Below are 72,089 nucleotides of genomic sequence, written 5' to 3'. Positions count from 1 at the left end.
GATAAGGGGACTGAGTGTGAATAGTCTTGAGGGGAAGGAGAAGGGGATCCTCCTTATATTAGAGGGAATAAGGGAGCTGAGTGTGAATGCTCTTAAGGGGAAGGGGAAACCCTAACCCCAAGAAAGTACAAAAAAATCACTAAAAAATTATCCATCATGATATGACGCGAATAGAGGGGTTGGCTCATCACCTTTATTTGCACCATATCATGATGGCCTATTTTTTGTGATTTTTTGGTCATTTTTAGGTCTTTTTTGCTTTATATATATATATATATATATATATTTGATAAGTGTAAGCTCTTGCTAAAAATAAAGATGATAACATTATCACAGAGTGACATGTGACCATTGTCTTAAAGCTTAAAATTTTTGGGGATATTTCTTTGCTTTTTTTTTTCTACTTATCATTACATAATTTGGATCTGAAAGAGACTATCTTTTTGAATAAATATTGCTTTGATATATATTTGCTATAGAAATTCTACCTTCTTTAGGAACTTTAAAAATATATAAGAGATATTGAATAGTTAAATATTTTTGAGATAATATATATTTTTAATAAATTTAAATAAATTATTCTATTAATTTATTAAAATATTTTTATTTGAGAGAGAGTATATGTTGGAAAAGTTATGAAATATATTTTATCTTTACTAAATAATATATTCTATCCTTTTGAGCTATAGAAAAAGATTGAAGAGATATTGAATAATTATATCTATTATCATGGGTTTCATATAAGACTTTGACTACTAATGACTTATTTATTCAACTCCATTGATTTATCAAAATTTTATATTGTTAGATAAATTACTTCACTAATAATTTATTTATCTAACTCCATTGACTTGTCAAAAGTTCATGTTATTTCATGTAGAGAACTTTGTATAACATCATGAATACTCTTTAAACTGTTTTTTGAATATTTAACCATTCAAAAAGAAAGGCTAATGATAAAAAAGTGACTCCTAACATGAGTTAACGTCCTTAGGTATTTAATGGGCGATTTCTTAAATGAACAATATATTCTCTCATTAATCATGTATGAATGGCCAAATTGGAAGGATCCATTCTTTTCAAACCTCAACTAATTAGCAATTTAATTTTTTCTTACAAGTGCCATTTATGAAATGTTTTTGGCTCTAATGTTTCAAGATAGAGTGAAAGAGGGAGCAAGAGAGATTGTCGCCTTAAGAGGGAGAGGGAGAGGAAGAGGGAAAGAGAGAGGAGTCTAGCTTCTTACCGTCACTACCGCCACCATCGCCGTCGTATGCAAAGAAGAGAGAGAAGTGCGCAAGGGAGAAAAAAGAGATGTTATGAAGAGGAGGAAAAGAATCTATCCTCAGGCCTTTGTGGTAGGTACATTGTCTTTTCTTGCTTTGTTCTTGTGTTTTCTTCTTTTCTTCTGTTTGTTTTTCTTTATAATGAGATGCATTGACAGAGAGAGAGAAAGAGAGGAAAGGAGAGAGGGAAAAGAAAGAAGGAAGAGGAAGAGGAAGAGAGAACAAGAGAGAAAAAAAGAGGAAAGGTAACAAAGAAAGAGAGGAGGAGACTCGAAAAGAGAGAGAGAAAGGGAGGGAGAGAGGAGAATGAGTGAGAGAAATAACAAGGGGGGAAAGAGAAACAAAGAAAGATGCAATAAAGAAAGAGAAAGAGAGAAAGAAAGAGAAGGGGGAGAGAAAAAAAGAGGTGGATAAAAGGGTAAGGTAAAGAGAGGAAAGAGAGTGAAAGAAAAAGAGAGAGCTAGAAAGAGAGGGGGAGAAAAAGGGATGAAAAGAGGGAGAGAAAGAGAGATAGAGAGAACAACAAATAGAGAATTAGAGAGGAAAAAATGGAAACAATGAGAGAATTAGAGAGAATGGAATGATAGAAAAATAAAGGCAGAGGGGGAAGAGAGACACAAAGAGGGGTGGGGAGAGAGAGTCTTTCAATTTCTTGTTTCATGAGTTTTTTATTTTCTATCTTTGTTTTTTATTGTAATGAGATGCATTGAGTGTGAGTAGAGAGGAAAAGAGAGAAAGACATAGAGAAAAGAAGGGAGGGAAAGGAAAAGAAAGAAGAAGTGAGAGTGGGGAGGGAAGATGGGAGAGAGAAAGAAACATTAAGAGAGAGAGAGAGGGGGAGAGAGACACACACAAAGAAGGATGAAGGGAGGAAAATAAAAAAAGAGAAAGAGAGAGAATTTGAAAGGTGGGAAGAGAAATAAAGAATGATGAAGGGAGGCAAATGAAAAAATAAAAAAGAGAGAGAAAGAGGGGTGGGGAGAGAAATAAAGAGGGGAATAGAAAAAGACAGAGAGATATGGAGATAAAAGGAATGGATAAAGAGTGATGGAGGGAGGCAAACAAATAAAAAGAAAGGGAAAGAAAGAGGACTAGAGATTAAAACAAAGGAAGATTATCAATGAGGGGAAAAAAAACCTGTTGTTTGTTATAACGTAGGCCAAATGGAGAACGATGATGATTGTGATGTCCAAGAATGCGAGGTGTATCTTAATCAACGTGTTTCATGTCCTTGCACTCAATGCAAGTTAGAAATCAAACAAAAGTACCACTTGTCTATAGAACACGTACCAGGTGATCTCAGACTTTGAGCGAATAGTAAGAAAAGTATATATCCATCATGCTTTACATTCACAAAGTAATTGAATATCATATACAAAATATTAGATGTGCCCGTAAAATTTATATAGGGAGGTGACGCCTCATCCCGACGAATGCATCTATTGCAGCCAATTAGAAAAGTTCGTGGGTATGCGATGGATGGAGTGCTTGAGCCGATACACTAATTGGAGGGCGCTACTCAGTCTACACCCTCAATACTAGAGGAGATAGTTGGCCTTTCGGACCTTCCTCTAATCTTGGAGCCTAAGGAGATAGAGGCGATGATCGATGCATTGATGCCCATGGATGCCGATTCATTTGATCCATGAGAGAGGAAGCATCTACACCATTATATGATGGGTGATAAGTATCTCACTTGGAGATGCTGCTTTGCACTTTTAAGTGTGCATGCAAAGTACGGGTGGAGCGATGTGAGTGTGATCGAGTTATTCAGGTATATTTTACGCTCCGTTGATTTTTTTGACTCTGTTATAAAAAAAATTTATTGTGATTTTTCAATGCGTCTTCTGATTTTTTTTCAAGTTGTTAAAGTATCATATATTACCACCTGGAAACACGATGCTTGAGTCCCATGATGATGTGCGACTAATGTTACAAAAGCTTGGCATGGACTACAACATCCATGCATGTGTCAATGATTGTGTATTGTTTCAAGGAGACTACGGGACTATAAAGACATGTCCAAAGTGTGGTGCTCATAAGTATCGACAGGACTTGCAAGGGCAAACTATCACTCAAAAAGTTCTTAAACACTTTCCACTTATACTGCGTATACGTCACATGTTTCGTACATCAGACATAGCGAGCTTGACAATGTGGCATGCACAGAATAGATCCACAGATGGAGTCCAACGGATATCATCAGACTCATGCACTACAAAATATAGGCCTTATACCGACGTTAAAAGCGACGAAAATGCAAATAACAAAATTTGCCCCCGACGTCGCAAAAAGCGTCGTTATTGGCGATGCCATAGAACAGTCGATATCAGTGTCAATATTGGCGTCGGTATCAGCTCTACTGATGCCAATATTGACGTTGATAGTGACGGTTTGTGACGAAAATAACGATGCCAATAACGACGCGAGCAGTAAAATTTACGACGTAATAGCGACGGTAACATGGAAATTTTTTTTTGTGGCAGGGCAGTAAGCTGCCCTGCCACATATAGCCCTGTGTGCTTTATTAGAGTCATACAAAATAGTTTCTGCACTGTGTACAATGCGCTTGCAAACAAAAACAAAGTATACTGAAATCATAACACTGATACATGAAATAAATATATGATCGCATAATAAGTGATTGGTACAATCATGACAAGATATCACTAATACATAGAAAATGTCTATATAGATCAGGCAACCCAAAAATAAAGGTGTGTGAGCTCCAGGGATCCAAGGGCGAGCTACATATCCACGCCCTTCGAAAGCTCGTCCCGCCGCAAAGGAGCATCGAACGAACTCTGCAAAAAAAGAAACAACACATCAGTCCACCAATAGAATAATGCATTCTAATTAAACATGGTAACTATGGACAAGAAATATGAGTGACTTACAGGGCGGCCGCCGCGTCTACATAATCGGTCGATCAATGAAGTGAGACCGTGCCTCTCTGCATATCGAGTCTCAAGGCCGGTCGGATCACGATTTGTAATGGAGTGCTGCAAAGAAAAAAAAATGCTAACTGTTAGAAACATGATTGTCAGTACAAAGGATATTGCAAAAAAATAAATAAGCAAAACAAAAGAAAAACTTACAAAGCCCTCCAAATATGTCTTGTGGCCGCCACTCCCAAGATGATGGACCACTCCGACCTCGAGTCGTGCCCTCGCCGCCTCACGCTGCTGACTCCAACGTCCTGGAGAATTTGTAGCCTTCTCCCTCAGTTGGTGCCAATCATCTGCATCTAACCACTCGAGCTTTGCAACCCTACTCTTGATTGCCTTGTGTGCGTCGGATCGTCTGTGTGATATATATGCATGCATGTAATCCATTATCCAGCCCGTAGAAAATCAATTTACTGAGGCTGGAACCGGAAACTCCTCTTGCAAGGATGCTACTCTGTGGTCCTTGCTTCCCTCCGATATGTTCTTCCAATGATCTAAGACGTGTCGAAAAACTAGTTGGCACAACTCTCTCATGTGAGCCATCACCCTCCTCCCCTTATCATTCATGATGATGGCTCCTGACTTATCATCGACTAGATATCCATATCCCCCTGGAGTCTGCCTAAGATGGGTCCTCTCCCATCTGCGTCCATGCTCTTGGGCATATCCAGCAGACCCCTGTGCATCTGGTGTACCGACCGGGGTAATATCTCTCGGAGTGGCACCCATAGGGGGTGCCACCTATTGACGTCTGAGCAAAAGCCGGAGTAACTGGAGTAGACGTCCCCACAGGTGTGACAAATCCCTGAGGTGACGCAACTCCAGCTGAATGATGAGACGGAGACACCTCGTTCGTGCCTCCACAGCATCCACCTGAGCCTGAGCCACGCTCCCTGGAAGGGCCATGAGAGCGAGGAGCCGCACCTATATCCCGTGTCGACCGCGGGCTCACTGCATCCGTATCTCTGCAGCATCCCCCTGAACCTGAAGCACTCCCTCCCTCTGGCCCAAGTCTGAAGCATTGAGCTCGTCTGCTCGAAGCTAAAGCATCCGATCGCATTGAAGTAGATCTAGCAGAGCGCCTTGACGAAGATTGAGACAGCTCCTGGTCTGCCATATCTCTGAATCTCATGATCTGGTCTGGAGACATGCGTGTGAAGATATCCTGTAACTCCTCATCGGTCATCCCTCGACTCATCCTGAAAATGTCACCTGCACAGATAAAAAATGATGTTAGAATAATCAATTTAAATCATACAAAGCACAATAATATAAATCATTTTAAAAAAATCTCACTTAAAATACATATCTTATGTACCCTTATAAGCGATTGGTCAACGAATTGAGTAAGTGGATGCTCCAAGTATGAAGTATCCTATGGTTCCATGTCAATCTCCTGACACAACTCCGCATACACTGGAAGGTCGATAGACATGTCACCACAAAAGGATGAGTCCATCTCATTCTCAAAGAATTATTGGACTCCTGTATTTCCATCATTGTTAGCCGATGCTGGCTTCAAGCTTTCGGTGGCCTCCACCCCTTGTAATATCGACCACTCTATTTGCATATTATCTTCATCTATGCTCGGAACATCGCTTTGATCATATACTCTCGCACTTCGGGGGGTTGAAGATATAACATACCACCATTGAGGTTGTCAGGGGTTTGGATAGAAGATTACCTGTTCATAAACATGTACAAGAGAGTTCAAACCATTGTGACATAAACCATGTCGTAATACAATTAGCAAACAAATGAGTCCATGCACCTGTTCACAATGGGCCGGCAACACAAAGGTGTCGTGCAAATCCGTCCATTTTTTTTCGAAATCTATTTCGAGAAATCCAGATGGACCTCGTCGAACTGTTGCTCCAGCTCCTCCAAGTACCACTTTGAACCACTACACATCGAATAGTATCATGGAGAAGCTACGGTAATCCACTTTAACAATACTTTGCAAGTTCCAAAATACTCCATCTCATCCACAACCGTGTTTGGATCCGTTGCTCGTCGCCGGCTCTCTTGCTCGAACCTTGCCATGATACCACAGTCCATTGTGGAGCACATTTTGTCAATATGCTCCACGCGAAAATGCCGTCTGCGTAACCACGCTGCACTATATATTTTGTACTGTACATTGAAACACTCAAATTAGATGTCGCATATAAAATTTAGATACGACAAATCCTAAACCCCTCATCACCTTTGGACTATATCCCCTCGAGAATTCCCACTCCTCCATTGAGACCTCTGTCCCTTCGCGAGATGCTGCGGTCAAAGCTTCATGCAACCATCGCATTGACATGAACTGCAGCATCTCCTCCATGCCCTTGGGATATCGAATCAGTCGATGACGTGTATTACATCAAAATTTAGCTCGCGCTTCCTCTCGATCTTGCCTAGCGATCTGGTACTTGGCGAGCCACGTCTCCATAGAGGCATGGTGCAACATACAAAAGCGATTCACCTTCTCCTCCATTGAGACATCCATTCTTTTTTCTACCCCATTTTCAACCACCACATCTCCAGTCAGTCTATCATCGTCCTTCAGTGACCATAGCATTTTATTGTCTCTATCCACCTTTGGTAGCCATTGTGAAATATGCACTAACGCCTCAGATACCAACCAACCTTCAGCCATGCTACCTTCTGGCCGAGCTCGTTGTCGCACAAAGCCTTTCAGGGTTTTCATGAAGCGCTCCAAGAAGAATATCCATCGCGTATGGACAGGTCCAGCAATCTCCACTTCATCTACAAGATGCACAAGAAGGTGGATTTGTATCATGAGCATGCTGGTGGGCAGGTATTTCTCAAAGAGACAGACCGTCTCCACTACTCCCCGCCTCGCGGATTCAATAGAGGACGTCTTAATCTCCTTCTGTGAGATCCATTGCACTAAAGTAGACAACCTGTAAATGGCCCCACGTATTTTTGGAGTAAGACATCCTCCGATCGCGATCGGTAGTACAAACTGCCACAAATGAGAAAGTATTATGAATAATAGCTACACTCCAAATAGCAAAATGTGCACGCCAATTACAATCCATTCATAGTACAAACCTGATATATCTTATGCCAGTCATGGGATTTTAGCCATGATAAAATATCGTCTTTAGAAAATGCAGACCTGAGAGAACGCATCATACCCGTCGGAGTGCGGATAGACTTGACTACTTGCTTCACAATGCACTTTTCTTTAGTGGACAAAACCCAAGGAGCGTGAGAAAGCTGCACGCGACCATCAGCACTCGACTGTGGCCAAAGTGCCTCCATCTTACCTACCTCCTTCAAATCCATTTGTGCCCCTATAGTGTCTCTCTTTCATGTGATGTGGTCCCATAGCAAGCTGCCCACATTCTTGAAAATATGCATGGGATCCAACAAGTGGTTGACTTGTAAGTGGGTCCAATATGGCAACTCATAGAAAACTGAGAACTGCCGCATTCCATTTGGATGTGATTCCGTCTGGACCATTTTCAGCTCGTACCATCTTGCGGCATTTATACATGTTGGAGGTCGTCCAAGGAAACCTTCCCTGAGTTCATGATCCTTTGGCAAGAAAGCGGCGTGTTCTTGATATACCATCTTCTTCATGGTTTGTGACCTTCTGGAGTCTAACTGTGGCCCGCACAATGGACATGCATGATAACCTGAGGTAACCAGACTTGTTCCAACACCACGACCCAGTGAATACTTGCTTGAACGAGATAAAATATAGATATTACCAACGAGAATGGAGGTCTGTTCACCTGAGCACTCTCCGAATCCTGGAAAGTCATGCATCGTCCACATGAGAATGGCTCGAATATTGGCTGATCGCCGACCATCGCGCCTGCTCATATCTTGCACGGTGATCCCCTCCTCCCACAAAATCTTAAGCTCATCGACCAATGGACGAAGATACACGTCCATATTTTTGACTTTGTAGCGGCCAGGGATGAGTAAGCTAAGGATGAGATGTCCTTTCTTCGTAGAAAGCCATAGAGGGATATTGTAGTTGACAAGGACTATAGGCCACACACTGTAAGAAGTTGAGCGCAGACTGAATGGGTTCACGCCATCCATTGCAAGACCGAGCCAAAGTCCTTGGCTCTCGGGCAAAGCCTAGGAAGGTAGAGTCAATGCGGCTCCATGCACATGAATCCGCTGATATTCGGCTAAACTCCATCCGTAGACCTATTCTGCGCATGCCACGTTGTCAAGATCGCCATGCCGGACATACGAAACATGTGGTTTATGCGGGGGATAAGTGGAAAGTGTCTGAGAACTTTTTGAGGGATGGTTTGCCCTTGCAAGTCCTGTCGATACCTGTGAGCACCATACTTTAACAGAATTTTAGTTAGTTTGGAAATATCCCAATTCCCATTTTTTGATTACTAAAAAGGTGGCACCCGGATAACATGCCCATAAGTTTCTCAAAACCATGTGATGTGACCTATAATTGAAAAGTGCTTGAAAAATGGAATCTATTGAGTTATAGAGCGCTCGATTTGGAGTTATAGTGTTTAAGTTATGACAAATCCAACGATTTAACCATGTGTCCCCAACTTATGGGAAATTCCCATATTCCCCAATGTGGTGTTCTTTGGACATGTCTCCATGGTCTCGTATTCTCCTCGAAACATTATGCAATCATTGATACATGCATGGATGTTATTGTAGTCCATGCCAAGCTTTTGTAAAACGTGTCGTGCATCATCACGAGACTCATGCATAGTATTTACAGGTGGTAATATATGATATTTCAATAACCTGAAAAAAATCATAAACACTTTGAAAAAGCACAAATATTTTTAATAATAGTGCCGAAAAAAAATCAACGAAGCATATGTACAAGATACCTGAACAACTCGGTCACACTCGGATCGCTCCACTCGTATTTTGCTTGCACACTTAAGAGTGCAAGCAGTGTCTTCAGGCGAGATACTCGGCACCCATAATATAATGGTATGGATGCTTCCTCTCTAAGCAGATCAGAAGTCTCGACATCCATGGGAATCAATGCGTCGATCATTGCCTCCATCTCAGGCTCCAAGATTGTAGGTAGGTCTCGATGTTGAGATATCGAGCTCCACTCGTGATATGCCAGGGTGACCATTGTGCATTTCACCGACGTGTCAGTTACGGATGCGGTTGGTACATCGCCCATGAATAATAGCTAGATGACATCTATCCTTATCTACTCTAGTTCGTGGCTCACTTAGTATGCCACCTTAGTTATTTGAGTTTGGTTTGAGACCCATATATAGGGTTCTTCTATTTCTTTGTATGTGAGTTCTTTTTGGCTTACACAACTAAGAAGAGGAAAACTGTTTTTCAGCCTCCACCCTTGTGTGTATTCCCCCATTGTGCAAGCAAGAAAGCTACAAGTGACACTCCTTCCTTCTCTCCCACAATCTTGATATGGTATCAGAGCCTTGTTCGTGGTAAGGAGCTCAAGAAAGCAAGCCAAGCTCGCGATGTTCTGGTAAGAGGAGTAGTGTTGCTTTCATTTTCTATTTTGAGAGCAGATCTCTGCAGGTAGCACAGTCGGAAATTGCAAGAGTGCATTGTCTCAGGTTGAGACGTCCTTCGCGGTGAAGCAAGAGGGCAGAATATGCTGTGGGAGGCCATTTCGGGGCCTGTTTTGAAGGCGAAAGTTTTCTGCACGCACTCAGGAAAAAGCCTTGTTTTATGCTGTGCGACCACTGTTCTACAGGTCGGTGAAAAGTTACCACATAAATTGCATCATATGCTCGTGTTGGGAGTTACAGAATCATCCTTGGTTCCTGTATATGCAAAATCGTCACTAGGAAGTGACTGTGTGGTCAAATACCACTTTCGCCAGTTTTGCAGATTTTCCCTTGTGAGGCTGAAGCTGTGTTTTTTGCAGTGACAGAATTTTTTGCCGTGTTCTGTAATGGCGTTTGACTATCTTTCACAGATTGTCACTGAAAAGCTTGACAAGAACAACTTCCAAGCATGGAAGTTTAGAATGACGAATTTCCTTATGGGAAAAGGATATTGGGAATTTGTTGCAGGAAATGAAGAAGAACCAGTTCTTCCTGATGTTCCCAATCAATAGCAAATGCAGGCATTTAAAGCATGGCATGAGAGAGCCAGGAAAGTTATGTATTGGCTGTCTATCAGCATTTCAGACTCTATGATTGTGCATATTCAAGATGCAAGTACGCCAAAGGAGGCATGGGATACTTTGTCAAAAATGTATAGCACAAATACACAAGCCAGGAAAATGCAGCTCAAGCAAGAGTTGCATAATGTGCAAAGGGAAAGTATGAGCATCAATGACTACCACATGAAGGTGAAGAAGATTGCAGATGCACTTGCTTCCATTGGGTCGCCAGTGGAAGATGATGATTTAGTTTCTGTGACCTTGAATGGTCTAGGAAAGGATTATGCGCAGTTTCGGACATCCATTTCAGCTCGCGAAAGATTTCCTGATTTTGAGGAGTTGATTGCTCTTCTAATTTCTGAGGAGCAGAGAAATGGTGGTGCATCTTCTTCAGGAGGAACTTCAAAAGAAGCTGTCTTCTACTCAAATGCTGGAAGAGGTAGAGGCAGAGGTAGAGGAGGCCGATTTGGAGGCCATGGTAGAAATCAGAATATGCAGCAAACTCAAGAAAACTAGTCCTATGGAGGAGGACGTGGTAACTCTAGAGGCAGGGGGAGCCAAAGAGGTCGTGGTGGATGGCAAAGAGGCCAAAATGCAAACAGCAATGTTGAATGCTACTACTGTGGTAAAATGGGTCATATGGCTAAAGACTGCTATAAAAAGCAGAATGACATCATGAATGGAAAATTGCAATAAGGAAATTATGCATCTTCTAGTAGACAGGGTGATGACAGAAATGAGCATTTGTTTATGGTGCAGCACATGAACAATTCTGTGACAAGTGCAGAAGAAAGCAACGATGTATGGTATGTTGACTCAAGTGCATCAAACCACATGATAGGTCATGCAGAATGGATGGAGGATGCAAGGAAAATGGAAAAACCAGGATTTGTGGAGACTGGTGATGATACTGCACATCCTATTGTGCAGATTGGAAAAATTCCTTTGTCTATGCAGGATGGGAAAAAGAAATACCTGTCCGATGTATTTCATGTCCCGAATATCACCAAGAATCTGGTTTCTGTTGGTCAAATGGTTGAGCAGGGCTTGCAGGTCAGATTTAATACTCATGGATGCTTTGTTGAGGATATGAAAAATAAAGGTCGCTTGATAGCAAAAGGAAAGAAGAAGGGCAGAATATTTACATTGGATGCAGACATGTCTGAATTGAGTGCAGCAATGTTTGCACATGGGACCGGTGTAGTTGTAGATATTGATATCTGGCATAAACGCATTGGTCATGTTAATGTACAGCGACTTAAATCAATGCAGGCCCAAAATATTGTTGCAGGATTGCCAAAATTTAAGGTTGCAGAAATGCATAAGATATGTGAAGCCTGTCAATTTGGAAAACAGGCAAGGAAACCATTTCCTAGATATGTTCAAGAGAGTAAGAAGCCATTGGAATTAATCCACTCTGATGTGTGGACTACTAAAGCTGCATCTCTTGGAGGCTGTCATTATTTTGTCACTTTTATTGATGACTATAGCAGAAAAGTTTGGATGTATTTTATGAAAAAGAAAAGTGAAGTTTTTGGGCATTTCAAAACTCTTAAAGCTATGGTTGAAAAAGAAACAGGCCTGCAAATAAAATGTCTAAGGTCAGATGGAGGGGGAAAGTACCTCTCAAATGAGTTTGCAAGGTTCTTGCAGGAGCATGGCATAAAGCAGCAATATTCATGTAGTCATACCCCACAACAAAATGGAATTGCAGAAAGAAAAAACAGGCATATTGGAGAGGTATCTCGTGCCATGCTCAATGAAAAAGACCTGCCAGATTTTTATTGGGCTGAGGCAGTTGCTACAGCAATCTACATAATGAATAGGACTCCCACTGCAGCAATACATGGGATGACTCCAGAGGAGAGGTATACTGGTAGGAAACCAGATATTTCTCATTTGAAAATTTTTGGTTGCATTGCCTATGTACATGTGCCAGATGAGTTGAGATCCAAGTTGGATCCAAAAGCTGAGAAGTGCATCTTTATTGGTTACTCTCTGCAGCAAAAAGGGTATAGATGCTATAATCCTTCTACTCGTAACACAATATTAGTGAGTTTGGGAATCTTCCAATTCCCATTTTTTGAATGCTAAAAAGGTGGCACTCGGATAACATGCCCATAAGTTTCTCAAAACCATATGATGTGGCCTATCATTGGAAAGCACTTGAAAAATGGATTCTATTGAGCTATAGAGTGCTCAATTTGGAGTTATATTATTCAGGTTATGACAAATCCAAAGATTTGACCACGTGTCCCAAACTTATGGAAAATTCCCATATTCCCCAATATGGTGTTTCGTAAGTTTACAGTGAGCAGAGATGTTGTTTTTGATGAGATGAGTAGCTGGTATAAACCAGTAAATGTGATTGATGATGTAGATGCACAAAATGGTAATGCTGCACAGAATTCACAGCAGCAGTCACAAAATATTAGTGGACCTGGAGCGTCCTCTAGCAGTGGTTCACATTCTTCGCCATGGACAGGCAGATTGAGATCAGGAGAATCTTCTCAAAGTAATGCAGATAGTGGTATCCAGGTATCACGAAAAGGAAAAGAGAAGGTTGATCAGCCCATGTTTGATGTGAATGCAGGTCACTCTTATGTGGATCGTGAATCCAGTGGCTCAGAACAGAGCATTGATGATGAGTTAGATATTCCCTCTATTGTTACACCTGGAGTAAGGAAGACCAGGGATGTTTTGAGAGCACCTGGGAGTGAACCTATTTTGCGCAGGTCTACGAGAGCTAGGTATCCTGTGGATAGGCTGAAATATGATGGATTTACATCCATTCACTATGCATATATGGTCAAAGTGATACAGGAACCAGAACCCACTTCTTTTGAGAAAGCCATGGGAAAAGAAAAATGGGAGAAAGCCATGGATGAAGAAATGGATGCCTTGGAAGCAAATGCTACATGGGAATTGGTACCTTTGCCTAAAGGTAAGAATGCAATTGGTTGTAAGTGGGTTTATAAGGTGAAGCACAATGCAGATGGTTCTGTGAACAGATACAAGGCAAGATTAGTAGTCAAGGGGTATGCACAAACATATGGCATTGACTATGAAGAAACATTCAGTCCGGTTGCAAGGATGGCAACTGTAAGAGTAGTCATTGCTATGGCTGCATCAAAGGGATGGTCTTTACATCACATGGATGTAAAGAATGCCTTCTTGCATGGTGATTTGCAAGAAGAGGTCTATATGGAGCAGCCACCAGGTTATGTGCATGCTGTTCATCCTGAGTTTGTTTGCAGGTTGAAGAAAGCCTTGTATGGCTTGAAGCAAGCACCTAGAGCATGGTCTAACAAGATAGAATAGTATCTTGTCACTATTGGCTTTCAGATTTCCAAGGCAGATTTCTCACTTTATGTGAGAAAAACAGAGAAAGGTATTATGCTACTTGTCATTTATGTTGATGATTTGATTATCACAGGTGACAGTGATGAAGATATCCTTCATGTGAAAATGCTATTGAAGCAGAAGTTTGAGATGAAGGATTTGGGAGAGCTGCATTATTTCTTGGGCATTGAGGTGATTAGATCACCAAGTGGGATACAGCTCTTGCAGAGGCAGTATGGATTGGACATGCTGTCCAAATATGGGATGACAGGCTATAAGCCTATTTCAGTTCCTTTGGAGCAGAATGTGAAGCTGAGCGCAGATGCAGGTGAGCTTCTGGAAGACCCTACTATGTACAGACGCATAGTAGGAAGCTTGATTTATATGACTATTACCAGGCCAGATTTGAGCTATGCTGTTGGACTGGTAAGTCAGTTTATGCAGGCTCCAAGGAAACCGCATTTGGATGCGGCTAGACGCATATTCAGGTATGTGAAGTCCACATTGCAGTATGGACTATTTTATGAGACTGGGGTTCAGATACAGTTGCATGGATACACTAATACTGATTGGGCTGGTAGTATTTCTGATAGACGATCTACCAGTGGATATGTGTTCTCTTTTGGGAGTGTTGCAGTCACTTGGAGCAGCAAGAAACAGCCTACAGTTGCCTTGTTGAGCACAGAGGCTGAGTACAGGGGCGCAGCAATGGCTGCATGTGAGGTAGCCTGGTTGCATAAGCTACTTTATGATATGCATCAGCCTACAGATGGGCCAGTTGTCATTTATTGTGACAACATGAGTAGTATACACTTGGCAAATAACCCAGTCTATCATGCTAGAACAAAGCACATTGAGGTGCATTATCACTATGTGCGGGAGAGGGTTTTACTAGGTCTTATTGATCTAGTTTATGTCAGCACAGAGGATCAGGTAGCTGACATATTTACGAAGGCATTGGGCGCGCAATAGGGTGCTTTGCTACTAGGTAATAGGTGCTAGGGTACTAAGTGCTTTGTGCTAAGTAATAGGTAATTGTGACTAGATAATAGGGTACTATGATACTATGTGCTAGGTACTTACGACTAGATACTAGGATATTATGATACTAGTGTAAACACTTGGTAATTGATACTAGGGTACTAGGATATTATGTGCTAGGACCATATACTTGGTAATCGATACTAGGGTACTAGCATACTATGTGCTAAGTACCAAATACTTCAGCACTAAAAGGTACTCAATAGTGGGTAGTAGATTTAGGATTCTATGATACTATGTATTAGGTACTAGGTGCTAAATAATAGGGTAGTATGATAGTATGTAATAGGTACAAGGTAGTACATACTAGGGTACTATGATACTATATAATAGATAGTAAATACTTGGCTAGCATGATATTATGCAATAGATAGTAAATACTTCGGTAGTATGATAATATTGAATAGATAGTAAATATTAGGATACCATGATATTATGTAATAGGTAGAAGGTACTAGATCTATCTATGTAACTATGTTTCTATGTCTCTATCTATGTCTTTATCTATCTATCCATCTATCTATTAATCTATTAATCTATCTATCTATTTTTCTATCTATCTATCTACCTTCATAATACTTGGGTACAATAGCAAATATGGGTAGTAAAGAAGAAGAGAAGTTGTAACACTGACTATTATACCCACATATTGTTACATTTGTCTATTTGGCTTCTCTTCTGTCTGTTTTTATTTGTACTCTTTGTATGTAGATGCATACACAAATATAGAGAGGGGGAGGGTGAAATATGATGGCACCCTTGTGCCAACACAAGTGGAAGCTTGTATAATGTAGTTTCTAGGATAATGTATTTGTACCATTTGTACCTAGATGCATACACAAATATAGAGAGCAGGAGGGTAAAATACGATGGTATCCTCGTGCTGACACAAGTGGAAGCTTGATTCTAGGATACTATGAGGCTATGGGGATGATGCTAAGAGGGTACTATGATGGTATGTGCTAGGTACATGGACTCATTCTTAGTGAGGTGAATCGCCAATCCTATTCTTAGTGAGGTGGACTCATTCTTAGTACACACTATCACAATACCCTAAGCTTATTGTAAGGTCCTATTTACTTTTCTCTCTTTCTCTCCCTCTCTCATTTCCTCTCCCTCCCTCTTTCTCTCCCTCTCTCATTTCCTCTCCCTCCCTCACCCCGACCCTCTCTTTCTCTCTTTCCCTATTAGGTTTAATGATTTTTCTCTCTTTTTCTCTCTCCTCTCTCACTCTCATTATTCTTTTTCTCTTTCCTTTCCATCTCTCATTTCCATTTCTCTCTTTCTCCCTCTCTCATTTCCTCTCCCTCTCTCACCCTCACCCTCTCTTTCTCTCTTCTCTATTAGGTTTAATGATTTTTTCTCTTTTTCTCTCTCCTCTCCCTCTCATTTTTTTTCTCTCTCCTCTCCCTCTCTCATTTCCCTTTCTCTCTTTCTCTCCCTCTCTCATTTCCTCTCCCTCCCTCACCTTGACCCTCTCTTTCTCTCTTTCCCTATTAGGTTTAATGATTTTTCTGTTTTTCTCTCTCCTCTCTCTCTCTCATTTCTTTTTCTCTCTCCTCTCCCTCTCTCATTTCCCTTTCTCTATTTCTCTCCCTCTCTCATTTCCTCTCCCTCCCTCACCCTGACCCTCTCTTTCTCTCTTTCTCTATTAGGTTTAATGATTTTTCTATCTTTTTCTCTCTCCTCTCTCTCTCTCTCTCATTTTTTCTCTCTCCTCTCCCTCTCCCATTTACCTTTCTCTCTTTCTCTCCCTCCCTCACCCTAACCCTCTCTTTCTCTCTTTCTCTATTAAATTTAATGATTTTTTCTCTTTTTCTCTCTCCTCTCCCTCTCTCATTTTTTCTCTCTCCTCTCCCTCTCTCATTTCCCTTTTTTTCTTTCTCTCCCTCTCTCATTTCTTCTCCCTCCCTCAACTTGACCCTCTCTTTCTCTCTTTTCCCATTAGGTTTAATGATCTTTCTCTATTTTTCTCTCTCCTCTCTCTCTCTCATTTCCTTTTCTCTCTTCCTCTCCCTCTCTCATTTCCTCTCCCTCCCTCGCCCTCACCCTCACCCACACCCTCTCTTTTTCTCTTTTCCTATTATGTTTAACATCTTATCTCTTTTTCTCTCTCCTCTCATTCTCTCTTTTTTCTCTCTCCTCTCCCTCTCTCATTTCCTTTTGCTCTCTTCCTCTCCCTCACTCTCCCTCTCCCTCCCTCTTCCTTTCCCATTTCCTCCCCCTCCCCCTCTCCCTCTCTTTTTCTCTCTCTCCCTCCCTCTCCCTCTCTCATTTCCTCCCTCTCCCTCTCCCTCTCCCTCTCTCTCTCTCTCCCTCTCTCTCTCTCTCCCTCTCTCATTTTCTCTCCCTTCCTCTCCCTCCCCCTCTCTTTATCTCTCCCTCCCTCTTCCTTTCCCATTTTCTCCCCCTCCCCCTCCCCCTCCCTCTCCCTCTCCCATTTCCTCCCTCTGTCATTTCCTCCCCCTCCCTCTCCCTCTCCCTCTCTTTAATTTCACTATCTTTCTATCTCTCTCTCTCCCCCTCTCCCTCTCCCTCTCATTTCCCTCTCCCTCTCTCATTATACACAAATTATACAAAAAATAAATAAAAAAGAGAGAGAATACACTCTCCCTCCCTCTCGTTCTCTCATTTCATCCCCCTCCCTCTTCCATTTCCTCCCTCTCCCTCTCCCTCTCTTTCTCTCTCTCTCTCCCTCTCTCTCCCTCTCTCATTTCCTTCATCTCCCTCTCTTTCTCTCTCTCTCCCTCCCTCCCCCTCCCTCTCCCATTCCCTCCCTCTCCCTCTCCCTCTCTTTCTCTCTGATTTCCTCTCCCTCTCTCAATATATATACACAAAATATATTAAAAAAAGTAAAAGAGAGAGAGAGTGCACACTCTCTCCCTCTCCCTCTCTCATTTCCTCCCTCTCCCTCTCCCTCTCCCTCTCTTTCTATTTCTCTCCCTCTCTCTCCCTCTCCCTCTCTCATTTCCTCCCCCTCCCTCTCCCTCTCCTTCTCTCTCTCCCCCTCTCTTTCTCTTTCTCTCTCCCTCCCTCTCCCTCTCCCTCTCTTTCTCTCTCATTTCCTCTCCCTCTCTCAATATACACAAATTAAACCCTAAACAAGTAAAAGAGAGAGAGAATGGACTCATCGTAAAGATTTGGCGAGGGTTTGGCGGCTCCTCTTCGCGATGGCGCCTCCTCCTCTCCTTCAAGAACGGCGGCGGCGGCGGCGGCAAGCCTTCTTCCTCTCCCTCTCTCACCCTCTATGCAAAACGGTCGCGCTCTCTCTCTCTCTCTCTCTCTCTCTCTCTCTCTCTCCTTCTCGAAATGTCTCACGAATGCGTGAAATGAAACGCGCTTGGGTTTCGGCCCTCTTTTTTTTTCCTGTGGGACGTCGCTATCTGCGTCGCAAATGCGACACTAATAGTGACGCCGCTATTCCTGCGTTGCTACCCACCATCGCTATACATGCATTTCCTTGTTGTGATGCACATGGAACCACATTGTCTTCACCTTTGTAGGCTTTGTGGAGAGCCAAGGAATCTTTGACTTAGTCTTGCTATGGATGGCATGAATCCATTTGGTCTCCACTTAACTTCTTACAATATGTGGATTGTAGTCTTTGTTAACAACAACATCCCCCCATGGCTTTCTACAAAGAAAGGACAGTTGATCCTTAGCTTTCTCGTTCCTAGATGCTACAAAGTCAAAAACATGGATATCTACCTCCATTCATTATTTGATGAGCTCAAGATTTTGTGGGAGGAGGGGGGTCATTGTGGAATACATGAGCAAGCACGATGGCTGACAGTCTACCAAGATACGAGCCATTCTCATGTGGACCATGCATGAATTTCTAGGATTTGAGAAGTGCTTAGGTAAGTGGGCTTCCCTTCTCATTGGTGATATCCAACATAGCTTGTTCAAGTTTGTGTTGACTAAATACGGGTATTGTGACAGGTCTGGTCACCTCAAGTTATCATGCATGTCCATTGTGTGGGCCACAGTTAAACTCTTGAAGGTCATGAACCATGTAGAAGATGGTATATCAAGGACATACCACTTTCTTACCCAAGGGTCATGAATTGAGGGGGAAGGTTTTCTTGGAGATGACCTCCAATACAAATGAATTCCAAAGCTGGTACGAGTTGAAAATGGTCCACAAGGAGTCACATCCAAACAGAATGTGATGGTTCTCAGTTTTCTACAAGTTGTTGTATTGGACCCACTTATAGATCAACCATTTGTTGGATCCCATGCATATTTTGAAGAACGTGGGTAGCTTGTTATGAGACCACATGATAGGAAAGAGAGAGACTGTAGGGGCACAAATGGATTTGAAGAAGGTAGGCAAGATGGAGGCACTTTGGCCACAGTCGACAAGCATTGATGGTCACTTGCAACTACCTCACACTCCTTGGGTCTTATCCACTAAAAGAGCACATTGTGAAGGAAATTATTAGGTCTATCTGCACCTCGATGGGTATGATGTGTTCCCTTAGGTCAGCTTTCTCTAAAGACGACTAGCAATCAAGGCTAAAATCCCATGATTGTCATAAGCTTAGTCATGTTTGTCATCTTGACCTTGATTGCAAGTAGCCTCCGTATTTTTCTATTTAGTGTTTACTCGGTGTTTGTAATGCTTCTTGATTTGTGGAAGTTTGTACTACTGATTACAATCGCGAGATGCTTCACTTCAAAATATGCGAGGCGATTTTATAGGTTGTTGAATTTAGTGCAATGGATCTCATACCAAGAGATCAAGACATCCTCTATTGAATCTGCAAGGTGGAAAGTGGTGGAGATGGTCTATCTCTTTGGGAAGCACCTACCCACCAACATGCTCACTACACAAACTCACCTCCTAGTGCATCTTATAGATGAAGTGGAGATTGCAGGACCCATCCATATGTGATGGATGTTCTTCTTGGAGCATTTCATGTTAACCTTGAAGGGCTTTGTGTGACAATGAGCTCGACTAGAAGGTTGGTTGGTGACGGAATCATTAGTGCATATTTCAGACTGGTTGATGATTCACTTTTAATGGTACTTTAGAATATGAATTTTAATTAGAATCATTTTTTTCAGAGTTATATTATCGTGCTTTACCTAAATCTTTATATTGATTATACTAACATCATTTTTTGTCCATGTAGGTTACCTTTAATGACACTTAGAGAGTAGGATGAGTCGACGAATGAGCGATGAGGAGTTGCAAGAGATATTCACACGTATGTCTTTGGATCAGATGGCTCAATTTAGAGATATGGTGGACCAATTAGAGATATCTTGAAAATCATTGGGCCATTCTGTGAGATCTACTTTGGTACACTTTGATACTTCGGTTTCTAGTAGACAAGGTCGATGCTCTAGACTGGCCCCAGACAAAGGGATTGGTTTTGGGAGGTGCTGCAAAGATGTGGATGCTATAAGCCCATTATTGGCAGTTCTAGAGAGGGTGCTACTCCTTGTTCTCATAAAGGTTCCAAAGAGAGGGTGGCTCAAGTGGGTGTTGTGGAGCACCGATGCAGTGTCTCCATCTTTTTGATCTGGTAGATACTTGTTACCTCCAAGATTTGTCACACCTATAGGGACATCTACTCCATTGACTCTGGGTTTTGCTCAACCGTTTGCAGGTGGCACCCCTATGGGTGCTACTCTGAGAGATACTACCCCGTAGGTATGCCAAATATACAGGGGTCACTTGGTTATGCTTAGGGTGTTTTCATGGTCGTGATATCATGGTTTCAGTGTTAGCTGGAGTTAATCAATAAATTACTAGTTCTTCTTAAGCACAATAAACAAGGTGACGATAAGAAATTGGGCCGATCATCAACTATAGGCCATGCAGCAACATTTCTTATAGTCACCTTGTTGACAAATTCTTCATTGATAATCAACTACATGACTTCTCATGAAATTGATCAAGTCTTGAATGAACCTCAATACACAATTCTTCTTAGGCATAGTAACACCAATTCAAGTATGGGGATGAAGGTGGTTCCAATATCTTCATGCACATCTTCAAAAACTCCATTAACTTGGGAAAGTAATCTTGAGGCACTAGAATCAGCCTTCCATGGCACATGTGGAATAGTAAAAATCACTATCAGATCCACAATACTCGGGTCCACATAGCCTATTTCAATAGGCTGAATTGCAAATGCCTTTCCACATTTGGCTAACATCTATATAAAACATTTCCTTTTAGTAGGTAAGAGGAATCCCTCATAAAAAATCTTTAACTCCTTTAGTGTTTCAGTTGTAGATTTATGCACTATACCCACAAGCTTGGTTGCTTGGCCACTTTCTCATACATCCTATCACTGTCAAAAGTAGTAGTAGCAACAAGTAGCTAGCTTAACTTTATTATCAATTGTCTTATGCTTTGTTTCCACAATTGCATTAGCCCATTCTTTCAACATTAACCCTTCCGATTGAGTAAACTTTGCTATGACTTTGAACATCTCCAAAGAGCATACTTGAAGCACCCTATTTTCAAGCTCATTTTTTCGCACTTATTATTGCTAAAATTTTAGCCATAGTATCAACAAAACTCAGCCCATCATAGAGGTCTTGTAGCAACTAGTAACCCATATGTTCATAACTCTTTTTTGGCTTTCACTATATAGGATTTTCGAGCCCTCCACATGGTCTCCATATGCTTAAACAAACCCAAATTACTTGGTGTAAACTAAATAAAAGCAATAGAAAATACATATTTTTCTTCTTTAGGAGTCAAGCACATCATCCAAACAACACTATTGTAGCCCCGCATTATAGCAATGCATGTTGAAAAACCAGTTCTTTGAATTCCTTTACATTTGGAGACACAGGGTCATCTCTTAAAGTGTCTCAACTTCTCAGATGATTCACATATATAGTGAGAAATCAAGCATCCATCTTTACTTCTCACTCTAGCTTAAACCAAACCATAATCCAATACTTTTGCCCCAATACAAATAGATGTAATGTGTAGCTATCCCAAAATCATTAGATACGAAGAACTTCCTTGCACAAAGAAATGTTGCTCTTCTTATACTTTCCCAATAGCTATTTTAACATAAGGACATGCAGTATATAGACCTCTTGAAGAGTTATTTGTATCTCTCATCCTCCCATTATGATCTACACTAATTGGCCCTACACCATTCTCATATAGACTATGAACCATTACATTGATTTCCAAACCATGGCCAAGCAAAGCAATACACAGAGTCTCATGCTCCCCGAACTTAACCACAATTTTCATTGTATTCCATGCCCAATAATTTTGCATATAATGACTTCTGGGAAATAATTGTGAGGCCTCATCATCAATGTGATGCATTTTCCTAACTTCCATGTATGTATTGTTATAAATAATTGAACATCATCATTTTTACCCTCAATCTACTGATTTATAACACCATAATATCAAAAATAGCACATGTATTTTGCTCATAATCATCCCCTATGCCTTGCAAATTGGGCTTCTCATCTACTTATATTAGACCATTAATTGGATCACCAATAGAATTCCACTTTCTCTTTATTATGTCAATGATTTCATCGTGAAATTCATGCTTAGTGATACCCAAAACTTTCCCAAGTGTGAATCCCACGTTGCTATTAAGAATTCACTCTTTAAGCACTTTCTTGTAATCTGTTGTAGTTTCCATGTTAGATGACAGCTTGTAACCTATTTGTTTACCATTTTTCTTCCAAACCTATTTTCCATCTTGCTCCTTTTTTTTGCTGCATCCGCTATTACATGTTCAAGAGTAGGCAACACTATAGCCTTTGGCTACTCAAAGCTTCTTAGTGTCACCCTCTTTGATGTCCCTATAGTATCTTCATCTCTCTTTCTCTTATATTCTACAATCACATTTATATTATGAACCTTAGTCAAGTATGCGTACACTCAATAAAGGTTAATTGGTGAGTCCCAACCAATCATAGCATGGATCCTTCTCCTTGCATCATCTAATTCATTCTTTGAAATTTTACTCATTTTTGCTGCATGCATTGCATGAGCCATATGTCAACTTTCGGGATATAAATAAACTTTTCAAGTACCTTGTCTATTTGCAAACCTAAGATAGTAGTATGCACGACTACATTAGCATTCCAAGAAGCCAATTCCTCCAACAACTTTTGCATAACCCATTTTCCAAAGTTCAATACAAGAGGTAAACCAATCATGGTCTCACCTCTCATACTTAGGGTTGTCACAACACATACATCTATGCACAAAACCATGATCATGTCGAGGCCTAGGGGCTATTACCCACCCTTTCGTATCCAATTATGCAACCTTCAGATGTAGGTCACCCATTCCCTTCACCAACTCATCCATAACATCCTCTTTTATTATCAGAATAATAGGTTCAACCTTAGGAACATCCATAGATACAGGTGGCCTAGCTTTACAACATGCAATCTTTCCCTTCTTCTGTGCTTTTTCATAGTGTACTTACAGCATTTTAACATGCCCACATTCATGTTTTAAGCCCTATTTTAGTAGATTAATTTTCCAACATATCATCTAGCTTTTTCTACAAAGTAGGATCCATAGGTTTCAAAAATATCTCAATTTTCTGGGGTTCAAGAGCCAACTACTCTATAATATCTAACTACTCAAATATGTTTTCAGACTCTCGAAGCAATTTTGTAGCTATGAATTCTTTATTTGGCTTCATGACTCAATCTTGAAATGTTCTACTCATAACCAAATTAGCATCTTCTATGTAAAATTCCTCTCTGTGTGCCTTCTTAAACATAGGCTAATCAGCATCCAGCAAATACAATTCCATAATTTGTGTGTTTAATTCCTACACAATGAGTCGTATAAAATATTGGATCCATGCAATTTGAGCCACCCCATAGAATTCCATTTTTAGTATACACAAATGCAAATATGCATATATATTCTAACCATTATAAACAATTTCATCTCTTACTCTATAGCCTATAAAATCTTTACCATGGTTGATTCTAATTTTGCAAATGCATGCATTCTTTGTTTCTATTGTTGTTGTTGCTATTATGCCTACAAAATCATATTCATATTCTGCATCAATTGCTAAATAACATCACTTGAATCCAACCTTGTTGTATCTCTTGAACTTATACCTTGTTGATGGCTTCCACATTGAGTTTGCTAAATGCCAAGGGATAAAGAGAAGAGATCCAAAGCCATGAGGGTTTTAGAAATATGTGTGCAAAGAGTAAGGTTTAGAGAGAAGAAGATGAGAGAAAGGAGAAACAAATCATAACCCAAATGAATCAAATGCCAAGCCTTTGTATAATTGCCAAAAGTACAATAGTACTTGACAAAATTAGCCCTCGTTGGAACAACTAATCAACTCAAAACCAATTGCTCAACATATACCCTAATCCTAAATATATCAATAGCTAGGATGATTTCTCAAAAAAACTCAAGGATGAGCATTCTATGGAGGATGTTGAAAGGGTAACCAAAAGAGACTTGTTAGGGTGCGTTTCTAAGCTCAACAAGGCATTAGTAACAACAAAATTGCTACAAGAACTTGAGCACATATATGAGCAACTAGATAGAACAGAGCAGTTGATACTAGACATGGAAAGAATTGAGTTATTTCTTTAGGGTGCAGACTCTTCATTACAACCAAGTGTAGAAAATCTTTTAGTTTAGGAAGTTGCAGTAGAACAAGGGGTAAAGATGGACTTGAAAGATACACATGGAAGTTGTAAAAAGAGAGAGACATAGAGACAAATTGGCCATCGCAAGAGCCACTCCAATTGCACAAAAGAAAAATCAAGCAAGGAAATAGCAAGCAAGGCAATCCGTTCTTCATGGTCTTCTAGATCTAAGCCTTCAAATAAGGAGGGTTTTGTGTAGAGATGTATTTGGTGTGATGGTATAGAGCATGTGTGAAAAGATAGTGACATTTATAGGAATGCTTTAAGCAAAGATTTGATCAAGCCAAGAAGGGTGGACTAAGCAAGGTTTCTTGAAGAAAAGCATATAGATATTTCTTGAAGAATGATTTTTTATGAAAACATCCAAAGTAGAGGAATGATACTCCATTAAGAGCAGTATATGTGACAAAGACACTCATCAACATATAATGAAAGAGTTCCATGAGAGTTTATGGGTTGCTCATTGAGGTTTTTGGGACACATTCACAAAGATAAAAGAAAGTTATTGGTGGAAAGGAATGTACATATATATTTTGTAGTTTATTGAGACTTGTGCTACTTATTAGATGCACTCTTCTGTATGATATTGTGATGGTCTCTTAGGGAGATCACTCATAAATATATGTATGTATAATGTGGATTCAATATAAGGGATTTTAAAAATATTATTTTTACATATTTTTTACATACAAGAGGATCCCATATAAGGGGATAACTTACAGATTTAATAAAAATGATTGTGTTTTATTAGAGAAAAATTCATAGATAAGGATATTTATAAACAGGCCTTAAATGCATGTGATATAGAGATCACATATTCAGAAATGTAAAAACTTTCATAAATTTTGGGAATTCCTAATGTGATTAATATTTGGACACATGGCAAAATCTTATCCCCTTACTTGAAGGTGAAATTTTCCAAGTAAGGTGAAATTTTCCCTAGATACTACTTAAGCAATCCCCCCAAGTCCCACACTTAAATATGGGGTTAAGATTTAGCCACTTAGTCAAATCTTTACTCCTTATTTGAAAGTGGAAATTTGGAGATCCCCAAATTCTCTAATATGATATTTAGAGGGTATACATATAGTGAATTCCCTAGGGATGGTCTATATCTAACATATCCACTAGCTATAAGTGGGTGCCTAACTTAGTAATCATGCATGTGGGTTTATGGTAGATGAGATACATTGCACTTGCAAGAGAAGATCTCATAAATGAGGTGGAAAGTTGAGCTTCAAGAACCAAGACTACCAATGCTATATGCATATTTCTTTTCGAAGATATGATATGTCACTATGGATGTATTGGGAAAGTGACTATAGATAGAGGAGAATTGGATGCAAATGAGGCATCTTCTCTAGGATGGGAATAAAACTAGCTCTCAATATAGCTTATAATCCAAAAGGAAATGGAAAATGTAAGAGAGCACACCTACCTATCATTCTAGAATTAGCTAAAGAATGCATGGGGAAGATTCAAGAGTGGCCTAGACTGCTTCCTTATGCATTGTGACCTAACCATACTATACGTAGTGCAACCACTAAATATAGCTTCCTGAATTGATGTATGGTTATAACCCCGCGATGCTTAATGAAAATGTTTCTACTACTTGGAATGTGCTATCTTGGGAGGAAAATATGAGTAAGGAAGGCATTCTTACTCTACATATTGAGCAATTAGAGAGAAGACCTAAATATATTGAGCTTGTAGTAATGCATAGAGAAGCCATATTGAGGAAACAAGGATAGGTCTAACAAGAAGGATAGAATTCATCCTAAGCTAGTGGAAGAAGGGGATTGGGTGTAGTCCATGATAGTAGTCTTGATAATCAACATAGTACTCTAAAGAAGTTTACAAATAGATTATTTGGCCTATACTTTGTGAAGCATGTACATGACAATTCTACCTATTGTTCATGTGAGCTTGATGGTACACAGAGATAAAGGTTCCTATGGCTCGAAAGAGGATTAATTTTTTCAAAAGAAGGGATGCAAGTACCTATGAAGAAGAAGAACAAGATAGTGAGCATGTTCATGACAACTTGAAAGATGAGGAAGAGAATGAAGATGGGGAGCCCAAATTTTTTGAAGACTAAAAGAGATGGCACATATCGGAAGACGTGTAGGCTTAGAGGGAGTGGATTTTGTATGGCTTGGAAAACATGCATTAACGTATGCATATGACTTGATTGAAGTGACCAAATAGAAGGTACTTTAGATTGCCCATCGTACATGCATATGGAAAGAGGACAGATACACGAGGACATTGTGTGAGTTTGTTTAGATGCAACCAAGGGTTGAGATGAAATTTTGATGAAAGTAGGAGTTTTTTTTTGGGGGGGTCAGTTTGTTTGGATGCAACCAAGACTTTTACTAGGAGTAGCAGGAAGTTATGAAGTGAACAAGGGCAACAAAAAAATTTGCACCATGATTTTTGGGCTAATACTATTATCTTCTTTTGTACACTATGTGTGGCATGGTCTACATGCTTTATTGTTGTTGAAGATTAGAGGGTTTTGGGGCCTACTTTTGGGCTAATGTCCAAGCATACTTAGGGATGATATTTGAATGTTGAAAAAAGGTACTCATGGCTAATTTATAATAGGGTATTATTGTTCTATTTCTTACTATTGTTATGTATACTTTGCTACCTTGAATCAAGGAAAATCATGGGTTTCAAGATTGATATTTAGGGTTGAAAGAGAGATATTTTGATGACTTGGTGTTGTCATTGGTTCACTGCTATCATGGGTTTCAAGATTGATATTTGGGGTTGAAAGAGAGATATTTTGATGACTTAGTGATGTCATGAATTGTCTGGTGGGGGGAACTTGCTTAAGCTACTATGCCGAATACACACCATTCACACAAGAGGAACCTCACTCAAGAACATAAGAAGAGAGATGGAGACCGAAACATGTTCTTGTTGGGTTTTCTTTCTTCTTCCCCTCACAATAAAATTTATACAAAGTATAAATAATATTTAATATAAAGGAATGTGGCCTACTAAGTCAGGCAATACATAATTGACTATACTAATCGATTGCTGCCATAACTATACTGATTGTAGGTAGATGTAACTAACCAAATATAATAAGTGATAAGTTAGTGGCCATGTGATGATTATAAAATGACCATCAAATGTGTTAAGTTTAGACATGCAAAACTATCTAACCAAGCACTCCACCATCAATGTCTACACTTGTTGAGCTATAAATACATTTTTTTCTATTTAGATTCATGTGTGGTGACTCATTCAATACGGGACTGAACATAAATGGATTTGTGTTGAGAAATAGTCTTGAAACTTGATGTATATACTAAACAAAGTTGAGACTATATTGAGCAATACTCTCAAAACTTGATGTATACACTACTCTATATGTTGTATTGGTTCAGACATGAGCTTTTATGAAATATACAAAAGCTATAGTTGGGGTTTGGATTAAATTTGTTCCCTATAATAGCTATTAAAATTTTCTCTCTTTATTTTTATATGCTTCCATTGAAATTCATATCTCTATACTACAAGCTCTTCTTTCCTAAGACCCAGTATCTTTTGGCCATACATACCAAGTCTCTCAACAAATGAGAGGCTAGGAACGACCATAATGACTCCATGGTTTTCTATAAAGAGGAAGGGCATTGATTTAAGAGGCATGTGACAATGGCCATGCTTTGGCATGTGCACAAGGAGTAGAAAAGTAATTACCAACTCATAAGGCTACCATGAAGCCCAAGAGGGGGGTCTTATATGAGAGAAAAGGCATGATCTTTCTGTGTATCACAAAAGTGAGGAAGAGAGCTATTCTTGATGGAGAGATAATGTATCTTGGGTTCACCTTAATAGTAGAGAAGGGGCTTTGTACTCTTGAAGATATAAGGAGAGTGTGTGAAGAAAAGAGAAAGAGACCATTACATGTCAAGAATCGCGTGGTGGGGGGACTTGCTTGAGCTGCTGCACCAAACACACACTATATACACAAGAGGAAGCTCACTCAATAACACAAGAAGAGAGATGGAGGCCAAAACGTTTTGTTGCTGATTTTTCTTCTTCATCCACACACTATACAATGTACACAAAGTATAGATAAGATACAACATAAAGGAAAGTGGCCTTCTAAGTCAAACAGTGCATAACCGACTACACTAATCAACTGGCGCTATGTCTTTGCTAGTTGTAGGTAGGTGTAATAAACTAAATATAATAAGTGATAAGTTAGTGGCCATGTGAGTATCATAATGACCACCAACGTGCTAAGTGTAGACGTGCGGACCCATCTAGCCAGGCGGTCCATCATCAATGCCCGTACGTGTTGAGCTTGCCATCTCAACATCATATACATCTATCTTTATTGGCCAAACAATTGCATCTTCATCAAGTTGGTTAAGCTAAGAGTCCAAAAGAAGAAGTTCAAGTGTTCTAGTGTGAGGAGAGGCTTAAACTAGCAAGAAGCTTCAAGAGTTTGACTCCCAAGTATCTTGTGGTATTCTTTGAATTGGTTTTTGTTGTTTTGTTGGATTACTTAGCTCCTATTGTCAAGTGCTTTGACGATGGTACTCTTGATTGTGCACAATCCATATCCAATATCAAGACTCCAAGTTCAAGGGTGGTATCATATCTAATAAAGAGATAGTCTTTGTATGTTTTTAGTATATCTCCAAAAACATGTCTATAACCATGCATATGGCTACTATTCCTTGTAGTGATTCTTTTCTTTTTGACTGAATGCTTTCATAGTCTAGTTTAGAATTTCATGAGCTAAATCTAGATATATATATCTAAGAATTTTCTATTTCATAGAGTTTTTGCTTTCAAAGATATGATCTAAATATGTATGTACTGTATCTATTATATATCAAAAGTATAACCAATAATTCAAAGTAAAGGTTCTTATGCTTAACTGCCTATGTATTCATTACACTACAATACCCACACACTTGTACACTGGAGGTGGCGAGCACCTATCATCGTCACTTCATTCTTTATTCTTTCAGTGACATTTGAATAAGGGAAGGTAGGTCACATACTGTGACTATTGGAGTTTCCACATATGGTCTCTCTCTCTCTCTCTCTCTCTCTCTCTCTCTCTCTCTCTCTCTCTCTCTCTCTCTCTCTCTCTCTCTCGCTCTCTTGCTCCATTTTCTAGAGCTCTTGCTTTTTTTTGTGTGCTTTCACTCAGGCTCTACCTTTTAACTAGTATTAGAGCCAACTATTCAAGGAGATTCTTAATCCTTTGCTTCAGCTTGGATTCAAAGCTTCAACTCAAGGTTTCATGGTAGCCATTATTTCTTTCTCTCGAGGTATGCATACAGTCTTTCTTCTTTTGGTTTGTTCCAACTTGCTCCACACTTGTTAAGGAGCTTCCCAAGGCTTAGTTGAGTCTTGTTAAGTGCTTATTGAGTTGATGAGTAGCCATTTTATCCATTTTGAGTGGATATAAAGCATGTTGTAGAAGTCGTGGACAATTATGGCAGCTTGATAGCATTGTCACATTTTGGCCATAACGTTTGCATATGGTACTAGATTTAAGTGTTCTATAGTTAGAATCAATGATCGTGATAAGAGCTATAGATCTAGATACTCATATAGTTGATTATATGCAATTTTCTATTCTCTATTTCACACAAAATAGAATAGTTCTAATTTGAACAAAATAGTAAATTCCATAATGCATGTTTGATTCTTTCAGGATGTTATTTTGATGCTTGGATGGTATGGTTATGCTTTTGGATAGACTTGAGCTTGAAATAGCTTATATTTTCCTATCATTTTAGTATTGTAATAACAATGGAAATAAGCATTTATTAGTGAAAAAGTTTATGCCTAATGCTCATTGATGCTTTATGGGATACTTAATGGATGTACTAATACTTCGATTATTATATATACTTTCTGATACACTATGGTATGTTTTTGAGCCGAAATTTGGGCTTTATTACATTGAACTTGGTTGCAATTACATCACTTGGTTACTTCAGTAGCTTACGCAATTACGAACTTAAAGAATCCATTAGGTTTTATGCTCCTAGCTTATGTTCCATGTATCTTGGATACTCGGATGTCATGTACTTGATGTTTTGAGCTTGCATTGCTCATTTGCCATTCGATTTTGTCCCAGTGGGAGTTACCTATGCTACTTTGGATGTTACATAGAGCTTTGGATTTATGTATTTGAGCTTAAGCTTATTTTCACTAAGACCATGGGATACTTCATGTACATGCTCTCTTAATATGTATTGGATATAGTTATCTTACTATGGACTGATTTGATTACTTACTTTCAACATAGTAGTTGTGTTTATCAATGTGTTGTCAATGATATTTATATGCTTTTGGGTTATGTATCAAGCTTTGCTCAGTGGGTTATGCATTTGGTAGTTCTCTTCTCTTTCCCTTAAGATCTCCTATGTGCATGATTGCTATGCCTACCACATGTATGGTTATTGACACACTGTAATTATGACAGCCTTAGTGCCAATTTTTCCTATTATTTTTTTCTTGGTTGCTCACAACTACTTATTGTTATATTTTTGTAGTTTATTACAATAACTTGTAATTTTAGTTTTATGCATTCTATATGAGTGTAGTCACTTGGATTTGACAGTTACTTGATTACAGTTTAGTGGACAACTCATCCTTCTAGAAATTTCTCTTGCTGAGTCCTTGATATGGCTATGATTTTATGGTTATTTTGCTATAATTTACAATAGCTTGTTTGTCTTGGATCATGCTTTTATATATTGCATTATGGCTAATGGATCGAATGATAGTACTATCTTTAACATTGATGAGTTGAATGACACAACTTATAGCTATTGAAATATACAAATTTGATAGGTCATAGTGTAGAATTGTAGGTTAAGCCATTGAGACATGAGGAGGTAAAGACCAAACGCTTTGATGCAAAGGATTGGATTGAATTAGATGAGTTATGTAGATCATTTTGTTAGTCTCTAAGCAGGTCCACTACAATGTTGTCTTTGATGGGGTAGATCACATGTTGGCAGTTATAGAATAAGATTCATAATATCTATGATAAGCAGAGGCCTAGCTCTAAAATATATTAGCTAAAGCAACTCATGGATCTTTGTGTAAAGAAGGGGACTTTCATATCTATCCACTTAAATGAGTTTCATTTTATTTTCAGCGACTTGTCTTCATAGGGAATTAAATTTAAGGATAATCTTCATCCCTTATTTTTGTTGGTTACATTGCCTAAGTTATGGGACATATTCCATACTGCTATGTGTGCACATATGCCTAATGGCGGGTTGGAATTGCAGGATGTAGAGAGTATGCTTTTAAATGAAGAAGTTAATAGAAAGAATGTTGATGCTTCTTGCACCTCTCATGCTTTGATAGTTAGAGATAATAATGGTAGCAGCGGTAATAATTGTCATGGGAGAAACTCTCAGAAGTCTTATTCTTTGTCACATGGATAGTTTTCGTAGTAAGTCCCATGGCCATAAGTTCGCATTAACTTGTCACTATTATGGGAAGCAGGGCCATATTAAGCTATAATGCCATAAAATACGTTATGATGGAAAGTGTAAAAAAGAGAGAAAATAAAGTGCAAGAAAAGAATGATGATCGCAACATTATCCCTGGCAGGTCTAGTATTAAGATTGAAGAGATTAATGATGTATAGTCCCTAGTAGGTCTAGTGTCAAGATTGAAGCGATTAATGTTATACAAACTAATTCTCATGATAAACTACATACTTGTAGCTTCTTCTCTTGATGTTTCACAAGCAGTTGCATGATGCCTTGTTTATCAATACTCAGTGTTGACTACTTAATTCAAGGGATTCATTTCATACCACCCCTCATTGAGAGTGATTCCACTCCTATTGCAACATGATAAGATCTATCAGATTGGGTAATGACCTAGCATTGGATATTGTTGCTATTGGAGATGTCTAGTTGTAGTTTCCTTTAGGAAGTATGTTTACTTTGCATGATGTATGCCATGTTCTAGCTTACTTTTAGTTAGGGACAATTGGATGATGCAAGTTATGCTATCTCTTTTGGTGATTCCTCATGAAATCTTATCCATGGAAATCTTGTCTTGGTATGAGGTGCCAAGTTTGACACACTTTACCTCTTACTTGTATGTAGGTCTTGTTAGCAGTCATGTTTATCATGCCTTGTCATCTCCTACCTGTGAGCCTCAGTCTGAGTCAGATGAGGACATTAGGAGCTCTGACATGTCTGTCATGTGTTATGATGGGGGAGGCTAGTCACTCTTGACTGGCTATCTTAGGATGTGTATTTCTTTTTGGCCTCTTTTAGTGGGCAGCCACTGGCTGCCCGGCCACTTTTTGGTCACTGTTGTGGGGCGCCCATTTTAGGGCATTTTAGGGTTTGCGCCCATTTTAGGGTTAGGGTTAGGGTTTGTCCTTTGCCTATTTATAGGCAGCCCCCTCCCCACTTGATCACTTGTCTTCTTGCAGATTCCGACACTCCTTCTCCCCCGTGGTGGTGCTGCCATCATCATCAGCCTAATCTGGTGCCCTCACTGACGCTGTGGGCTGCGTGCAGGGACTGATCAGTCCATTTCAGTGTATTCAGCATTCATTTCAGTCAGTGCAGATTTCTCTTCCTTATTTTCTGCTTTCTCTCTCTCTCTCTCCCTCCGTGTTCGTATTCCCTCTTCCACAGCGCACTCTCACATGGTATCAGAGCCGAAGGAGAGTATACGGAGCTGAGTTTTACGCGGGAGAACACCCACAACTTTGCGTTTGCTGGTCAAGACGTCTCCAACAGCTGAGGCGTCACCTTCTGCACCATCTTCTTGATCAAGGCGGCCTGTTTTGGTGTCACATCTTTGCGTTTGCTGCTGGCATCATCCCCAACAGCCAAGGCGGCCCTTCCAGGAGGTCCCAAATATTTGTGTTTGCTGCTGGCGCCTTCTCTAGTGGCTGCCACATCATCAACAACCTCTTCCTGCTTGCGTTTTCAGCCAGGCGGCCTCCCCAACAGCTGGGCGACATCTTCCTTACTGGCGTTTTGAGGCAGGAGGCTGTTTTTCTGTGGTGACTACATCGTTAGCATTTGTGTTTGACATCATCCTTGCGTTCTGTGCAAGGCGGCCAGCTCAAGAGCTTCTGGTGTTTGTGTTTTGGCACTGGCAACCTTCCCTTGTTGTGTTTTGGTGTTTGCAGATATCGAAGATGTCTTCTCATCAGTTTACGGGCTTTGATGACTCAGATAACGAGCTTTTGTCTCAACACTCATCTGAACGGAGGCGTGATTTCTATCACGAGGACCGTCGTCCGAAGTCTATTCCTCTTTCCCCTCCCCCTTCTATTCATGTATCTCGGCGAGCCCCTTCCAGTGGGCCGAAGATGCAGCCTTTAGTACCCCCTGTATAGATACCCGTGCTTCCTCAGCTGCCCAAAGAGGACCCGTTGGATGGCTCCAACTTTTCTCTATGGTCCTGCAAGGTGGAGTGTATCTTGGACTCCTTCGATCTTTGGGAGCTTGTTTCTGTTCCTATTCCCCGGCCTAAGGTGGATCCCGCAGATGGGACATCTATGGATCGTGCAACCTTATGGGATCGGCTTAATTCTAGAGCCAGATCTTTCCTCTTTCTGAGTTTGCAGGATTCTGTCCTTGTTCATGTTCACAAGTTGAAGACTGCAGCAAACGTGTGGAGAAAGCTCGCGTCTCTCTATCAACAGAAGACGTTTGCCCACCGGATATCTCTCGAAAAGAAGTTGTGGATGCTCGCTATTGATGATAGTCCTTCCATGAAGGACCACATCAACAGATTACAGGATATGAGGGATGAGCTTGCATCCCTCGGTCGGACGATATCTTCTGAAGACATGGCTATGATTCTTTTGACTCAACTGCCATCGCCTCGGTTTGATGTCTTCTACACCAGCCTTCTTACATCGAGGACCCGTGAGAAGCTTCTATGGGAGGAGCTATCCCCGCTTGTCTTGGAGCATGACGAGCGACTCAGAGAGGTCAATGCTAGTGGATCCGACTCCACTAGAGCCTTTGTTGCAGGTTCGGGAGGACAGAAGAAGAAGAAGACGAAGTCAAAGGCTACGAAGAAGGACAGTTCTTCAGGCTCTGACTCAGATTCAGAGAGACCGAAGTGCCCACACTGTGGGAAAGGGACACATCCCGAGGAGAAATGCTGGAAGAGGTACCCTCACCTTCGTCTGGGAGCGAAGGGTGGATCTACATCGGAGCCTTCTTCTACCTCTACACCAGCTGTTACCCATGAGTCAGTGTTCCTTCATATCCATGCTTTGGAGGAGGATCCTTCTTCCGTGGTGGCTGCAGTGTCTTCTGTGCAGCCTTGGTTAGTGGACAGTGGTGCTTCGAGTCATATGACTCCCCGAGGTGATTTGTTACAGGATCTCCGTCCATCAGAGGGTTCAGTCACTGTTGGTGACATTTTATTGGTGCCTATTAGTGGTGTTGGCACATTGCCTTTGTTTACCGACCGACCTTCGAGCTCCTTTTCACAGGCCCTACATGTTCCGGATTTGGGCCTTCCCCTCCTCTCAGTTTATGGCCTTACGAGGCTTGGCACACGAGTGATCTTCACTGAGCATGCCGTTGTTATTGAGGATTCTTTTACAGAAGCTGTCTTATCTACAGGTTGGTAGGAGAGCGGGCTTTACAGGCTCCATTCCCCTTCTTTGATGCAGGGTCCTCCAAGGCAGTCTATTGCTACACCCGTTCCCGCTTGTGCACCTTCTATTCCACAGGTTCCTTCCCATCCCCCACCTTCTCTTCCGGTGGTTCCCTCGTACCCCCCATCCCTTTCAGAGGGGGACGATCTCGGTGATTCGGCTGTGGATTCCCTGGCCCCTAGTGTTTTAGAGGGGGATTCCTAGGATCGTGAGGAGCTCCTTCAGTCTACATCGATGGACTTCATCGACATTGGCATTCCTCTTGCCACCCCAGGATCTATTTCCTCTTCGGCCTTTAGCCACATCCAGGATCTGAGAGGGGGTGTTAGCAGTCATGTTTTTCATGCCTTGTCATCTCCTGCCTGTGAGCCTCAGTCTGAGTCAGACGAGGACATTAGGAGCTCTGACATGTCTGTCATGTGTTATGATGGGGGAGGCTAGTCACTCTTGACTGGCTATCTTAGGATGTGTATTTCTTTTTGGCCTCTTTTAGTGGGCAGCCACTGGTTGCCCGGCCACTTTTTGGTCACTGTTGTGGGGCGCCCATTTTAGGGCATTTTAGGGTTTGCGCCCATTTTAGGGTTAGGGTTAGGGTTTGTCCTTTGCCTATTTATAGGCAGTCCCCCTCCCCACTTGATCACTTGTCTTCTTGCAGATTCCGACACTCCTTCTCCCCCGTGGTGGTGCTGCCATCATCATCAGCCTGATCTGGTGCCCTCACTGACGCTGTGGGCTGCGTGCAGGGACTGATCAGTCCATTTCAGTGTATTCAGCATTCATTTCAGTCAGTGCAGATTTCTCTTCCTTATTTTCTGCTTTCTCTCTCTCTCTCCCTCCGTGTTCGTATTCCCTCTTCCGTAGCGCACTCTCACAGGTCTATCGACTATGCTTTGGGAGTGGTTGCAATACCACACGTATTATAATGGCATCGTTGCCTTGGGAACTTATCATTAAAGGAAATGAAAATACTTATATGTTTGCAATATCTTCTACCTCTTGACTATAAGTATTTTGATTCTTATGATCATTGTGTTTATAGCAAGTAGACCCTTAGCAACCAATCTAGTTTTATAGGTTGGCTTGGGGCATCCAAGGATACTTTTCAATTTATACACTCACTTGCATAGCAAAAAATGCTTTCCACTAGGCAAAGAAACCAAATCCCATGTATGATTTTTCTGTAGTGAGATATACTCTAAGTGCATAGTCCTCTCTTGAGAGTGACTATCATATTTGCACATGGCCTCATTATACATAAGAGACTCACCAGTATCTATCACCATAACATAATCCATAATGAATGTACACTGCTCAGGCTAACATCTATCTCTAGTAGACCACCGTAAAATAGGCTATGGGATATATATACATTGTTTAAAATTAGGTTCTTGGGCCAATGGAGAATCAACTACTACAAGTTGTCTAGCTGGTTGTATAGCAACAAGAGGCTCCTTCTAAAATATCACCCCATGTACCTCAATGACCTACTCAAGCTACTTATGCATTTTTTCCTCATGGAAAAAAACATCATGGCTATAGATAACCTTCCGAGCCTAGGGATCCCAAAGGTAATAGCCCATCTCACCTACATTCCCATATTGAAGAAAGATATATTTTATGGACTTAGGATCCTTCTTATTGTGCTTTTTTGGAAACATGGTAGAAAGCCTTACAACCAAAGATATGCAAATGAGCATAAGATGGAGGTTTTCCATACTATACCTTCTTTGCAACATGATAGTCAAGAGTAGTGCATAAGGATCAATTAATCAAATGTACCATAGTGGTAACCACCTCAGTTCAAAAGTGTTGCGGTAAGCTTGCTTGGCTAAGTATATTATGAACTCACTCTTGAACCATCATATTCATGCACTCAACCATGTCGTTCTGGGGTGGGATGTATGGTGTAGTCAATTGATGCTTAACACCCCTCTCATTACAAAACTACTTAAAGGATTTAGATACATACTCTCCGCCATTATCAAATCATGAGGTATATCTAGACCTTATGTGAGTTATCATCAATGAAAGTAACAAAATAACTCACACCACCTAAAGACTTGTAGGGTATAGACCACAAATATCAAAATGAACAAGAGCCAAAGGCTCACCCATGCGCATAATGCCAAACTTCTTATGCGAACTATGAGTAGGATTATGGTGTTGAATTTGATGAAGTCTTCTCTTTTGTCATCAAGAAGAAACCCTACGCTTGGTATTGGCTTTGGTTGTGTAGCTAGATGTAGACATCTATCAGATGGATGTCAAGATGCCTTCCTTACATGGGGACTTGCATGATGAGACTTATATGTAGCAGCCTAAGGGATTTGAAAAAAAAGACAGGGAACACCTAGTGTATAAGTTGAGAAAGAGCCTTCATAGCCTTAAGCAGGCACCTAGGAAACGGCACCACAAGTTCAATGCCTTCATATACTAACAGGGATATACCCGTAGTGACATGGAACCATGTTCATATATGAAGAAGGCCTGTGATGGTAGCCTTATGATTTTGGTACTCTATGTGGATGATATACTGATTATTGGGAGTGCTCATGAGGAGTTGATGCCTTGAAAGATTAGCTCAAGAAGAGCTTTGAGATGAAGAACATGGAAAATGCCTCACATATTCTTGGGATGGTGCATCACATGCAATCACTCTAAGTGGCTTCTTTACTTATCGGAGAAGGAGCACATCGAAAACATCCTTGAGCAGTTTCATATGCACGATGTTAAGTCCATTGGCTATACTTTACATTTTCATGTGAAGCTTAGTCAAGTTGATTGTTCGCAGTCTGATGAGTAGAAGGCTGTGATGGCCAAGATCCCTTACGCATTTGTAGTATGCAGTTTGATGTATGTAGTGATAGCCACTTGTCTAGACATAGCATTTGTAGTGGGAGTTGTGGCACCTATATGGCTACATCTAGCATGTGACACTGGGATGCTATAAAGGGTATTATGAGGTACCTTAAGGGCATTGTAGATAGATGCATATGTTATGGTAGCTAGTATACAAGAGTTGTGGGGTAGACCGACTGTGATTATGAAAAACATATAGACAGTAGAAAATCCACATCTGGCTATGTCTCCATCTTTAGTGGAAGCATCGTTTCTTGGATGTCCAGGGTGTAGAAATGTATGGCATTATCTACTACAGAGGCAGAGTATCTTGTAGCCATTGAGGCTTACAAGGAGGTTCTCTAGTTAGGCCGTTTGGTTGTAGACTTTGGTATTACTAATGTGGTCCTTGTACATGAGTGGCATTCAATGGACTAAGAATCTGGTCTTCCATGTAAAGACAAAGCACATTGAGATGCGCTATCACTTCATCAGGGAGGTGGTAGAGGATAAGTCTATTAAGCTTGTCAAGATCTCGATTGATAAGAATCTTGTAGATCTACTCACTAAAAGTCTCTCAATAGAATATTTTGCCTTTCTTAGGAAGATGATAGGCATAGGATGAGATGACCTCTATTCCTCATTCTATTGTACTTTATATGCATTTGTACTTTGTCACTTTTCTCTTATTCTCTCCTCACTAGGGGCTTACCTTTAAGTGAGAGGTTGTTGGAGGTAAAGGTTCCTGTGCCTAGCTGCATACTTGTACACTATAGGTGATGGACACCCATCATTATCACTTCAATCTTTATTCTTTTAGTGACATTTGAATAAGGGAAGGCATGTCACACATTGTGACTGTTGGAGTTCCCACATACACTGTTTCTCTCTCTTGCTCTCTTGCTCTCTTACTCTCTTGCTGCATCTGCAATAGCTCTTGCTTTGCTCTTCCTTCCACTTGTGTACTTTCACTATGGCTCTACCTTTCAAAGTGCACCACAAATATGATAGTGTTTGAACTTCACCCTTCTTAAAGACATTGAAAATGAAATACATCACCACTTAATAGACCTTGATGATAGACATTGGTAACAATGGTGCCATGGTTGTAGGTGTAGGGCTCTCTTAGTTCCCACATAATGAATGTATGTTGGTGCCTGTAATCTACCTTGAGTAATATGAAATACATAACATGCAATGTTAACAACTTAACATGCTCTTTATCATTCTTTACACTACCTATCATCATAAAAAGACCCATCTTATCTCAATAATAGTACATGAAGTCATCCAACTCGTAAACATACACAAGCCTTCACCACCCTCGCCTCCATGCACAATGCCTCATCACCTCAAGATCCTCCTATCGCCAACATGGCACTTGCCATCAAATTACTAGCTACCCCTTCAAGGTGATTATGTGTTCCTTCAAGTGCATTATATGTGTGTGTATGAATGCATGTGCATGTGTATGTGCACAAGCACACATGCAAGCATATGTGTGTGTGTGTGTATGCATTTGCACAATCTATATAAATGTGTATTCAAGACAATGCTCACGCATAATTATCAAGACAATTGCTCAAGCATAGTGTGTATATTTATAGATACTTGTGTGCTTGTAAATATGTACATACATATGTACAAACATGTGACTTTTTTTTGAACCATATGCGTTTCCCATTAAGATAATGCTCCAGCAAAATGTTTGTGTGTGTGTGTGTGTGCATGCGTGGGGGGGCGGAGAGAGAGAGAGAGAGAGAGAGAGAGAGAGAGAGAGAGAGAGAGAGAGAGAGAGAGAGAGCATATATGAGTTCACATAAGAGAGCATTAGGTGGTACTTAAAGTTGGAGCAATCGTCCTTGAGATAATATCTTGGAGAAGTCCCACATGAGTTTAGTATCGTTGTAAGGGTGAACTTCCACATCCTAGTAGTAGGGAGGAGGGGTAGGAGTTTACTATCGTCGTAAGGGTGGACTTCCACATCCTAGTAGTAGGGAGGAGGGGAAGGAGGGTACGGGGGCGGGTGGGGGTGGGGGTGCGGGTGAGGAGGGGAGGAAGGGGGGGGCTTCTTGTGGGGGGGAGGAGGCGGAGGTGGTGGGAATACGTGGGGAGCTATAACAGGGGAGGGCTTGTAGACAGGAGAAGGTGGTCCCTCTCCAATACCAGGGAAAGGAGGCGCTGGCGCCGGCTTCGCATTCTTAGGAGCCGGTGGAGCATGCCAGCTGGGCATGCGGGGCGGTTTTGCGACGCCAGTGGGTGGCGCCACCCCGGAGTAGTAGCCCTCCGGGTGGGCCGCCGCCAGCTTTACGAGAATCGTTGACTGGTGGCTTTCCTTTCGATGGGTACGTGGGCGGGCAGCCGCCTGGAGCCTCCCAAAGAAGCTAGCACACGTTGCCGCATGGGGCCGCCAGCTCAGAAGCCCGGCGTCCGCCACGTGGTCGCCGCCACCTATGGGCGGCAGCTGAGCCGAGGAGGACCGCGGCTTCATGTGGAGGTTACAATGGGAGAGAGGGCTTTTCCCGTCCAGCTCAGCCACGCAATAAGAAGAAGCGATGAGTGCTGCTGCTGCTGCTCTACTCTCGTTAATTGATTGTAGGCTCACTGGGATGCTGAACAGCCCTTCATGATCGGTCCTCCCCTTCTCAACACGAGTGCTTGTTGATTCGTTGCCCTTCACCAGCACGCACCATGCTCTCACCTCTGCATCTGCAATTTCACAAGAGATACACGTTCCATTGTGTCACTACCATCCTTCTCTAGAAAAACTTATATATCCATCATTCTGCTAGTACACATTTCTTGTAAGGACCTACGGGTGCACCACGAGTTTAGCTCTCTATGGGAGACATTATTCCACCTTCACACACACACACACACACACACACTCTCTCTCTCTCTCTCTCTCTCTCTCTCTCTCTCTCTCTCTCTCTCTCTCTCTCTCAACATTGTAGTGCACATGCATACTCCTTGTTAGGAATTCACCATCATAGTTTCGAGAGTTTTTGTAGGTTCAAATGCCTAGTTCTTGCATTATTTACAATCAATTTGCTAGCCGAAGTGAATGTGTAACTTGTTAATATCTAGAAGTTACATTTTTCTTTTTCTTATATTAAATAGGCATTAACGTGTTCAACAAACAAATCATTGGAAGGCTAATGCTTAAAAGAGTTAATTTGCAAAACTTCAATCAAGAAAAAATCAAATATGTCCTTTAAATTATGAGTTGTTACCTTGAATAGAGTTTCAACTAAATGCAATCAACAAAAGTGTATATTTCAAACAAGATGTAAATTGCAAACTAAAGAGCATGTATACAAGATATAAGCTCTATACAACCCTTGGTGCTGACCACATTCTTTCCTCTTATTGTATTCAAGTAGTGGAGAAAGGTGTTATCACGCACATTTTTCCAAGATCTCGTTTTGAAACAATCCAAACAAGTCCATGATGGCCAACTAAGTTCTAAGAGTTTCAATATTTTGTTCACATTACATTTATTAAGTAGTTGGTTACCCAATCATTTCTTAAGCATAGCTTTATACATAAACCCACTAGTGAGGTAACACACCATCTCTTGGGTGTGAAAAGAGTATACTAGCTAAATTTGAAACATTTACTATACAAGAATTCAATCAACAAGCCACTCAAGAAACACAACAAAGCATGAAAACTAAGCCACATTACAAAATGCAGGTAAAAACATCTCACATCATGAATACTAGGCGTTCCGCGCGGGTGCGAATTTTGCGGGTGGGGGTGAGTGCTGGACATGTGGCACCTGCCCCCATGTTCTCTTTTTCTTCTTGTGGGGGAGGTGGGGGCTGCCACGTGGCACCCGCCCCCCACCTCTCCTTAACTAATAGTATAGATGAGCTTCAAGTTTTGATTATCTCACCTTTGATATGCCAACTTCAAACTCCTCTCATTTTGATTGCATGCTATTAAAACTGGGAAGCTATTATGATCTGTATTTATAAGGTCCTAAAACAACATGTCACCATCAAGTAAGGGGAGACTTGATTTTTCATTCTTTCTAACTTGGACTAGGAATGTTCCGATATTTCTAACCATATCAAGTATCGATTTCATGAAGCCATGCAAAGGTAGATGGGGTAGACTACCTACTAAGCATTTCATAGAGCTCTTACCATTTATTGATGAAGTGCTTTTAGTAATTGTGAGAAGTTATTCTTAATGCTAATATTATAGATGTGTTACAACTCATGATTACTAACGAGAACTGTGATAGAGGTTTGAGATATAGGGGATAAACAATAGACCTTGGCAGGCGTGAGAGCTTTACTAAGATCACCAACTGCTAGTGACAAGTCCATACTGGGTTCATATGGGATCATTAAGTCATCATGCGAGGGGGGGGGGAGAGACAGAGGGGCATATCACCATCCAAGTTACCTAAAGGCGGAGTTAATATTGAGAGAGGGAGGGAGAGAGAGAGAGAGAGAGAGAGAGAGAGAGAGAGAAACTTTTGATGGAGGAGCTGGATCGACTGAAGTAGCCCACGCCGCAAACGTCGCAGTAGACTCTGCCCTCCACTCTCATTGTGACCGCACCTGCATCACCAGCACCAGCTGCAGTAGCTGCTGAATCAGCGAACATATGGGACGTCGTCCACCCATAAGCGCCCGGGTTACTCCTCGTGATTATTGCATTCATAAGGAGAAGCCATGAAGCGCTATGCAACAACAAGCATCTTGCATGACTAGTTATCACAGGGGCTATAACCATTGCTGCCATTTGGTTCAATGAATTATGCTCCCTTTGGAATTTATATATGTAGATAGAGAGAGAGAGAGGGAGGGAGAGGGAGAGGGAGAGAGAGAGAGAGAGAGAGAGAGAGAGGGAGAGGGAGAGGGAGGGAGAGAGTGTCTCTGTGGTGGGAGGGGCGTGCATGTCTGATCCCGAGCATGTGAAACGGCAGAAACGTCTCATACACATGCACGTCACCTGTGTAACGTCGTTTTCTATGTTCTGGTTACCGTTGCATTATTTCTAGACGCATTTCAAGTTTGAGGTTTAACATCCTCCAAGCTAATATCTTTCTAAACTTATATTTCATTTGTCTTTATACATCTCTACGGTAGATCCCAAAAGGTGGTAACTTTTTTTTATAATGCGCAATTTATTTATTGAGAATGAAAAAACATCTAGAGATGGACAGGCAATGTCGTATGCTTATCTACACTTAGTGAGCCTATGAAAGGCTACCTTATACACATCCCTTTTTTCTAAGTCTATCTAATAAAACAAGCATATCCTCTTTACACATATTGACTAGAACTTCTTTGCTAAGAGGCCCTTCCTTCTTCATCACCACTCTGTTTCTATTCTTCCAGAGTGTGGTGAGAACAATAGCTCTTATGATATTCCACACTTTGATAGTCTCTTCATCAATTTTCCCTGGATCGCCTAGGAGTGCAACTCTTATTCCTATGCCCTCATTGAATTGTGCTAGCTTCATCCATTCTTTCATGCTTTTCTAGGCCCCTCTGGCAGCTCTGTAGAACCAAAAGAGATCATTGTTCATCTCGGTATGAGTGTAGCATAGAGCACACAGTGAGCTACAATCCTTGAATTTTGCCACTTTATCTCTTGTAGGGAGTTTCTTTGCAACAATCCTCCACAACAGTCGGTTCAGCCTTCTACTAAGAGAGGCCTTTAGATCCCTCTTCAATCTGAACTTACACACATGGGAGGAGGTATTAGGATATTGATACTTCCACTCATTTGCAACCTTGGAGAGGCAATGGTCCTGTTGGCTTTGACAAAATCCCTCCTCTTCCTCATCCTCTATGCTGGTTTCCCTTTGTGGTTACCAAGACACATTAAAGCCTTTTTGGGGCCAACCTTAGCACCTGTCAGCCAATAGTCTTTGACTTCATCAATCATGTGCTAGAGCAAATCAAATTCATCTTGAGTGAGACTGAACTTTAGCTGTATGTCCTCCTTGGCCATGACTTTACACTCCTGCTGGTTCTAGATATATTCCCATCTAACCACACCTTTAGAGGTCAAAGCCTTCTTTGTTCTATTTGTGATCCCCTCTGAGATTTCCTTATTTTTGTAGGCATAAGGACAAGTCCAGATGGATTGCAACAATGCTGTGTCACCTTTTCTTGAGTCGCATTCCTACCAGTTGTTGGGGGTAAAGGCGCCTCCGCCTAGCCACCCGTGTATTACTATGCTGACAATACCCGCCACTGCACATTGTAGGTGGCGGGTGCCTGTCATAGTCAATTATTCTTTATTCTTTTAGTGACAGTTTGGATAAAGGAAGGCCCAGCCACACATTGTGGTTGTTGGAGTTTCCACTTTTGAGTCTCTCTCCCTCTTGGCTCTTGCTCTCCATCCGCCATAGCTCTCATCGCCAAGCTTCTTCCTCCTGGGTTCCACTTCCCTTTCAACTGGTATCAGAGCAAAGGCATTGGAGCTTGCTCGACATTCTCTTCAGCCCAGATTCGAAGAGCTTCAACTTGAGCTTCAATGGCAGCCATGGCATCTTCATTTGCAGGTATGTTTTGATCTCCCGCCTCCTCCTCGAGCTTCCGAACCTTCATTGGTTTCTTCTCATGCTGCATTGGAGCCCCCTCGACATTGCCAAGTGCCTCTGAGGCCTATTAAAGACCCCTAGTCCCTAGGAATAGGCAGTGCAAATTTCGACGCATTTTTAGGGGTTGGGCTAACCTGCTCCTAACATTTCACTGCTCTTCCTCGGCTTCTCGGCACTCTTGGCAACCTTCTTGAGCATTGTTGGACTCTTGGGCATTAGTACTTGGCTCCCCGTGATTGATTCGAGTGCTTCCCCCTTCAGCCCTTTGCTGTATACACAGTCCCAGGACTGTCAAAATAGGGCAATTTACTATTTGATGCTTCTTGGCATTGGCCATTTGATACCTATTGATGATTGGTGATGCCCGGAGGTTATGGGATGCTATGTCTATGCTTTGGGACTAATTTGGAGCAGATTTGAGAACCGTTTTGAGCTTCATTTAATAGTAAATTGCTTGCTGTAATACTGTGGGCTGAAGCTCATTTACTTGGTGTATATATTGGTTCATGCGGGTGGAGGTGTGAATGATCATACCGATGTATTTAGAGGTTGTCAAATGCTTCTTCTTAGTTCCGAAATGTTTTTGAGCTTGGAATAGGCTCTGCCTTGGTCGTCATCACTGGCATTTGGCTTCAGTCGGCATGCTTTGGACCGGTATGCTTATGGTCACTATTTGACATTTAGGCTTCTTGCATTTATGCTTTGGTCAAATATGGGTGCCACTTGGTTTGCCCATGCTTGACAGTTACTTGGAGCTTCATCTTTATATGTATTTGAGCATTTTGGATTTACTCCCCATTACATTTGGTTGTCAGTTGCATGCTCTTTGAATGCTTTCAGGCTTATGCTTTACGAGTCTGAGATACCCTGGGATTTATGCTCCGGATGTACCCTACTGGGATTTGGCATGTCTGATGCTATGTATTCGATGTATTAGAGTGTTGCTTGCTCTCTTTGCATCTGAATTCACTTCTAGTGGGATCCTCCTGGTATTTTCGGATGTACACAGAGTCTTATTTATAGATGAGCTTGAGCTTGTGGGACAGTTGCATGCATTTGCTCTCTTGAGAGCTTTATGTTAGCAGTTTGTCTGTAGTGGGCTGATTTGATACACCTATTGAGGCATGCACCTATCTGTGTCATAGGTTTTTCAGTTTTGTATGCATCTTGGGTAGCTATGCATTGAGCTTCGTGCTCTATCAGTTGTGCTTGTGCTTGGTCTCTTCTCTTACCCCTCAAGACCCATTACATGCATGACTTCTAGACCTATGAGATGTCTCTTGCATGACAAGTGATTGGTTTGATAGTTCTTGGTACGTTCTTGCCCCTAGACACTCACTGTTGGATGTATCTTGCTATTTGGCAGTTGCAGTGACATATGTATTAGTGATTACTTCATTTTGGGACAGTTTTACGCACTGTTATCATTTATTACAGCAAGTTAAAATCTGCAGATTTTGAGCACTTCTATGAGGGTAATGTTTACTATTTGATGTTATCTTGGTCATATTTGGTGGGCAGGTGCTTCTCTTGGTAAAATCCACTCTTTCAGTCACTTTTAGCAGTGGTTTTAGTGCATTTTTTGCTAATTACATCAACCTGCAATTTTACTTTTTTGCTTTGATTTGGGACATCAACCTACAACTCTCTTTAACATTGCCAAGTTGGATGGTACCAACTATGGGTATTGGAAGTCCCAAATATAGCAGGTTTTGGTGCAGAAGTTGCATATTAAGCCCTTACATTTCAAGGGTGTTAAACTTGAGGATATGGATGATGATGTTTAGATGGAAGTTGATAAGCTATGCAAGTCTACCATTATTTTGTCACTCTTAGAAGAGGTCCATCATGATATTGTTGAGAATGAAAAGCAAAGTGCATGGGATTTATGGGAGAAGATTTAGGAGCTCTATGTGCAGCAGAGTCCTGCGTCATAGATGTATGGCTGAAGCAGCTAATGGACCTTCGCATGAAGGAGGGGACCTCCCTTTCATCTCATTTCAGTCAGTTTCATGCTATCATGAAGAGTCTCTTGTCATAGGGTATTGAGTTCAAATACAACTTGCAACTGTTGTTTCTGCTTGGTACCTTGCCTGAATCATGGAATGCCTTCCATACTGCCATATGCAGGAACAAACTTGATGGGCTGAAAATCAAAGATGTTGATAGTGCTTTATTGACTGAGGAAATCAAGAGGAGAAACAATGATGCTTCCCGCTCTTCACATGCATTGACTGTTAGAGGTGGCAGACATGGTAGGCATGATAATGATCATAAGGGCAGGGACTCTCAGAAGTCCAGGTCCAATTCCCATGGTCGCAGTAAGTCCCGTGGATGGAAGTCTGATCTTACCTGTCATTATTGTGGGAAAGAAGGACATATTAGGTCGCAATGCCATAAAATGCACGATGATAAGTGCAAGGAAAAGGGAAAAGAAAAAGTGCATGAAAAGTCTTCTGAGTGCAGTATTGTACCTGCAAAGTCTAGTGTGAAGATAGAAGAGGTTAATGTCATGTAGACCACTGATTCAGATGATGATTACATACTTGTAGCTTCCTCATGCGATGCCTTACAGGCTTCTGAGATACATTCTATGTATGCGCAGTGCAGGCTCTTGGATTCAGGTGCATCCTTTCATGTGACACCCTTTCGAGATTGGTTTCATACCTATCGTATCATGCCTGGTTCTGTGCGTCTTGGTGATGATAGGTCTCTTGACATTGTGAGCATTGGAGATCTTAGGCTACAGTTTCCTTCTGGCAGTTCTTTTGTTTTGCATGATGCATGCCATGTACTTGCATTGATTCGTAGCCTTATGTCAGTTGGACAGCTTGATGATGCATGGTATTTTATGTATTTTGGAGACTCTGCATGGAAGATTACTCGTGGCAGGCTTGTGCTTGCAAGAGATGCCAAGTCTAGCAGCCTCTATCCCTTACTTGTATCTAGAGCTATATTGGGTCATGTTTTGTCTGTGGGGTCTATTCCCCATGTATCCCTTTAGCATGCTCGTTTGGGGTATATGTCTCTTAAAGGAATGAAAATGCTCCGTGCTTTGCAGTATCTTCCGCCTTTTGACCCTTCACATTTTGATTCTTGTGATCACTATTTGTATGGTAGGGAGACTAGAAATACGCATAAAAAGTTTGGTAAGAAATGCATGGGTGAGCCCTTGGCTCTTGTGCACTCAGATGTATGTGGGCCCATGCCCTGTCAGTCACTTGGTGGGGCAAAGTACTTTGTTACTTTCATAGATGATTATTCACGTAAGGTTTGGGCTTATCCCATAAAGAGAAAATCGGATGTCTTAGACACATTTCAGCGTTGGCTTGCATTGGCAGAGAACTAATCTAGGAAAAGGCTAAAATGCCTAAGTTCAGATAATGGGGGTGAGTATGTATCACGTGCTTTTGAGCAGTTTTGTGATGAGCAGGGTATTAAGCATCAGTTGATTGCCCCTTACACCCCTCCTCAGATATGGATGAACGCATGAATAGGACCATTCAGGAAAGGGTCTGTAGCATAGCCAAGCTGACTTATCGCTGCACTTTTGGGCTGAGGTAGTTACTACTGCAGTGCATCTTATTAACAGGTCGCCTAGTAGTGGCATTGACTTTCAGGTTGCAGAGGAGGTATGGGCAGGCAAGCCCCCCTCTTATGATCATTTGCGTGTCTTTAGATATGAGGCATTCTACCATGTGCCCAAGGACAAATGCAATAAGATGGATCTTAAAAGTGTCAAATGCATTTTCATTGGCTATGGAGATGCAGGAGAAATGGGTTACCATCTATGGGATCCGTAGGTCCGGAAAGTGATCCGCAGCCATGATGCCATCTTTCATGAGGACAACATGCATATGCATCCTAAGAAAGTGGTTGAGGTACACAGAGTTATCTTTCAAGAGGAGCTACCTACTCCTGTTCAGCTCGCTCCACGGCCAACTAGATAGCGTGCGGCATCACCTGATGCTCATGGCCCAGATGCTAGACATGTTGATGTTAGAAAGGATGTCGATTAGGTAGCAGAGCGTGGGTTGAGGCGTTCTACTAGAGATACACAACCTCCTGACCGTTTTGCGCCCTCTATGGATTATGTACTGGTTATAGATGCAGGAGAGCCTCTCATTTATGATGAGGCTATGCACAGGGGTGATTGTCACTCTTGGGAGAGGGCTATGCAGTCTGAGCTTGACTCATTGCATAAGAATCAGACTTGGGATTTGGTTTCCTTGCCTCAGGGTAAGAACACTTTGTTATGCAAAGTACCCCTGAACATCCCAAGCTGGCATACAAGGCTCAATTGGTTGTTAAGGGTTTGAAGCAGGAGCATGGTGTTGACTTTGATGAAGTCTTTTCTCCTGTGGTCAAGATGACCACCCTACGCTTAGTCTTGGCCTTGGTTGCACAGCTTGACCTGGACTTGTACCAGATGGATATCAAGACGGATTTTTTTACATGGGGACTTGCATGATGAGATTTACCTGGAGTAGCCTAAGGGCTTTCTAGACCCTAGTAGGGAACACCTAGTGTGCAAGCTAAAGAAGAGTCTATATGTCTTGAAGCAGGCACCTAGGGAATGGTACCATAAGTTTGATGCATTCATGCAGTCATAGGGCTACAGCCGCAATGCTATGGATCCGTGCTTGTACACGAAGAAAGCCCATGATGGTTCCTTACTGATTTTGGTACTCTATGTGGATGACATGCTTTTAGTAGGGACAGCTCATGAGGAGCTAGATGCTCTTAAGGCTCAGCTCAAGAAGAGCTTTGAGATGAAAGATCTGGGACATGCCTCTCATATACTTGGTATGCACATTATGCATGATCGATCTCAGGGACTACTCTATCTGTCACAGAGGGAGTTCATTCATAAAGTCCTTGAGTGCTTTCGCATGTAGGATGTTAAGCCTATTGGCTGTCCATTACCTTCTCATGTGAAGGTTTCATAGGCCAATTGTCCATAGACAGATGAGAGCAGAGGGCCCAGATGGCCAAGATTCCCTATGCATCAGCCATGGGCAGTCTTATGTGTGCCATGATAGCTACCCATCCAAATATTGCTTTTGCAATTGGGGTTGTGGCACGTTATATAGCTACACATGGCAAGACCAAAAGTAGCAGTATATACAAGTGTAGACCAAAAGTAGTAGTATATACAACCACATAAGCATTTCGGATAGCCAAGTCTTTCAAAAATTTTTGCATACCTCCCTTTCCAAAATTCAAAGCAAGAGGCAATCATGTTTCTAGTTCATGGATCTTGCCATCTTTCCAAAACTTGATAAGTTGTCGTGCCAAGGTCCTTTGGTAAGCAGCATCCTTTCATGTTATAAACTATCACACCACATATATCTTTTCCATGTTTTAGGGGCTATTTCCCATCCCCTTTCCTCTTGTCCTCTGTCATGTAATTTTTGCCCTTTAACTAAAGATCATCCCCTTTCCTCTTGTCCTTTGTCATCCAAATTTTTCCCTTTAACTAAAGATCTTACATGTATTTAACCAATTTATCTAATACATGTTCCCTAATAGTGGAACCAATAGGTGTAGCCATAAGGTTAGCCATAGAAGTAGGTGGCTTACTGTAAACATAATTTTTTAATTTGCATGTGATAGTGGGAAAGCTAGATATATGCAATCTTTCTCTTCTTCTATGTTTTTTCACCAATGTAGTAATAGCATCCTTAACATACCTCCTCCACTCTGTTTTAAGCTCTATCTCTATAGTATGATCCTCTAGCAAATCATCAAGCTTCTCTTCAAATTCAAGAATTGCCACTTATAGAAACATTTATATTTTCTAACTTGCAAGAGCTTGCTATTCTGCAAGATCTAACTGCTCAAACTGACTTTCAAATTCTCTTAATAACTATGTAGCCACAAGACCCTTATTGGGTTTTAGAACCAACTCCTGAAAAGTCTTACGGATAATCAAACTGGTGCCTTCAATGTAAAATTCTTCCCTGAGTTTCTTTTTGAAAGCTTTCTAGTTAGCATCTTGTATGCACAATTCAGTACCTTGGGCTTTCAATTCATGTAGAGTGGCCCGTACAAAATATCATCTCCATGTAAGTTGAGCCACCCCAAAGAACTCCATCTTTTAAGCATAGGTATGCAAATATGCAAATACATTCCTACCATCAAACAACTTCATCTCATGCTCTACTATGTGTAGAGGATTCATTACAATAGTTTTCGTTTGAGCAAAAGTCTACATCACTTGTTGTTGTTGTCATACTTGCATAATCATGTTCATATTATGCACTGAAGATAAGGATTTAAATAATCAAGGAATTTTGTTTGCACTTTGCATGACGCACAAGCACATCTAGATAGCCTAGGCACAACTTCTTTAGTGCATCCATATTTCTGTGTGTAGCATCTGTTGAATGGTTACATAGCATCAATTTTATATTGCATTTTTTCTCAAATCAAGAGTGGATGGGCATGAAACTCATTTCAAAGAGCATATTCTCTAGGACACGTTGAATGGAATCAAGCAGGTATATCTGAAGAAAAAAACATCTCCTGAAGACATGAAGAAGATTTGGAAGTTATATGTTTAGTCATTGTGGCAAAAAGCATATAGTGATGAAGGGTTTCAAGGCACCAACAGGGAAGTCAAAGAAGGCTATTATCGAAACACAAGGGGAGTTGATTAGAAGAACCTTCAAAGGGTGGAAGCAGTTGAGAGAAGAAAGGAAACTGATGTGTGGCTAGCTAGCAATACTCCAGGAAGCAACACTGATAAGATCAATTGAAGGGTGCCAAAATAAAGACAAACAATCATTTGATATGCTGAGGTGGAGGGATGGATATTATAGCTAATTTTTGTCTGGCTTGAGAGAAGAAAGGAGATGTCAAAGACTTCTTTTGCTAGCTTAACGACTTGTGTTCGAGACTCTTTGAATTTTTGAAGATGAATGAATGTCTTTATGCTCTTGGTGGAAGGTGACTAGTCAATGACGAGGACGTTGGAATTCCTGGGAGTGATAGCAAAAGATTCAGTGATTAATGGCAATCAAGAAAGCATTAAAGACGGCATTCCTGACGGACCATGACGACATACAGATTAAGGAAGATGGCCTAATTGACAAAGACGACGATGGCATTACAAATGGCATAGGAAGTATGAATGAAAATCAGGGTGGCCTGGTTAATCAGACTATTATGGCGGCTTATGAGAAAAGACAGTAGTATATTTGAAGCATCGCAGGCATAAAATGGCATGCAGAAGGACACTCTAACTCACACGGAGTCTGTTTCATGGTAGTCAAATTGAATATGGTGGACCGAGGCTCAACGATTTGAAAGATGGAATACAACGATAATGATAGTAAGATTAGCTAGAAGGCCGTTAAAATTTCACAAAGCATAAATAGGTTTATTCCAGCCACTGCAGGATGAAGGCATTATAGACAAAACAATGGTAGATGATGATGAAGATCATCAACAGGAGGAAGTCGAGGTTGATGACTCGCTCATAGATTCGTGGCGCATTGTATGTCGTATCCCCTTGCCCTACACTTCTCGGAGGATCCTAGTATGGGAGACTGCATAAATTATACTAGCTATCACGATGGGACTCTATACATGGTCCCGGGACATTTGAATGGCATCCACGCAGCTGATTTGGTCTCTGTAATAATACTGGTCATTGTATCTAAAGTTTTGAAAAGATCTCGGACTTTGCTTTTGCATAAGTGGTGGCAAAACAACTTAATGGCAATTGCTGATTTCGAAGATGGTGACGACGTTCTGTGCTGGGTATGTGGCAGTTTATTCGACGGTTCACACCAGTTGACTATGTAAAAGCCTTAAGGCTTAAGGCTCATTGAGTTTTTTTTAAAAAACGTGGAAGGAAAAGCAATGTATTAAAAAGCCTATGCTTTTGGAAAGCAAAAAAGCATACTCAACATGATAGTGTGGATGAGAAAACTATAAAAGGAGAAGCAAGTGGAGAGGTAAGGGCCTTCCCCTTTGATTACAATTGTATTTTGTGAGAGAGAAGAGTGGAGGGTCGCATGCTAGAGTGAGCTCTTGTCGTGCCAATTTGAAAGTTGGAGCTTTTGGATGTCAAAGCGCCGAGCGTTGGCTCAAGGTTGTTAAGGTACGAGAATATATTTCACTTGGTTTTTTTTCGAATTGTTGGTATTTTCGTTGTGTGATGCTCTACTCGAATTTGGGTTTTAGTTGTTTGAGCTACAAGAGGCATTGTTTATTGTTTTGTTTTTCGTGTGTGGTTTGTGTGGTGCCTGTCAAAACATTTAAATTTTTGAGTTGTGTTGTGTATTTGACAAAGTCAATTATCCCAACCGGCACTCCTTAACGTCTCGTTATCGGATTGTGAGTGAGGCTGGCTCTCGATCACCGCTCGCATAACAACGTAAGGTTTGGGCTTATCCCATAAAGTAGAAATATGATATCTTGGCTATCTTGCAGCGTTGGCTTACTCTCACAAAGACCAATAATGGGGGTGAGTATGTCTCACGTGTCTTTGAGCATTTTTGAGCAAGGTATTAAGCATTAATTGACAGCCCCGTACATCTGTCCCCAAAATGGTATGGTTGAGCATATGAATAGGAATATCCAGGAGAGGCTCCTTAGCCAAGCAGGCTTACCATAATATTTTTGGTTGAGGTAGACTCTATTGCCGTGCATCTCATTAATAGTTCACCTTGCAGTGGTATTGAGTTCCATGTTGCAGAGGAGGTATGGATAGGAAAGCCTCCCTCATATGCTCATTTGCATATCTTTAGACGTGAGGTCTTCTGCCATGTGTCCAAGGACAAATGTAATAAGATGGATCCTAAAAGTATGAAGTTCATTTTCCTTGGCTATGGAGATATGGATGAGATGGGATATCATCTTTTGGATCTGCAGGTGCACGAAAAGTGATTCGTAGTTGTGATGTTGTGTTCCATGAGGACAAAATGTATATGCAACCTGAGAAAGTTATTGAGATACACAGGGTTATCTTTTAGGAGGATCCCCCTACTCCCGCACCAGCTAGCTAGAAAGCCTACACCAATAGCCACAATCATCATGGGTAGGATATTAGACAATATGTTAGACATGATCTTGGATAGGCAACACAGCTTGCATTGAGGCATTCTACTAGAGATAGACCACCTACTCACCGCTATGAGCCCTCCAATAAATTATGTCTTGGTTATAGATACAAGAGAGCTTCTCACACCTATGATAAGGCTATGCGCACGGGTGATAGTCACTCCTAGGAGAGGGCTATGGAGTGTGAGATTGACTCGTTGCATAGGAATCTTACGTGGGATTTGGTTTCCTTGCCTAATGGCAAGTGGACTTTGCCTTACAAGTGGGTGTATAAGTTGAAAAGTATCCGTGGACATCCCAAGTCAGTATACAAGGCCAGATTGGTAGCAAAGGGTTTTAAGTAGGATCATGGTGTTGACTTTAATAATGTAGTCTCTCCTGTGGTGAAGATGACTACCCTATGCTTAGTCTTGGCTTTGGTTGCCTAGCTTGACTTGGACTTATATCAGTTGGATGTCAAGACAGCTTTCTTACATGGGGACTTGCATGATGAGATATACAAGGATCAACCAAAGGGCTTTGTAGAGCTTGGCAAGGAACACCTAGTTTGCAGATTGATGAAGAGTCTTTATGGCTTGAAGCAAGCCCCTAGGGAATGGCACCACAAATTTGATGTACTCATGTAGTCACAGGGCTACAATCGTAGTGCTATGTATCCATTCTTGTACACAAAGAAAGCCCGTAATGGTTTATTATTTATTTTGGTACTCCATGTGGATGACATGCTTTTAGCAGGGAAGGCTCATGATGAGCTAGATGCTCTTAAGTCTCAGCTCAAGAAGAGATTTGAGATAAAAGATTTGGGGCACATTACACATGATAGGTCTTAAGGATACTCTATTTGTCACAGAAGGAGTATATCCATAAAGTCATTGAGCACTTCGGTATGCAGGATGTGAAGCCTATTGGTTTTCCATTGCCTTCTCATATGAAGGTATCATAGACTGATTATCCATAGACATATGAACAAAGGGCCAAGATGACCAAGTTTTCCTATGCATCTATAGTGGGTAGTCTTATGTATGCCACGATAGCCACCCGTCTAGATATTGCATTTGCAATTGGTGTTGTGGCATGTTATATGGCTACACCTGGCAAGAGGCATTGGGATGTTGTGAAGGGTATCATGAGGTACCTGAAGGGCACTATTGATATGCGCATATATTATGGCAGCCACGATACAGAAGTCTTGGGATACATTGACTCTGACTATACAGGACATGCAGATAGTAGGAAGTCCACTTCTGGCTATATGTTCACATTTACTGGAGGTGTTGTTTCATGGATATCCAGGGTGCAGAAATGCACGGCCCTTTCTACGACACAAAGGCTGAGGATGTTGCAGCCACCACCACTGAGGCTTGCAAGGAGGCCATTTGGTTGGATTGTTTGATTGTTGATCTTGGTCTTACAGATGCTATCCCTACACTACATTCAGATTCTATGAGTGCTATCTAGTTAGCCAAGAATCCACCAGTCTTCCATGCGAAGATGAAACACATTGAGGTGAGGTATTACTTCATTCGTGAGGTCATTGAGGACAAGTCTATTGACCTTGTCAAGATCCCAACTAACGAGAATCATGTAGACTTGCTCATGAAAAGCCTCTCTACAGAGCACTTTGCCTTCCTTAGGAGGTTGATAGGCATTGGATGAGATGACATATTTCCTCATCCTGTTGTATCTATGTGTATGTTGTACTATCTTTTATTTTTTCTATTCACTCCTCACTAAGGCACATTTGCCTTTAAGTGAGAGGTTGTTGGGGGTAAAGACGCCTATGCCTAGCCGCATGTGTATTACTACACTAACAATACCCCCGCCTGCACATTGTAGGCGGGGGGTGCCCATCACTATCACTTCATTCTTTATTCTTTCAGTGACATTTGAATAAAGGGAAGGCCAGTCACACATTGTGACTATTGGAGTTTTCACATTGTGTGTGTCTCTCTCTCTTTTGCTCTTGCTCCTTCCACCATAGCTCTTGCCGCTTGTGCTTCCACTTCAGGGCTCACCTCCCTTCAGAGGATAGATATTGTATCCATTACATTAGTTCTCTACTGTAATAAGACCTTAGTATGTCTTCTATTACTTGATTAACCCTTTCAATTTGCCGCGTTCAGTTTTCCCCCTTCCCAAAGCTTCCTTGCTTTGGATATGAGGACTAGCACCTAATAGCACCTTGGACAAGCTCTCTCTCTCTCTCTCTCTCTCTCTCTCTCTCAACCTCCTACTCTTTTTTTTCCTAAAATTGTTATTTCTTTTTGTTTTTTTGACTTTTTGGAATGCCTAAATTCAATGTGTGGAGTTTGAAATCGGTCCATGAAAATACTAATTAAATGCAACATAAAAAGTGTCACTAATTTGCACGTTTGTTTATGCAGTTATAGCTACAATTTTTTTGTGCTAAGCCATGCATGTTTAAATGGGTATTGTGCCAAGAATTCAAATGCACGCGCTTTTGTGTGTCGTCCCTCCATAAGAAAGGTGATCCTAAAAAAGACTTGTAGCTTTTTCCATAATGATTGACATCTTGCTTTTTCCTTACCTTCCAAAGGACAACCTTGCAGAGGAACTTTGTCAATCTAGCCATGAATGATCAACAAATAATTGGTGTACATTTTTATTTTACTTTTGTGTACTTTTTGTGTTTGAAATTATGACTTTGATAACAAAATTTCTTGTACTTTAACCTAAGATTTGAGCTTGGTTATAATTACAGGTTATAATTAGATCTAATTATAACCCAAAACTACATGTTATAATTAGATCTAAAGCTACATTAAACCTAAGATTTTGAACTATAACTAACTAAAAATATGGATGATCGATCACTATAGGTAAAAGTGCTACTATGCTAGGCTCTTTAAGAACCATGGAAACGTTGACTGAAAGTAGGATTATGGATGGTCAACTTTCAAACTTTGTGAGCGCATTGATGATGCAAAGGGGAAAGCGAGTGACATGTGTTTGCATCGATAATATGGAAATTTGGAATCTGGACACGCATAAGGTATGCGAGTTGATTAGACACGGCTCGTGAGGCAAGTTGGATCGTGAGGCGCAGCGAGATGCTATGAGGGAGAGCGAGCGAGCATTTCTGAGAGAGAGAGAGAGAGAGAGAGAGAGAGAGAGAGAGCCGAAGCTGGATGGGAAACCTGCAGGCGGCTTGCTTCAGAGCGGGGACGGCGAATAGGAAAGATCCACGTATCTGCGTGGTGTGCGCCGACGGGGGAGGGCTGCAGGAGCTCATGGTCCCTGCCGGCTCGGCGGCCATCAGGGCGAGGGACGTGATCTTCGCGGGCATGAAGAGCCCGAACCTGCTGCTGTGCCACGCCGGCTGCCTCCGCGTCGGGGACCGCCCCGTGCCCCTCCCTCCCGACAAGGAGCTGCAGTCGGGCCACCTCTACTTCCTCCTCCCCCTCCGTGCCTTTCAATCCAAGCTCCCCTGGTCTTACCTCGCCATGCTCGCCGCCAGGGCCGCCCTCTGCCCTCCTGCAGCCCCAGCCCCAGCCCCAGCTCCTCCTCCCATATCATCCGGCCACCCTCCCCTCCCCCTGCTTAATCAATATAATTATAGCTCAGTCCCTCCATCAGCTCCACCATATTCCTGTCGTTATAATAATGTCTGCCAATCCCCCGACGTCCTCTCCCGCTACATCGATCACCTCATCGCCAGAGGCAACTGCTGGAAACCTGATTTGGATACCATCCAAGAGATCAAGCAGCTCTGATTTTTCAAATTGACTATGCGGTCTCACACGAGAACAAAAGACAGATAGCCGATGTAAACAGGTAAGCGCCGGAGCCGTCCAAGAGACCAAACAGTGCTCTGATGGGTGACTGGGTGTATGCCATACACGACAGCGAGCCCAAGACCAATTAGAGCTCTGATTGATGCAGATCATGGCCTTCTTGGCGATCCGTGTTCTTTCTTCTCGACATGTACACTTACGACAGCTACTTGTATCCAATCACTTGGCATTCTATTAGGATAGTACGCGTTGCGCAGCGTATAATGGATTGAAACTTGACTTGGAATACCGTGAGGATAATATGGATTCTGTATTCTGTGAGAATATTAATATGGATTCTGTATTCTGCGCACGAATACTGTGAGGATAATATGTATTATGGATTCTGTATTCTGTGAGGACAATAGCCTGCATAGAACAATGTGCATGCAATACACATGAGCATCGTGGACTATTTTTATGCCTAAAATTCGTCAATTAGCCAAACCTTATCGATAAAAAAGAGGGGGTGGAAGTTTTTAAAGGCTCAAATAAAACTTTTTAAATAAGAATTCCTAACACTTTGAAAAACTACTATAAGTAAATGTGCGTAGGTTTCACCCTGCATCCCAAGGATTCTATTAGTATATTTTCAAGTAGATTAATAAGTACCTCCTATGTTTTTGTGTATAGTCACATAGGATTCACCAACAAGATTTATACTTTATAGAGAAGGAATGTGTACTCCCTTTCCATGCCTTTTAGTTTGTTGTGCTTGATTATGTAGGGTTAAGGGCATTATGGTTAGTTAAGGGAATGTGTACTCCCTTTCCAAGCCTTTTAGTTTGTTGTGCTTGATTATGTAGGGTTAAGGGCATTATGGTTAGCCAAGCACAATATGGATGCGTGCTCAAGCTCTAAGTCTTTGATCTTCCAAGGTTTCCCAAGCATTTAAAGTGAATTGGTATAGTTGTATTTGAAAATCTAAATAGGACATTCACCATAAGTCACAACATCTATGCCAAGACTCTTTGCAATATAATAGCAATGTCATATTTAACGAAAGTTCATTAAAGTATCTTTAGACCTCTTACAAAAATTGCATGTGATTATTACATTATGAATTAGTATACTATAAGGATAGAATAGAGATGTAATAGAATCCATTCAAGAGAAGTACATGTAACATATTTGGTCTTACTAAATCATGTTGTGTGCGTTCATGTCTTAAATACAAAGGTATACATAATGCATTACATATTCTATCTTCAACATGTCAACCACATAAAAGATAGAGAAAAGTTCAACAAGCTCAATCTAATTCCATAAAAATCATGACGGAGTATTAATGAGGTCCTAGTACAATGTGTGAAATTAAGTCACAATGTTAGGTGAAGAAAAGCTTATACCCTTTTCAAGTTTTTCATAACTTTAATCAAGCTAGGCCTAAAGCTAGTAGAAAGATTATTGTTACATGCATTGATGTGAAGAAGATAACTTGATATTCAAGAATGCTACCTAGAGTAATAGGTAAATCAATTTATAGGGACTTGAGTGCGGTGACACCAAGATTGGGACTTCAACATAGCGAGTTTATTACCAATGTACTAGTACACCAACAGGCTATGTTAAGAAACTAACACATTCATTCAAATGGCTGATAAGTATAGATCAATAATATATGGCATAATTGTAACCATAATATGAAATACTCGAGGTCACAAGTTTTGCAAAAAAGTTGTAGGAACTTTTAATCCATAATATAAACAAATTTTCAAGCTAAGAAGATCATAGAAACTTTATCCATATTTAATATATAATTGATGGCATGTTCATTCCTTGCAGGTGCCTTGGGGAAATTGTTATAGGTACCTCTATATCATGTGCATTCAATGCCTTATTTTAGAACCCCTTTTCTCATAAATAAGACACACTCTTTTCCTATTCAAAATGTGAATATGCAGTTCAAGTAATGCCCTTCTCTATAAGTAAATTGTGTATAAAAATGGAATTTCAAAATCCCTTCTATGTAAACCAACATCATCATAGATGTAGATATTTATGAGTAAACCCCGTGAGGTAGGTGTTCCATTGATAATGGAAGAGTTATGAGAAATAAAAACATGAGAAAAATTTTCTAAATCCAAAAGAATTTGGGATCTTCAAGAACACTTACACATAGTAACCATGATCGAAAAGCTCAATTAAAGATGCTAGAGGGAAATAGGCCTATACGAACAAATCATAGTAGCTCAAGCCGCTTTCATACATGAAGAACCCATAAAGGTTAAGAACCTCCAACATTCCTTAGGGAGTGGTGGGGCACGAAAATAGATAGACACTCTAAGGAAACATTTCAAATGTTATGGAAGAAAAAGAAAAAATATAATCATGTTCCACTACTAATTAAGACGAAGATGGAATTCTAGCCTAGAACCATAAAGACAATCTAATGCTAGCTCATGACTTTTTCTCAGCCAAGTTTGGTAACCTACCTTAGTCTAGTCTAGAGATGATAAATGCTTGAGTAGACTAGAAGGAATTAGTAACCTATGGAGCACTCCCACTATCCACCAATGAAGGGACAATCAAGTTTATCCACAAAATAGATTATTAGATTGACTTATCTAATTAGTGCCCCATGGCATGCCTTAATATGGCATACAATGTCTTTCCAAGGACGTTGCCCCATAGACTTAGACATCACTTGAACACCTGGGTAAAAAAGGAGCAAAAAAAACTCATAAAGGGCTATATAGATACTATAATTCAATTATGGGAAGGACTAGCTATGCCCACAAAACAAAACATGGCTATGTCTTTCTAAAAAATGATGTTGACAAAGCTTATGATTGCCTTGAGTGGGATTTTGTATTGTAGGCTGCTTTAGGGAACATAAGTCTCAAGCCAAGCTTTATCAAATGTGTTTCACCCCTCTTTGGCAGTGCCACAACAAAAATAACAATCAATGAAGAGCTAAATAAAGGCTTTTTAGAATTGAGGATATCAATAAGCAAGGGGTACCCTTATTTTTTGCCATATCCAATTGAAGCACTAGGTTGGATCTTGGAACTTTGGTACCATCAAGGCTATATTTGATGTGAGCAAGCACTCTATTTCTAATAAAGAAATGTTACTCAATCTATTTGCAAATGACAACAGTATGACAATTAGAAATCAAGAAATGTGCGTCAAAACCCAAAACCTTTTGGGAGTGCTTCAGTATATATATTTTTTCTTCATGACCTAGGTTCAACCATAAGAAGACAAGCATTAAAACCCTTCTCAAGGATCCATGGAGTGGATCCTAGAGCCAATGCCAAAAAATAGAGGAGGGCAAGGTATTTTTCTTAATATTGGGTATTCTGATGGGATAGAAGATATCATAGACTCTAACACAACTAGCAAGTTGACTAATTGTACTCAAAGATATGGTGATACCCATAATAGTATACTTCTTAGTGTGTTGGACACTCCCCCAAACCATCTCAAAGAATTTGATACACATTGTAGCAATTTCCTTTAGGGGGATACCAACAAATATAGAACTCCAAAGGTTTCTTAGAACTACTATATCCACTCCAAAAAATCAAGGTGAACTTGGAATCATAGACATCCACTCCTTGGCAAACAAACATGTGGCCAAATGGATTGTGAGAAATCAACTAAAAAGAAAGAAGACTAGGCAATATTGTTAAATAACAACATCACAAATCCTAGATATCCACTCCTTTGTAGACAAAGTAGTGGCGGCTAAATGAATCATGAGAGATCAACTAAAGAAAATAAAGACTAGGAAAATTTTAAATTTAAACCAAAGAAGGTCTCCCCCCTTGTTAAATGACTCTAGACATCCTAGGAAGATAATAAGAAAATTGAGGTCCAAATAAACAATTATAAAAGAAGCATTATCTAGATAGCCTCAAATTCTCTTTGGCTAAGTATCATGCTTCCTAAAACAAAAAAAACTGCAACCAAACTTCTCATACAAGGAAAAATAAGTCGTTTGATTAGTATTTATTAATGAGACAAGAGTAATGAACAACTAACTTGGACAATAATATGTGTAGTCAAATGCAATGTTTAACATTCTACTAATTTAGTCAAGCATAATCTACTTTTAGCAAAAAAATGAAAATGGGCTTCTACATTTATTCTCTCTAGGTACTTCTAGTCAAAAATTTTATACTTGATATGACACTTTTTAGCTCTTTTTTAAAATAAAGAACCTCAATGTGACTTTTGGAAACTGTGATTCTTTTTACACACCCTTGAGATTAAAAAACTGAAACATGTTTGCCTTGATCTATGAGATATTTCAATATTTTGTTGTTTCACACCATTTTGGATACCTTTGTCTCATATCTGCATTGTTTTGGAACCTCATCTTCAATCCAACCTCATGTTTTGATCAGCTGCGCTCTATTCAGCCTCATCTCTTTCCAATATCCTACACCTTTCATGGCTTCTTCTAAATGACAGTTTAACTCTACACATGTGCATGCCACAACATAAGAGAGGATGATGCGTGGTACCCAACAACTCACAAGTTCCACAATTGGATAACATTGCTTCACTCTTGCAAAAGACATCACAAGATCAACAAATGGAAAATATAAAAAGTGAATGTTCACTTGAAACAACCAATATTTGAATTTAAGTTATGGGATAAAAAATGATATGCAAATATTCAACATATATATTTTGCAAATGATCTTCACTTGATGCCTTCTATGTATCAACATTTCCCACCTAGTTGTAATTAGGCACTAAAATTTACCTTTCAAGAGAGTTAAGTTTAATTATGTCTTTTACTTACATTATTATTGTTCTCGTGAGATTTGAGAGTAACTTGAGAACCTTGTGAAGATGTGTTCCCAACAACAAGTATGGAATTGTAGCCATTGGAGTCTCTCACAAGTACATTTAGCATCATGCAAGCTAAAAATTTTGCAACTTATCTATCTTGACCATATTTCATCCTTCTTCATTGAATTTTTTTTTCTATTCTTTGTAATGTACATTGTTTTAGAAAACATATAGGTATTTGGAAAAATCAAAGAGTTTCTTGCACTTGATCTTGATTCACTTATAAATTTGGATATTCCTAATGATGGAACCATCTAGGGCTTCAAGCTAAATGTTATCAAAGATATTCAAAGCTTTAATAAGGTTGGGAGAATGCTTAAAGAATATCAAGGTGATTTTATCTTGGTTTTTCCTAGTTCATGATTTTAATCTATCTTTTAAGGAATAGCTTTGCAAAAAAAAAAAAACGTTTTGATTGGGTAGAAAAATATTGTCCACCACATTAATTAAAAATTTTAGATCAAAATAAAAGTTAATGGAAAAGTTACACAATGATGATTTGTTTCTCTACAAATGCTTTGGGGACCTCATCAAGTTATCATATAACATTCCAAGAGAACACTACATTTGGTGTAATGAATGAAGCTGAGGGGAGAGAGGAGGATGAGGTAAAGAGAGAGAAAGAGAGAAAAAAAGACTAGAAGAAGGGAGATGAAGATAGAAAAGAGGGGAGAAAGAAGGAGGAAGCCATGGAAGCTAGAGATGAAGATGAAGAGTATGTTCTCAATAATAACTAGTTCCTTAAAAACTGAAACTCTTACACTTTATATACCGCAGTCAATGCGACTGGGTGTCTAACCCTTGGTTCCTATGTATCATGCTCGTTACAATCCATCCCCATTCTGAAAGTTTATACCCTTAAAAATGAAGAAAACTGTAGGGGAGTGATAGATGGGCTTAAGGAGTGGGGTACAGAGTACTACTCTAAGCCACATTACAATGAAAATAGGTGGGTGAAGACTAGGGATAACATGTTGTCCATGAAAAGGCTGCTAATGTAAAATTTTCATAACTTTTGATAGGTTGCTCTAAATGGAATGTCCCACATGTCAAAATGAAGCTTATGATGTATACTTTCAGGCTAGGTAGGAAGCACATTGGGCAGATTTGGGCAAGTATAAAACTATTCTAAAATAGTGTCTAGTTTGCAAGCAGGGTGTGGTTAAAAGGGGGCATAACTAGCTAGACTTTAGCCTGTTAGGCATCTTGGAGGTGAGATAACTCATTGACAATAGCGACTGGGCACCAGGAGAGGCTTCTTCTAGGGGTAGGCCTTGCCATTTGATGAGGCACTCCTTGATGGATCAAGTTCTTAAGTGCTTGTCTCATTGCCCAATGATTGCCTCAGGGATATAGTGAATGATACCTTCTTTGTCTGTGGGGGGAAGTTCTTCCACATAGTCCACTAAGGTGCCAATGAAGGACTTCTCTAATTGGTAGGCCAAATCACCAACTCTCTTAACGATCCAATAGGACCATAGAAACGGTGGGCCAGCTTGTTATTGCTACGCTCTTTGAAAGTGGAGTAACGAGACTTAGGTACTTTCAAGAGGACCAACTCCCCTTCTTGAAATTCAAAATATCTTATTTTCTCATCAGCATAGAGTTTCATGTGAGTGTGCCTTTTGAAGATTCACTTTGCATTGCTGAAGCAGGGCTTGCATGCGATCCCAACTTAGCTTTGCTTTGAGGGTTGAACTTACCTTCGAATAAGACTATAGGGAGGGGAACCTTATACCCTTCGGTAAGTTACTCATGAATATATGTGTGCATTACATGGGTTCAAAATAAGGTATTTTTAAAATACCATTTTCATACAGAAGGGTGTAAAACAAAGGGACTATTTTCAGATTGAATAGAAAAGGGTTATGTTTTATTCAAGAAAAATTCACAAATAAGGATATTCATAAATAGAGCTTGAACACGCATGATGTAGAGGATATACATATAGTAACTTCCTTGAGCTTATACCTATATAATGCCTCAAAAGGGGAAACCCCAATACTAGAGTGGGTGGAGTTGTCATAGACAAACTCATCCAAGTGGAGCCACGTATCCCAACTATGTTGTACATTATGGAAAAAGTGTCGTAAGTATGTCTCAAGGCATTTATTTACTCTTTTAGTATGTCCATTTGTCTGGGGGCAGTATGTAGTTGGGATGGAGCTAGCTTAATACCCATACATGTGAAAACTATATGCCAAAAGTTGCTCATAAACATAGAATCCCGATCATGCACTATGACTTGTGGCAAGCCATGCAACTTGAAGACATACTTCATAAACTAAGTGGCCACCTAAGAGGCAGTGTATTGTGTCTTAGTAAGGATAAAGTGGGTAGCTTTGGTGAGGCCTTTTTCCATAGGGGATACAAATACTTAAACCATATGCATTTTAAAGTCTTCCTAATCAATGAATTGATGATTCTCTTAATTGATATAGTGCCACCATGTGTGGGAAAATCCTTCCAAGTCGAGAGAAGCAAAGATAGATTTCTAATCATTAGTATGGGGGTAGATATTGAAGTAGGACTCTAACTTTGATGTCCATTCCTCCAAGTCTGATGGGGAGGGAGATTGCTCATTGTACTTAGTGAGTAGAATCTTGTCATGGAGATCATGCGGGCCTTGCTTCCCATGAAACCCTTGCTATCCATACATAACATGATGGCCATGCATACCTTCATGTCCATGCATACCATAGTATGCATTTATCCCATGTTGCTCATGATTGCCATGCTGGCCATTAATACCATGCTATCCACGATGGGGTTGATTCATATAAGTTCCATTGGGGCTTCGACGAAAAGTGGGGGAGCTTCTACTAATGTTGGGAGAGGGCCTCACTAGAGGTTTGGCTACATGGTTGATGGGGAGCTCAACAGAAGCTCATCATGAGCATGAGAGGTTCACCAACTTCATAGGTAGAAGGGGGAATACCCTTGAAGCCAAGAATGCCCTATGGACCATGTAGTGGCTCTAGTGGTGGGGGGCGTCGAGACTCATGCTTGGATTCATTTGCCTTCTCTTGGGATAAATTTTCCTAGGGAATTCACTATATATATACCCTTTGTGTCAAGTGTGTTCAAGGCCTATTTCTAAATATATTTATTTGTGAGTTTTTCCTTAATAAAACATAACCCTTTTCTATTCAATCTATAAGTAACCTCTTTATATGGGACCCTTTTTTATGTAAAAAATGTGTAAAAATTATATTTTAAGAATCCCTTATGTTGAGCCCATGTGATACATACATATATTTATGACTGCTCTCCCTAAGTGAAGTTGTATCTAGTTGAGCTACAAGAGTGGTGAGTTGCTCCAGTTTTTGCTGAGTCCTAGAGTTCAAGAGGGCCATTTTCTCAATTGCTTCATCAAATTTGGACATCATTTGGCAGTGATTGGTAGCCATATCATTATGCCTCTCCATGTGATGAAGCTTATGCTGACATAAAGTGTGGTCGACTAGGCTGTAGGCTTTCATATCTTGGCCACTTCCTCATGCATATCACCATGGTAATCTTGTGCTGAGCTAGGTTCATCATTCATGGAGGTTTTAGGAGTCTCTAATCTCCATCTAGAGTTCTTCATGGGCCTTAGTTTTGCATTTCTGGCCAACCATCTAGATGTAGTCCACAAGACCCACTATCAGTAAATGGGGTGTAACTTTTGGTGGGAAACTCCGATCGATGATATTTTTGATTCAAGTTGAAGGGTAGGAAACCCTTTTTGAGATGAGCTATTAAAATCTTTGACAAAAAATTATTAGAATTTTTTGCAATTAATTTTGTGTGTCTGTCTTGGAGTGGTCTGCACCCTATCCACACTGACCTCAGTGCACAAAAATGGCCATACCTTTCAGACCGTAGCTCTAATTATTGGGGATATTTTTTATTCAAATATGAGAGGAAAAATCCCTCTTCAAGATTAGCTATAGAGTGCACTCAAAATGTAATACAATTTTTTTTGTAATTGAATCTTTATGATTGTCCTGATTGACTATGACTAAAAACATTGTTCGTCCCTTGATGCAAATGCACTATATGAACATCTCATAGATAGAGAGGCCTGAGCAACATTTTAAATAACATTTTGAGCATAATATCACAATCCGCAGCACATTTACATGTCCATTTTCTTTGTTATCACTTCATAAATAGAGCTTAATGCCATGCTTCTCTGTTGAACTGCATACACCTCAAGTGTCATACATGGGTATCATAAGCATTGAAAGGGTGTCCAAAGGGGATTATTTCATTGGGAGTGGTTGTAAACATATGAGAGTAGTTGCGCCTACATACAAGTATTAGTATCTGGATCATTAGGAGGTGGAGAAAGTTCCCCTTTGGTCAGGTTGTGCACCTCTTCAGGGTCTTAAGTGGTAAGGGAGGGTCATCTCTCTTTTGCCTTACCACCTCTACTAGCATGGGCCTTTTTCCTTGGACAAAGTATACATAAGAGAGATTTTTATTAAGCTATCAATATGAGATGCATTGGAAAGGAAACACTGTATCGTTTCATGAGACGCAAGAATGAACAAGAACTTGGATAGGGATTACCTTGGTAGTCCAGTGACTCACTAGCTACTACTTACCCATTTACAAAGGCTTATTACGCACTTGCGATTAATCCAAAGCACACAATATCAAGGAGTAAATTTTGGCAAATGTAATTGATTTAGGGTTAGCCATGATGCAAACGGGGTATTAATTTTAGTGGCACATGCATATAATACTGGATTGAACTAGTGAAGCTTATGCAACCTTAATCTCTCCAACAAAAGAAATTAAGCTCAACAACAAGTGGATTAACATGAGAGATTAAGATCAGATTGACATACCTCTTGAGTGTTTGGGAAAGATAGTTGAAGCACGATCCACCATGATGTAAATCTCTCCATCAAGCAAGCCGATTTGTGGGAGCACTCCAATGGATGGAGCCTTCAAACATTCGAATGCTTCCATTGATGATGGAGGATCCTGAGCTTATACCAAGCGTAACCTTTAGTGATGGAAAGCTTTAAAGAGAGTTTTCATGGCTGCCCACCACACAAACTTCCTACATGATGCTGAGCTCCAATGACTTCAATCTAGGTAAAAGGGGGCAAGGAGGAGTTGAAGGATCTCTTGAGGGTTGAGCTTCCAGAGGTTATGGACTGAATTAAGATCTTGGGGTAAGCTTTAATGGTTGTCCTTAAGCAATGTACACCAGGGGGCTCCACCAAGAACAAGGGTAGCAAGAGGGGACATGAGGAGTTCAAGTTTTCCAAGGGGGGAGTATTGCATGCCCTAGGGATTCCTTGCACCAGGACCAATAGGGGAAGAGTAGAGACTCAGGAGAAAGTAGAAACCACCTCAATGAAAAATGCACTGGATTTTACAAGCTATTGCCTGTTGTCCAAGTGGCCAATAAACTTGGCACAAGGGTGCTTCGAAGGCAGGAAATCACTACAAGAAGCTTATGAAGTAGCTAAAGGTTGGGGTGGAAGGTTGGTTATAGTAGGAGGAAGAGATTTGGGGGCAGTCCACCATGGGAGCTTGAGGGAAAAACTTGTTGGGGAAGAGAGAGAAGTCTGGAGCAAAAAGCAACTATGATTTTACCCTCCTCTAAACTCCTGAATCTCCAACCTTCCTTGCAACTCCTAAAATTCGCATGAAAAGAAGTGACGACTTGCTAAGTTAGCCATTTTACCTCTAAATGTACTTGAGAGTCTAGCCATAGCTCTTGCTTGCTCCAAAAAGCTGAAACTAATTATGGTCCTTCCTATTGTACTTGTACTTGTAACCTGAGTAACTAGGATTTGAGATTTGGAAAGGAAGAAAGAGGACAGAAGAAAAGGACCAAAGCTTGATGCTCTAATACCACTTGTAATGAATGAAGATGAGGGGAGAGAAGAGAATGAGCTAAAGAGAGAGAAAGAGAGAAAGAAGAAGAGAAAGAAAGACTAGAAAAGGAGAGAGAAAGACACAAAAGAGGGAAGAAAGGAGGAGAAAGCCATGGAAGCTAGAGATGAAGATGAAGAGTATGTTCTTGATAATAGCTGGTTGCCCTAAATTGGAACTCTTACACCTTATATACCCTGATCAATGTGATTGGGTGTCTAACCTCTAGTTCATATGTATCCCGCTTGTTACATTTCGATTTCTAGTACAAAAGATTAAAGAAGACTAAGGGTACATGGACACATTTGGATTCTAAAGAAACTGACAATCACTTCACTATGACTATTTATTTGGATGATGAAGATACAAAGTCTTTGTCAGTAAAGAAGAAATGGGCATTAATAGATGTATGAGAAGCTCTTTACTTTGATCTACAACCATGGATACAATATCTCACCCTAGGTGAACTCATTAGAAGAAGGGTAAAAAAGCTTATAAATGTGATGAATTACCCTAGTAAGGCATTGTTAAATATTTAGATCCATAGAACCACTTATGTTGTTAATTTTCAACTTGTCTGTGAAATGTTAATTTACAAAAATATGCATTTTTAGCGTTGTAGTTGAATTAAGATTTGAGGCCTTGGACTAAGACACTTCAAGTTTTTCATAGCCTCTATATCACATGCATTCAATGCGTATTTTTAAATCCTTAACTAATTTCTTAAATTTTCTATCACTTTTTGTTGTCTTCTTTTACCTTTGTATCTTCTTTTTCTCTCTTAGTCCTCTTTCCCTTGCTATCCTTATTGGGAGGCTTCCTATCTTGGTAGTTTCCTTCTCCTTCTTAATCTTGGTTTAGGAATAGGATTACATGACTATCAAGAATAACTTTTATTGCCTTGGTCCTTTATAAGAAAAATGTACTTACCATCTAGAGGAGAAGCTATCTAGCTAGTGAGGGACTTGAAGGATGATAAATGAATATCTCTCTATCCTAATTAAGTGAGAATTGATAAAAATTACATATTGTAGTGTATATTGAGCAAGAGTATAGAGTACACAAAAAATAAGAGAAGAAAGGAAACTTCTTTAATTCCAAACAAGATGATTCAAATATGGCTTTGTCTAACCATGCATTTCTATTGTGAAGCTTACATGGTGATCTAATTAGATGATTGGTGAAGAGATTAAGGCTAGTTTGAAGAAATTTGATTTGGTGAAGGATAAATTGATTATGGATTTAGAGAGGTCTCACTTTTATAGCTTAAGAAGGTGGTCAAGTTGGCCAATAAATATTTCAAGGAATATTCCCTTTATTATTGGACCAAGGGTGTTGCCATTAAATTTCTATCAAGGGGATTGCTAGTCCCCCCCAAGGCCCACTTAGGCACGGGCTACTTATGCAGCCACTTGACTCTAGAATAGGAGTACCTAATAACTCCCACACCCTACAACTCGATGTAATGTACCTAAAGTTGCTACTAGCTTAACTACTCTATTTAATCCAAAGGCTAGACCTACCAAGGTCACCTTATGATATCCAGTCATATAGACCTCATCTAGCATACAAGCCAGGACCAAACCAACATCTGGACTCACACATGTCTTCTCCTTGTAGTGGGGATCTTATAACCTTGAGCACCATGGATCATTGGTTGCATCTTATGAGGGCGGAGTATTGAGCATATCTAACACCCCCAATTCCCCCAAATGTCTATTCAATGGAATAAAAGGCCATTGTTGGTTTATTCTTTCTAATCCAAGAGTAAAGATTCCTAAACCCAAAGAGAAAATGTATCTAGAAATAGACTTCTTGAAATCACTTTGATCTGAGTCGGTTTTTGATGAGAGGACTTTTGAAACTATATGTGATACCATAGTCAAGAGTTAGCTTCAAGTGTCTACTATCTAAGCACCCATATCCTAGTTTTTCGATGACTTTGACATACACTACAAGGGATTAAGCCTATAGAAAACCACATTGCTACATTTTCTTAACAAAGAAAGAAAACTTACAAGCGTACCTAAAGTCATAATAGAGAGTGCATCAAGAGACCCTGTCTAGGATCGCATTTATTTCACATAAAAAATGAAACATTTTCTATACCTTTATACGCGATTCAACCTACAAATTTTCAATTCATATAATTGTTTAGTTAAACATGCTCCATTATGTAATTTTCACGCATTCTCTTATGTGATTATAAATGTGCTCTAGCAGAAAAAAACTAAGAAATTGTTGGTTGCAGCCATAGTTCTACAAGTAGTAGCTCGAATTTTTTTTTGGCACTTCTTGAGTACTCATTGGGTTGAGTATTAGCTTTAGAAATTGATTGTGCATGTTAATTAAAGATTATTAATATAGTTTGAGACAATTCAATGTATACAACAAAAATGACCAAGAGTAGTTGTATTTCTTCAAATATATTAAAGATAGATACATGATTTTGAAGCCAACTAGTATGGCCTCTATTGCCTACCATGCTCACTATACACATCAAAGCTCATATTTCTTGCCATGAGTTATCACTACCATCCCTCCCTTTGTAGCATCACTCTCATCATTCTCATCACCATTGCTCTCTTGATCATGGTGCCTTTGCTTTGATTTACATCACATATTTCTCAGCTCCCTCCCTCTCCAACTGCCTCATTGCATTGTTATACCTATAGATGCAAAAATTTCAAGCTTATCATAACTTAGTACTTTCAATGTATTTAATAAATGAAACGACTTTAAAAATTTTCATATGGTGATTTGATGCCATTACTGCTCTATGATGACACCTTGTTACCATAAGTGTGTCCATGTGTCAAGATTTTTATGACAATGCTTATAAGTTGTCTCATAGCGAATGGGTAATCAATGAGCAATACTCAATTGCAAAATGAGAACCTCATGAGTCTTGGATACAATTAATGCTCAATAGTCACATATAAAAATTGAAAACAAAAGATACTTACAAAGTTTGCTTCCCATGTATCAATGCCTCCTGACCCTAAACGCAAGGAAACAAATTACTCCATTTGAATCCATCATGCTTCCCTCTATTGTGAGCTAAAGAACCCATGCTTTACCTTGTTTTCGGTTTCTGTCCACTCTTGGCCATGTACTGTGGTTATCTATATTGGCTTAGGAGCCAAACCTCCTCTTACTTTCCATTGCCCTATGTTCGACCATAGCTCTCTTATTAGAAAGTGCCTTTTTGATCCCTGCTTGAGCCCAATGGTTTACAAATCTCACATGTGGGGGGGTTTGAGTACTTCTCATGCATTGTAGCAATGGTTGTTTAGTGCATTTGGATCCTAGTTTTGAAAGCTAATAAGAAATCTCTATAGTTTATGCATGCTATGGTATGCAAGTAGATCAATACCTCCTTCCTCACATGATTTTGGAGGACCCCACCCAAAGGATTTAGTTGGTAGTACACATCTGGTTGGGGCTTTGTCTCCCTCTCTTCATGCTATTAGGCTTTTACCTATCTCTCTCTACACTGTTGTGGTGAGGGGCTTGAACCGCCACCAAAATAGCCTCCACCAAAATAACTTCTACCATGGTGCTTACACCCATGGCTACTACTACTACCACTCTTGTGGGAGAGTTCATGTTCTAGGGACTAAGGAGCTCTTGAATCTTGAAAAGATAAAGCTAATACTACATGAATTACTAGAGACTATGTACCCATTTGCGACTCATATAGCTCAAGTGTGGAGTGAGAGGATGCCCCAAGAAGGCCTCTATCTCTGCTATCATTCTCTCTCTCTCAAGGGTTGGGTTCTTAAGAGGATGACTCCCATCATATCAAAACTTGAATTAACATGAATAGAAATATCTACAAAATAGAGTATAACAATATTAATGGCATAACACACGCACACACACACACACACACACACAGAGGCATATGCATACCCTGTGCCTATATGTATACCTATACATATATGTAGCATAACACAATAAAATAGGATTAATAGCATAATATGACATACTAGTGCACATAGGCTTATGCATATGCATATGTATATCCATATGTATACACATAAGCACATGTATGTGTCTATACGTATAAGTAGCCTATATGCAAA

The 72,089-nt window shown here is 40.4% G+C and overlaps 2 protein-coding genes across 3 annotated transcripts; one reads left to right on the top strand and one right to left on the bottom strand.

Annotated features, from left to right (window-relative positions):
- Positions 1-39,556: 39,556 nt before the first annotated feature.
- LOC148037279 (uncharacterized) lies at positions 39,557-42,625 on the bottom strand. 2 transcript variants are annotated; one of them, XM_087677284.1, is made up of 2 exons: positions 42,450-42,625; positions 39,557-40,584 (listed from the first exon to the last, which is right to left on the bottom strand). In XM_087677284.1, the coding sequence occupies exons 1-2, from the start codon at positions 42,622-42,624 to the stop codon at positions 39,863-39,865; spliced, it is 897 nt and encodes a 298-aa protein (XP_087533410.1). In that variant the 5' UTR covers position 42,625; the 3' UTR covers positions 39,557-39,862. The 2 variants fall into 2 exon arrangements, with proteins under 2 accessions (XP_087533410.1, XP_087533409.1); XM_087677283.1 differs by having other exon boundaries at positions 39,559-40,584; positions 42,363-42,625.
- A 13,938-nt stretch (positions 42,626-56,563) lies between these two features.
- On the top strand, positions 56,564-57,653 carry LOC148037278 (uncharacterized). The gene has a single exon (XM_087677281.1). It carries the CDS (start codon positions 56,668-56,670, stop codon positions 57,250-57,252), a length of 585 nt encoding a protein of 194 aa, XP_087533407.1. The 5' UTR covers positions 56,564-56,667; the 3' UTR covers positions 57,253-57,653.
- The last annotated feature ends 14,436 nt before the right edge of the window (positions 57,654-72,089 follow it).

The sequence above is a fragment of the Lygodium microphyllum genome, chromosome 4, assembly GCF_053477565.2.
Source record: "Lygodium microphyllum isolate KBCC chromosome 4, Lygodium_microphyllum_v1.1.10, whole genome shotgun sequence".
NCBI classification, from domain to species: Eukaryota; Viridiplantae; Streptophyta; class Polypodiopsida; order Schizaeales; family Lygodiaceae; genus Lygodium; species Lygodium microphyllum.
The sequence above is the reverse complement of the archived record's forward strand: the minus strand, read 5'-3'. Positions and strand labels throughout refer to the sequence as shown.

Bases quoted from the DNA above. Each gene is read 5' to 3' on its own strand.
- LOC148037278 (XM_087677281.1), top strand. From the start codon at position 56,668: ATGGGAAACCTGCAGGCGGCTTGCTTCAGAGCGGGGACGGCGAATAGG.
- LOC148037279 (XM_087677283.1), bottom strand. From the start codon at position 42,624: ATGGTTATAGCCCCTGTGATAACTAGTCATGCAAGATGCTTGTTGTTG. The intron at 40,585-42,362 runs GTTTCTCTCTCT...GTGAAATTGCAG, and splicing joins ATCCAGCTCCTCCATCAAAA to ATGCAGAGGTGAGAGCATGG.